Here is a 71,573-nt window from a genome sequence, read left to right as displayed (position 1 = left end):
AGATGGATACCCTATCATCAGCTTCAGGAACTCCGGACCTGGGAGAATACATGGGAAGATGGGTAGGATGAAATCCGTAGTTTACAAAAAACGGTGATTGAGTGGACTCATTCTTGAGAGAATTAAGCATTCAGTCTGACCATTTGTTTGGGGGTGATAGCCTGAGGAAAAAAGGAGAGAAATACCCAACCTCTGGGAAAATGCATGCCAGAATTTAGAAACAAATTGAGTACCACGATCCGAGACAATGGACCACGGCACGCCATGAATATGAAAAATTTCTTTTACGAAAATATCCGCCAAAGTACTAGAATTGGGTAGACCCTTGAGGGGAATAAAATGAGCTTGCTTGGAGAATCTGTCGACAATTACAAGAATAGTAGTCATACCATTAGACGGGGGAAGATCCATGATGAAGTCCATAACAATGTGACTTCAAGGACGCTCCGGGACCGGGAGGGGTTGTAGAAGACCAGAAGGCTTTTGATGGACAGATTTATTTTGTGCGCAGACTGGGCACGAGGAGGTGAAAGCTCTAATGTCCTGTAACATATTAGGCCACCAGAAGGTTCGCCGAATCAGATCAGAAGTCTTCTTAAACCCGGGATGGCTGGCAGATCTGGAGAAATGACCCCATTCAAGAATTTTGAGATGAAAACGTGGGGCTGCGTTAAAACGACCATCAGGAACTTCAAGCCCTTCGGGGACCTGTGCTTGAGACTCCAAAATCTTATCCAGAATGTCAAAGGAGGCGGCCAAGATAAACAATTGGGGAGACAGAATACTCTCCGGGACTTTCTGTGACCTCTCCTCAGTGCTAAACTGATGGGGCAATGCATCCGCTTTGATATTCTTTGTCCCAGGAATATAAGAGATGATAAAGTTAAACCTTGAGAAGAACAACGCCCAGCGAGCTTGACAGGGCCCAAGACGACGAGCACCTTCAATGTAAGAAAGATTTTTGTGGTCAGTCAGGATCAGAATGGGTTCCTTGGTTCCTTCCAGAAGATGTCTCCATTCTTGTAATGCCATTTTGATGGCCAACATTCCCTATTCCCCACGTCGTAATTTCTTTCTGCTGAAGAAAATTTCTTTGAAAAAAACCCACAGTGGTGTATTTTATCTTGGGGGGTGGTTCTTTGAGAGAGAACCGCACCGGCTCCCACGTCAGAGGCATCAACTTCCAGGGTAAAGGGGAGGGTGGTGACTAGAAGTCGCAGAATGGGAGCTGAGACAAAGGCTCTTTTAAGAGATTCAAAGGCCCGAGTGGCCTCCAATGGCCAAGAGGAAGGATCGGCTCCTTTTTTGGCAGGGGCTGTAATGGGTGCTACCAAGGTAGAAAAACCAGCAATAAATTTCCTATAATAATTTGCAAAACCGAGGAAACGCTGAATCGCCTTTAAAGAGTTAGGTTGTGGCCATTCGAGTACAGAATTGAGCTTCTCCGGATCCATGGTGAACCCTTGATCCGAGACAATGTATCCAAGGAAGGTAGTTGAGGATTGGTGAAAGAATCCTCCGGCGGGAGAAGAGGATTTCCGGATGAAGCCTTTTTGAAGATTCTCTGTAATATACTCGGACATGGCCTACGTCTCAGGCAGGGACAATGGATATGACCTGGCTTTGGGAAAAGGAGCACCCGGAATTAAGTCAATCGGGCAGTTGAACGGGTGATGAGGGGGAAGCTACTCGGATTTGGACTTAATGAAAACATCCATTAACTCTGAATAGACATCCGGTAGGGTGGTGTTTTGCAGGGGAATGGTTTCCAAGACAGCCAATAACGCAGCGGACGAAGAGGATGCATCCACCAGGGAGGATCTCCATTGAACGGTGAACTCCACAGTCCAATTGATGATGGGATTGTGTAGTTGCAGCCATGGTAAGCCCAGGATGATTTGAACAGAAGGGGAATGGATGACATCAAAAGAAATGAGTTCAACATGTCCATCATTCATAGAAAGTTCAATGGGAAGTGTCTCCAAAGAAATAAAGGCTGGCTGCACGGGACGACCATCGATAGCCTCCAATCCGACCGGAAAGGCCTTCTCCTGGAGTGGAATGTTGTGCCGGATAGCAAAAGCCTGATTTATGAAATTCCCTCCGAATCCAGAATCGAGGAAGGCCAGAGCGGGGGTTTGAATGCTGGCGTACTTGAGGAAGACAGGCAGTAAGATGCGTTTGGGAAGGCCCTGTACAGGAGAGGGAGAAGAAGAGATGGTACCCAGTGAGATTCCCTCATACCTCACTGGGCGTTGGCGTTACCCGGCCTCAAGGGACAACGCGGCAGGATGTGCCCAGGGGATCCACAATAGAAGCACAGGCCCTCATTTCTCCGACGTAAATGCTCCATTGAAGGAAGTTGATGACTGCCCAGTTGCATGGGTTCCGGAGCGCAAAGTTGGTAGAGCAAGAGCAGGAGACCTGGAATTAGAAGACATGGAAACTGAAGTACGAGGACGTTGACGTTCAGCCCGCCTCTCCAGAAGTCTTAGATCGACCCTGATGCATAAATCGATTTGAGCCTCCAATGAGGAAAGCCTCTCACGAGCTGCCAGCTCGTGCTTTAAGGATTCCGAAAGTCCTTGCCAAAAAGCCACGGAAAGTGCCCCATCGTTCCAATCAGTCTCAGCCGCGATTGTCCGGAACTCCAGTGCGTAACGAGCCACTGATCTCCGACCCTGCGAAATTTGGAACAAGGAGGAAGCAGCCATTTCTCTACGTCCAGGGGTGTCAAAGACTAAACGAAATTCTCTTTTAAAGTTAGGGAAGTTGTAAGTGAGTTCAGGTTTCAGCTCCCAGATTGGTGAAGCCCAGGCCAAGGCGTCCCCGGTGAGAAGGGAAAAAACATAAGCTACCTTAGTCCGATCCGTGGGGAAGTGGGAGGGTGACAGTTCGAATTGAATCTAGCACTGATTTAAAAACCCACGGCATGCAAGCGGGTCCCCCGCGTATTTACTGGGGGTAGGGATACGCAACTCCGGAGACCCGGCTCCTTCACGGGAGACAGCGGGAGAGATAACAGAACTGGAGACATTAAGCTGGGGAATCTGGACGGTTAAGGTAGCGACCTGTTTGTTAAGGGCAGTGACCTGTTTGTCCAAGAAGGTAAAGTGGTTAGAGATGGTGGTTAGGGTATCTTCCACCAAAGTTGGGTCGAGGTCTGATGGGCTCTGCATAATGTAACGCTCGGCCTGAACACAAGCCAGATGAGATCCCGGGACTGAGGTGAAAATTAGTAATACCACACACCTAGCAGTAAACGGGGGCACGGCCGGAGTGTGGAAGTAGCGTAGGTGATCCTGGTAACAAAGATGGTTAGTTTTACCGTACTTGACAACTCCAGCGAAGAAAGGTAAAGTCCGTAAGCCAGTGGTTGTGTGGCGGAGAGAGCAGCGTAGTAGAATGTCCGTAAGCCAGTGGTCGTGGGATGGAGAGAGCAGCGTAGTAGAGCGTCTGTATGCCGTGTCCAGGGGATATAGAAGTCTGCAGGGTAGTAAAGTCCAAAGCCAATCCAAGGGGTACCAGAAAGCAGCGTAAACGAAGTCCAAAGCCAAAGGTCAAGATCCAGGGAGGTCAGCAGAATATCCAGGGACAGGAACAGGAACAGGAACTGAAAGACAAAAGGGGCCAGGCAACAGCAGACAGCACCAAGGTACAGAAGCTATTCAGAGCAAGGAGGTAATGGTGAGGGGAGACTGGGGCTGGGACCTATCAGAGGAAGGGGCGGGACGGAGGAGCAGCCCGAGGAAGGACCTGATAGAGGAGGAGTGCCTGGGAGGCTGGGACCTATTAGAGTGAGGGGAGGAACAGAGGAGCGGCCCGAGGGAGGACCTGGAAGAGTAGAAGTGCCTGGGAGGCTGGGACCTATCAGTGCGAGGGGAGGAGTGGCCCGAGGGAGGACCTGGAAGGGTAGAAGTGCCTGGGAGGCTGGGTCCTGCAAGGGGAGGAGCGGCCCGGGGAAGGATCCGATAGGAGAGAGGTGCCTGGGGGGGTGGAGCTGCTGGAGATGGGGCAGAGAAGCACGTCATGCGCACGCAGCCGAAGAGGAGGTGGAGTCAGGCACACGGCACCAGCAAATAGCAGCCTGGGTCTGAGCATGCCTGTAAGGGTGACACGCGCGACCCGGAAGTGCGGGAGCGGCCGTGAGGAGAGGCACGCCGCCGGGGAGCCTGGGCAGCACGGAGACCAGGTAGGGAAGCGCTGGAAGCGGGTATACCCGCAGCTCGGATCCTTACAGTCAGTTGGAAACAATTAAGGAAATTGGAGCCAGGACAGAGAAAGGGAAGGGTCGGTGTCAATGGCACCCAGACTAGGTCAGATTAACCCCCTTAAATCCAAGATAGTCCCCAATCACCTAATCAGATTGTGGCTGCTACAGGGAAACTCCTAGCTAGGGACTACTTGGTGTATAGTGCCAGTGAAGACGCCGAGTTGTGAAGCATAGCCTGCGGTCTAGGACCAGATCCAGGCATACATCATTAAAGACTATTTTATTGGGGCACACTCCAGCGAGAAACTCCTCCAGAGGCAACCGCCTGCGGATAAGAGTGGGAGAGGATTCGTCAAAGTGCGGCGTGGGACCACGTCGCGGATCCACGGACTCAGCGGCTTGGTTGACCTGGTCTGGACTGAGACAAGGGAGGTATTATATACCTTTGTACCAACGGCCCAACACACTGTGGGTAGCGCTATCCCACACATGCTCTTTGGGGAAGGACTGGTCTGTGGATACTAACGGGTTGAGTGCCCAGACACTCCAGTACTTTGGGGGGTTCCGCCAGGGACGTATTACTTTGGGAGATAGAATATTCTATGGCCATACAGGTAGTCCTCCTTATCCAACATTTCACTTTACAACGAATGGCATATCCAACGCTTTACAATGCAATCCTACGGGCCATTTTTCGACACCGGAATGCATTATCCAACGCTCACCGCCACTGATTAACATGGGACTCGCTTTACAACGGTTTCACTATCCAACGCTACTTCCAGAACGGATTCCGTTGAATAACCGAGGACTGCCTCTATATACAGTACTTTATATATTGTTGTGTCTTGCTATGTGTCAGTAAATACTGTCGTTATATACCCAATTGTGTGTAATTACTGTCTGCATTGGGTTCCTGGGAAAGCTATCCTACTGCGTTAAGATCTTTCCCGGGTGGAGGCGCTGTGTACCACGAACGTGATCACCCCAGGCTCCCATCGGCGGAGGATCAGACCTCCTGTACGCCACTGAGGTAATACAGCCCTGGTAGTCCCTTTAGTCGGGGAAAGAGGGATACAAACACACACACACACACATATATATACACATACACACATACATACTGTATATATACACACATTTCCCAGAATCCCTTGCTGCAGTGGAAGTGCTGGGCGATAATGGTGAAAGACAGGGTTGCAGACCCAAGTCATGCAAATGAATATACAGTAATATTTACAGTTGCTATACACATATATATATACACACACACACATATATATATATAATATATATACATACATATATATATGGAAGCCTACACAATCTTTATTGATCTATGGGTAAGGTTCATAGACGATATCTTTCTACTGTGGACAGGTACTGTGGCCCTTCTAACTGAATTTGTGAAATTGTTAAACACCAACGAAAACAATTTAAAACTCACTACTGTCTCGAGTCTGTTAAGCATAGATTTTCTGGACATTACTATTCTTAAGGACACAACAGGTAAACTAGATACTACTATCTATAGGAAGAGTACGGCAACAAATAGCTTACTTAGAGCAGAGAGCCAACATCCGAGACATGTTATAAATGCCATCCCTATAGGCCAATACCTACGGGTTCGGCGTAACTGCCCGACTCTCCTCGAGTATAAAGAACAAGCCAATCTACTAACAAACAGATTCCTAGAACGAGGACGTTCAAAGGGTAGCTTGGTAAAAGCCTATAACAGGGCACTACATACACCTAGAACGCAACTTCTAGCCACTACTAACCCGAGGAATCTAGGAGAGGGATACAAACCCATACGATTCATTGGCACTTTTAGTGACCAATGGGGTTCGATCTATCGTATCCTAAACAAACATTGGCATATCCTCCTAGATGATGATGACTTGAAGGGGGCGTTATCAACAAGCCCCAAACTCACTAGTAGGAGTCGTAACTTAAAAGACATCCTAGTGAGAAGTCATTTCCAGACACACCAGAGGGGTACTTGGCTAGATCAGAAACCAAAAGGCTCGTATGCCTGCGGGAGGTGTAAAGCTTGCAAATTTGTGCCTAGAACTACTGAGTTTTCAGACTCAAGTAAAACACATGTATTCAAGATCAAGGAATACATTAATTGCACCACAGAGGGGGTTTATCTACCTGATTATTTGTTCCTGCGGAAAACTGTATGTAGGGAAAACCTTCAGACAATTCAAAACCAGAATACTTGAACACCTGGGATCCATAAGGAATGTAAAAGATACCCCACTTGCACGACACGTGACGATTGAACATGATGGGAACAGCGAAAAACTAGTGTTCATTTGTATCGAACACATTCCTTGGGGTCAACGCAAGGGTGACTGGAACAAGATCCTTTTGCAGACAGAATGCAAGTGGATCTACACATTACAAACACTCAGCCCTATAGGCCTGAATGAGGGCTACATATATACCTCTTTCATATGAAGCACCATGCATACTGTGTGATGGGCAGACCATAATGTTTATGGGGTTTACCTGGTATACAGCATAATGTTATGTCTGTATTGACCTTTTGGGCGGACAGTATTCAGCAATACAACATTCCTACACCAACTTACACTTATAAATTCATCCTTTATTAACATTTGCATCACACCATTTGGGGGGTTCGTGGTATATAGCATAAATCTAGATGTGTGTTTTGACCTTCGGGGTGGACAACATAGGTTAGAACACTCCTACACCACTAAGACTGACACATCTACACAGATATCTATTCTGAAGAATTATACTTTAATGTGTGGAGCTAGTGGTCCCTGTGACAATATGTGGAAGAGGTATATATGGGACCCTAATCATCACAGGACTGTAGCGTATATGAACTGTCAAATTGGTTCATGTCTCAATACACTGGATAGACACACATCTGCCTTTTATGTAGCAGTATGCGATATTTTGGATCTTACTGATAAAGAGTATTAGCATCTCCATGTGCAAGAACACACATGTATATAATATCAAACCAGTATGATTTGACTAAAACATTAAAGGGGATCCATGGTATACAGTGTAAATGAGTATACATACTGTGTATAAACAAGGTGCTATATACTCCGAACTAACCTATTAATATGTGGGTGCATGGACTACGTTCACATATATATATATCTGTAACACTAGACTGTGTGAACTCATCACATAGTTCATGTTTGACTACAGTTAACTCGCGCATTTAACTTCTTTAAATCACTAACAAAACAGCAATAACTAACATACATTGGTCTCCTAGAAATAAAGACTCAATACACACAGGAATATGGCTTTGTAACTGATAATTGTAGAGTGACTGAATGTGTGGACCCCTACTATAGAATCACAACTTGATTAGCTCTAAAGATATGGAGTATATGTATCTCTGGTATTATGAAATCTATGGGTCTTGTTAAGCACCCTGCATAGGTACTACATATACCCTGCCACATCACTAGCAGATTGATTCATTGACAAGCAGGCAGGCCAACTGGAATTAACACACTAACTTCTCATCCCACTCTAATCATTCAATAAGTAGACACTTTCTACATTCATGAGGTTCAGAATAGCTGTCTATAGCTTTAAGAGGGAGGTATAGACATCCCTCACCATTCGGCAGCAGCACATATAAAAGGATAGCGCTGCTCTGCACTAACACCTCCCACCTTGAGAAAGCGCTGGTCCCCTTACGCGCGAAACGTACGTCGGCATGACGTCATCGCGTTGACGTCGTGGAGGAGGCAGTAATCGGGTGAGGTCAGTCCTTGTATTGGGAAGTTGCGGGCTATGTACTACACATGCGTTATATACTGATCTGGATCAGAATTTACGTGTGGGTGCCCTGCGGTGTATTAGAACTGAGGGTTACCTGATATCTTATATATATCTACTATACACGTATGCATCGTGATTTGAAACGTGTGTAGATGCCCCGCTGTGTGAGCGACCAGGTGTGTGCAGTTTATCTCTCTGATAGCCTGTGAGTAGCACGGTGTGACAAGCTTTGTGGAAATCTCCCAACAGAGCTATAGGGACATCTGAGTGTTTGGTTGCATTTGGAAGCCCACGTTATTGATACTGTGGTATTAACCCTACACCTTAGCCTGCACACTATAGCTACCATCGTGAGTAGAGATTAACTCAACAGCAGTCATTTGCTTGGCTTTCTATTAACCATCTGTGTGCTGTATATACTTACTTATGATTTAGATGGTAACTACTCCTGATCGCTACACATGTGACTGTCCCCCGTTACATTTACATTTTTAATTGGTTTTAAGTTAGTTTAGAGCGTGCGCTTTATGTTGTGTGTCAAGTTATATATTAATAAATGATTTGTTATTTTTGCCATATGGCTTTTTAGTGGCAATCGTCCTCTCACAATGTTGGGAGCGATTGCTTACCTGTACCGAATGGTTAACTGAACCACATTTATATATCTGGTATTTATACCCTGTTATTTACTCCTAGCCTTGTGTGCAGCCAATGAGGATCTTTGAGGATTCTGTGCCTCCTTTGTATGTCTCTATTTGTTCACACTATCCTCTTTGCACCGGCAGGTAAACCATATGTATACCCTAACTGACAATATACATTACATAGCAAGGTGAGCGGTAGATCACAAGTTATGTATATATGTGTCAGTAAATACTGTCGTTATATACCCAATTGTGTGTAATTACTGTCTGCATTGGGTTCCTGGGAAAAGCTATCCTACTGCGTTAGAATCTTTCCCGGGTGGAGGCGCTGTGTACCACGAACGTGATCACCCCAGGCTCCCATCGGCGGAGGATCAGACCTCCTGTACGCCACTGAGGTAATACAGCCCTGGTAGTCCCTTTAGTCAGGGGGAAAGAGGGATACAAACACACACATATATATACACATACACACATACATACTGTATATATACTGTACACACATTTTCCAGAATCCCTTGCTGCAGTGGAAGTGCTGGGCGATAATGGTGAAAGACAGGGTTGCAGACCCAAGTCATGCAAATGAATATACAGTAATATTTACAGTTGCTATACACATATATATATATACACACACACACATATATATATATATATATATATATATATATATATATATATATATATATATATATATATATAATATATATATATACACACATACATACATATATATATACATACATATACACACCGGTTGCTCTGCCCCTCCTCCCCATGTCTCTAGTGCCAGCTCTGGGCATCCTGTGCCCGTGGGAGGCTGGCAGCCTGGAGCATATACTCCATCCCGCTCTACAGTGCCAGCTCTGAAGTGCCAATGCTCTGCGGCTGCGACATCTGCGTAGCTGGGGGGGGGAGGGGGCTCATTAACTCTTAAACTGACAGCATCACATTTCCCTACCAGCAGCCCGGCTGAACCCGTTCCATGCCCCACACCGCAGAGCATCGCTCTGACCTCACAGGGGCACAGGGACCCGCAGAGCATCGCTCTGACCTCGCAGGGGCACAGGGACCCGCAGAGCATCGCTCTAACCTCGCAGGGGCACAGGGACCCGCAGAGCATCGCTCTGACCTCGCAGGGGCACAGGGACCCGCAGAGCATCGCTCTGACCTCGCAGGGGCATAGGGACCCGCAGAGCATCGCTCTGACCTCGCAAGGGCACGGACCCGCAGAGCATCACTCTGACCTCGCAGGGGCACATAGACCGCAGAGCATCGCTCTGACCTCGCAGGGGCACAGGGACCCGCAAAGCATCTTTCTGACCTTGCAGGGGAACAGGGACTGCAGGGCATCTCCCTTCCTTGTGGGATTAAAATTGTAATAATACAAATAAATAATACATTACGTGACCAGGCAGGGATGATGAGGTAAATAAAGATTGCTAGGGGGGAGCGGCAGGGAGAGGGGGGGATAGTGGAGGGGGGGAGATAGGGGGCACAAGACCCGTGGCTGCTTTAGGATTATGAATGTTCAATTTAAATCCCATAAAATGCACTTGACACAAATGTACAGATTAATACTTGTGACCCACGGGCGAGAGCAGGCATGCACGCCACCTGCTGGGGACACCGAGGATAACACCCGCTCTGTACATGCACTGCAGCTGTCACTCGGAGAGACACGTTAGGCTTGTTTTATAGTCCTCGCTGCTGCGCATGCGGCCGGCATTGCGCATGCGCGTTTAGTTGCCAGGGTGCAAGTGGTGACGCGCGCGGTTAGGAAGCGTGACTCTGACGTCACAGCATTAGGCCACGCTGTGATTGGTTGGTTGTGATTGTATTCTCCCTGGTCTGCCGCGCCACCGCTCACGGCCGTATAGAAACGTCTGGCTAACACATCCAATTATAATTGACACGCACGCGCACTATTTTACACGCCTAACTCTCCACCGCTTCCAGACGCGCAACTCTCCGCCGCTCCCAGACGCGCAACTCTCTGCTGCTCCCAGACACGTGCAGCTCTCCGCCGCTTCCAGACGCGCAACTCACCGCCGCTCCCAGACGCGCAACTCTCCGCCGCTCCCAGAGACACGCAACTCCCTGCCGTTCCCAGACGCACAACTCTCTGCCGCTTCCAGAGACGCGCAGCTATCCACCACTCCCAGAGACGCGCAGCTATCCACCACACCCAGACGCGTGCAGCTGTCCCTCTGTAAGAGAGTGAACGAGTTACCTCCCTTTGTAAGGATCAGGAGACTACATTGATGTCAGGTTTCCTGCATGTGGTGTGTGAAATTAACTGACTAAACAGGGTTAGGCAGGAAATTAGCACCTGTTGGAGTCTCTGTTAGAGTTCCTGTCCCTGTTTTGCTAGAGAGGAGGGTCGCAGAGGAATGCCTGTGACCCAGCTGGGATTCACACTCAGCAACAACGGCGCTCCAGCCCGCAGGGATCCAGGCTTCTTGTTCGCCAGAGGGATTTGCCTGGGAACAGTGTGGAACCCAAAGCCCCACACTGCAGAGAAGCCTGCACAGAGATAGGCAAGAGACCTCCTGGGAGCAGCAGGCCTGCAACTCCTGCATCTGAAGTTTCAATGAACAAGAGACCGCTGAGTCTCCACTAGTGCCCGAAACGACTTGTTAGAAACAGCACAGACCAGGCAGATAAAGTCATGTGCTGTTAATCCAGAGAGATGATGGTCATGTATAGCAAGTGAGTATATAATAGCGGTGAGAGTCTGAGTATTAGTAGGTAGCAATAAGTCCTGTCTCCTCCTTGCACATATTCATGCAGTATAGCACTGTAGATAATGCAAAATTCTCAGTCCTGTTGGCATGCCCATGCCCAATGATACAGTCCAAGAAAAATGATAAACCACGATGAAAATATAAAATATTACTCACTGAGTGTGACCATCCATGTGAACAGGAACACTTGCCTCACCTGTATGTTGCTGTGTGTCGTCTATTTGGATTAAAGTACCTTGGTTTTACTGCACTTCATGGTTTGGTCCCCACTTTCTGCTGCGGTGCTCTCCTGATTCCTCCTCTCCAGCCGGATCACGCAGGAATCCCTTCGGTTGCATCTGAAGTTTGCCTGGGGAATCCAGAGACGCCGGACCAGCATTCGAAGGTAGACTTTCATATACATTGTTCCCTGATAGTATGTTATGTGTTTTGGACTGCGAACTGGCCTGTCCAGCCAGTCCGATAGTTAGGGCCTGTACTGTTTATTTAGTCTCCAAAGTTGAGTAGGCTTTCTTTTTATGCTTTGTGTTTTGCCTTAAATGGACAGTGTGCCCAATGTGGTGTTTGTGGAGAAATAAATCACTCAACGTTTTGGTTCAACCTAAAATGCATGTATGGACTCTTAACTGACCTCGCCTACAGGCCACTCCGTCACACACTCACAGCTATCTCTCACTCTACTCTTCTCATTATAAGACGCACAGTTATCTCTCTCTCTCTGATGCAGGAATCCAGTGAACATACAGATGGAAACGATATTACTGTGACCGTTTAATTCCACTTCCCCCTTAGCAGTAGAGAAGGGAAGAGTTAAACCAGTCAGATAACGGACCCCCCAATCACATCTCCATATACAAATATCCCCACGGAAACAAAATCCTATATATACACACATTATACATCCATATACACTTCAAGTATGTCACTTTCGCAAGTCTTTGTAGTGGGAGCTGCAGAGAGGGGGGACCCCACCCCCAAAACTAGTAAGGCACGCTGGAGAGTGATATTCACTGATAGTTACCCAGCTCCTGAATGCCTTATTGCCCCCACAATTTCTCTATAACATCCTAATGCAGGTACCTGGCCCCATTGTTATTGCCCTTGAAGTACCTCTGACATTTGGCTCCTGCATGACCCATATTTGTCCTATAATTTATCAAGGTCGGTGGCTTCCTCTCCTTAGGCAATAAGGCACTGCAGGAATAGACACCCATGGAAGTGGGGGGGGACGCAGCAAAGTTAAAACTTCGGTGGTCTCTACAAGTTGAGCCCATGTTTTATCATACGAGAGGGAGAAACCCTGTGCCCTCGGATAACAAAGTATTGCATCATGAGCCCCCTCCTCTTCCGTGAACTGTGCACAAATGGTACATTCCAAAAGTGAGGCGGTGGGCTGATCTGGTGTATCCATGACAACAGTCCCAGCTAATCAGAGGGCTCAGACTCCAAAAGCTCCTTGCACAGCAGGGAGCGGTGTCCAACGAAGGGTCCTGATTGGTCAGTATCTGCCCCTTAATTTTTGCCACCTTGAGGTCCCCATTTAATGGGGCAGGGGGAGGGGAAAAGGGGCGTCCCACCCTTTGACCCCTATGCTGCCAGAGGTGGGTTAGGTGCTCCCCAGTCTATGCCTTTGGCCCGTCCTCCTCGGATGATGTCTCCCCGGATGATGTCTCCCCCAGCTCGTCCTCCGAGGCGGGGGGCGGTGGGGGGAAGGCCTCGTCGCGCTCCATGTTGATGTAGGTGACGTTCAGGTTGATGTAGTGATCCCCCTGCAGGGCGTTAGAGATCCCCTCCATGTCACTGACCAGCTGGATGAAGGACGGTCGCTCCTCAGGCCGCTGACTCCAGCAGAGCAGCATGAGAGAGTACCTAAGGGGGTAGGAGGGGGGCTGTCACTTGGGACATGCATGGCTCTCCCTCTCTCTGAGGCTCATCTCTTGATATAAGGTGCATGGCTCTCTCTCACTCTGTGGTGCACCGTAAATCGCTCAATGTTAACAATAAGATGGGGCCAATGGTATAAATACTAGTAAAGGGTTGGAGCCAGACTTGGGTTGGTTGTATTAATACTCAGAGTGGGTTGGGGCAGTACTCAGACCGGTGGTTATGACACATAAATAAGGTTGGAGCAGTACTCAAATCTGGTGATATTAATACTTACAGCGGGTCAGGGCAGTACTCTGGCTGTGGCAGGCGTCTTCCTCTGAACAGGTATCGGGTGATGTCGTAAGGGTCCACGTCAGGATACGGTGGTGCTCCCCGCGTCATTAGCTCCCACAGCAGAACTCCGAATGACCACTGGGGACAGATAGCACACTGAGTGCATACAGAATAACTGCACTGCTCTCCCTGTTCCCCTCTCCTCATTGCTCCACTGTAGCTCCCTTCCTGTGGGTTCCGGTTATCCAAGTCTACCCATGGTCTCTCCTTATAATTCACATTTTTCCTCCCCGGGGCACCCCCTAATCTGTGCTCCCCCATTGTCCCTCCACTGTAGCTCCCTGTGACCCCTTTGTTGGGGTTCCCATCCTATGCTTCTCTTTTGTCCCTGCTCTCTGTGGCCTCTCCCTGTGGCTTACTGCGTCTCTGTGGGAAATTGCATGCTCTCTCCTCATGCATTAGGTTCCTGTGGCTCTCTGCGCCTTGTGGTCCCTTCCTGTGACTCCCCGTGGCTTACTGCTCCTTGTGACCCCTTTCCTGTGACTCCGAGGTCCCTTCCTGTGACTCTCCGTGGCTCCTTCCTGTGACTCCCTGCTCCTTGGGGTCTCTTACCATGTCTCCCCGTGACTTCCTACTACCCATACCCTCTCCCATCTCACCACGTCACTCTTGGTAGTAAATTTCTGGGTCTGCAGGCTCTCCAGCGCCATCCACTTAACGGGCAGCCTAGTGTTCTTGTGACGCCGGACACTGTAATATTCCTTGTCAAACACATCACGTGCCAGCCCAAAGTCTGCCACCTTCACGTGGAATGTCTCATCCAACCTGGAACACGGAAACACGGCTACCAACTGCAGCAAGGCATGCTGAGAACACACCACCACAAGTGCTCAGTGCTGCAATGCATGCTGGGGACGCACAGCTACAAGGGCTCTCTGCTGCAATGCATGGTGGTATACAACAAAAAACAAAAATGCCCAAAGCTACTTCCATTGTGACAAAAATACACAGTGCAATACCTATATATCTCTTGTAAAAAGGGTCATTTAGTTTAACCCTTTGGCCAAAGCATCTTAAGCCTGCTGCCACTTACAAGGCATGACCGAAAGCAGGTCCTAACACTCACCTGGGTTAAAATTCTTATTTACCTGTATATTTACAGGAACAATGATCACATTGGATCTGTCATAACCTGGCAAAATGAAACAATTGGAAGGTCTGTCTCTCCCACTGGGGTATGTTTCCATCAATATCAGACCAATAGCATGCCGCCCCCCACCCCCTTTCCCCCCACAACCCTTCTTCCCCACTGTTACTCACATGCAGTTCCGGGCAGCCAAATCTCTATGCACAAACTTTCTGTGTGCCAGGTATTCCATCCCACGGGAAACCTGCAGCCCAAACCCAACCAGGTCTTTCACCGTGGGGTTCTGGGAGGACAGGGAGGAAGAAGTCATGAGGGGGAAGAGGAGTGGAGTAAGTGGAGGTAGATTCAATAGGCGCTGTAGTAACTTCACTGAGGAAGATAATGGGAGTCCAGTGTAGAGCTTATAATCAGGGAAGTTTGAGGGGCTCAGTTTTCAAGTTGTCTGTCCTGAAGTCTTGGGTGCCACTGACTTTGTGGGGGTACTAGTTTTGGGATGCTCCAGTCTTAAGGGGAGTTGGTGCTAGTTTCAGGGTTCCTCAGTATTGATGGGATGGGGTAGTTCTGAAAAGCCCCAGTCTTGGAGAGGGGGTGTACCACAGTCTCTAGTTTTGGGGTCTCACCCTTTCCTCACTGCGGATGAAATGTCTCAGGTCCCCGTGCGACATATATGGAAGCACCACCAGGGGGAGGCCCTGCTGTGGCAGGAAGATACCAATAAGGGATAGGACATGGGGGTGGTGGAAGCTCTTCATCAGGATCCCCTCGCGAAGAAACTCCTCCACTTCCTCCACATCCGTGATACCTGGGGAGGGGGGAGAGAGACGGGGTCTGACAGGTCCTACATCAGGCAGGACTGCGAGGACATACCCCGAAGTCATCCCCAAATACTACAGGAAGCCTATAAACCCACCCCTTATACTACCGGGAGCCTAAAAAAAACTAATACTACAGGGTGCCTATAAACCCACCCCAAATACTACAGGAGCTTATAACCCCATCCCCTTATACTACAGGGAACCTATAATCCTATCCCCTTATACTACAGGGAGCCTATAACCCCATTCCTTATACTACAGGGAGCCTATAACCCCATCCCTTATACTACAGGGAGCCTATAACCCCATCCCTTATACTACAGGGAGCCTATAACCCCATCCCGAATACTACAGGGAGCATATAACCACATCCCGAATACTACAGGGAGCCTATAACCCCACCCCCTTATACTACAGGGAGCCTATAACCCCATCCCCTTATACTACAGGGAGCCTATAAACCCACTCCTAATACTACAGAGAGCCTATAAATCCATCCCATAATATACAAAGCAACCTTTAAATCCCATAATACTATAAAAAGCCATCATATAATACTAAGTGAAATTCAATAACCCTTTCCCATAATATCACAGGGCCAGGGGACAGCTTATTAAATCTAAGAACTACGGGGAAATCAATGATGCCATCCCAAAGTACTCAGCACAAAACAATCTCTTTCCCATAATGCCCCAGGGGCATGGCAACTCTTTCCCATAATGCCCCAGGGGCATGGCAACTCTTTCCCATAATGCCCCAGGGGCATGGCAACTCTTTCCCATAACGCCCATGGGGATGGCAACTCTTTCCCATAACGCCCATGGGGATGGCAACTCTTTCCCACAATGACCCTGTGTGTCCTCACGGTTCAGAGATTTGACGGCACAGTGCACCTCTCGCTGATGTTCATCCCGGTAGGTGCCATGATAGACGCTCCCAAAGTGACCTGCAGGGGGAGGCATGAGTCACACACAACATGGGTTACACAGGGATCCCACACGCCAGCAGGCACCTCAACATGTATCCTGGGACCCCCCTCCCCCATATCATCCTACATATTCCCAAAGAAAGGGGCACATGGGATCTGTTCTTATACAGGGGAATTTCTTATGTTACTATAGGTTCTTTAATGCAGTAAAACAGCAGTGACCCTGCAGTGCCTAAGTGCCTTATTGCCCCGTGTGACCCTGCAGTGCCTTATATCCCTGTGTGACCCTGCAGTGCCTTATTGCCCGTGTGACCCTGCAGTGCCTAAGTGCTGTATTGCCCCGTGTGACCCTGCAGTGCCTAAGTGCCTTATTGCCCCGTGTGACCCTGCAGTGCCTTATTGCCCCGTGTGATCCTGCAGTGCCTTATTGCCCTGTGTGACCCTGCAATGCCTTAGTGCCTTATTGCCCTGTGTGACCCTGCAGTGCCTTATTGCCCCATCTTACCCTGCAGTGCCTTATTGCCCCGTGTGACCCTGCAATGCCTAAGTGCCTTATTGCCCTGTGTGACCCTGCAGTGCCTTATTGCCCCGTGTGACCCTGCAGTGCCTAAGTGCCTCATTGCCCCATGTGACCCTGCAGTGCCTAAGTGCCTTATAGCCCCATGTGACCCTGCAGTGCTTAAGTGCCTTATTGTCCCGTGTGACCCTGCAGTGCCTTATTGCCCCGTGTGACCCTAAGTGCCTTATTGCCCCATGTGACCCTGCAGTGTCTAAGTGCCTTATTGCCCCATGTGACCCTGTAGTGCCTTATTGCCCCGTGTGACCCTGCAGTGCCTAAGTGCCTTATTGCCCCGTGTGACCCTGCAGTGCCTAAGTGCCTTATTGCCCTGTGTGACCCTGCAGTGCCTAAGTGCCTTATTGCCCCGTGTGACCCTGCAGTGCCTCATTGCCCAGTGTGACCCTGTAGTGCCTACGTGCCTTATTGCCCTGTGTTACCCTGCAGTGCTTTATTGCTCCAGTAACAACCTTGAAAGATTATTTTATTAATCAAGTGCTTACTGCCCCTTGTGAGCCTGTGTTTGGGGTTTGTGGCCCCAAGTGTGAGCCTGTGTTTGGGCTCTGTGTGAGCCTGTTTTTGGAGTCCGTGGCACTCTGTGTGAGCCTGTTTTTGGGCTCTGTGTGAGCCTGTTTTTGGAGTCCGTGGCACCCTGTGTTTGGGCTCTGTGTGAGCCTGTTTTTGGAGTCCGTGGCACCCTGTGTTTGGGCTCTGTGTGAGCCTGTTTTTGGAGTCCGTGGTCCCCTGTGTTTGGGCTCTGTGTAAGCCTGTTTTTGGAGTCCGTGGCCCCCTGTGTTTGGGCTCTGTGTGAGCCTGTTTTTGGAGTCCGTGGTCTCCTGTGTTTGGGCTCTGTGTGAGCCTGTTTTTGGAGTCCGTGGTCCCCTGTGTTTGGGCTCTGTGTGAGCCTGTTTTTGGAGTCCGTGGCCCCCTGTGTTTGGGCTCTGTGTGAGCCTGTTTTTGGAGTCCGTGGCCCCCTGTGTTTGGGCTCTGTGTGAGCCTGTTTTTGGAGTCCGTGGCCCCCTGTGTTTGGGCTCTGTGTGAGCCTGTTTTTGGAGTCCGTGGTCTCCTGTGTTTGAGCTCTGTGTGAGCCTGTTTTTGGAGTCCGTGGCCCCCTGTGTTTGGGCTCTGTGTGAGCCTGTTTTTGGAGTCCGTGGCACCCTGTGTTTGGGCTCTGTGTAAGCCTGTTTTTGGAGTCCATGGCCCCCTGTGTTTGGGCTCTGTGTAAGCCTGTTTTTGGAGTCCGTGGCTCCCTGTGTTTGGGCTCTGTGTAAGCCTGTTTTTGGAGTCCATGGCCCCCTGTGTTTGGGCTCTGTGTGAGCCTGTTTTTGGAGTCCGTGGCTCCCTGTGTTTGGGCTCTGTGTGAGCCTGTTTTTGGAGTCCGTGGCTCCCTGTGTTTGGGCTCTGTGTGAGCCTGTTTTTGGAGTCCGTGGCTCCCTGTGTTTGGGCTCTGTGTGAGCCTGTTTTTGGAGTCCGTGGTCCCCTGTGTTTGGGCTCTGTGTGAGCCTGTTTTTGGAGTCCGTGGTCCCCTGTGTTTGGGCTCTGTGTAAGCCTGTTTTTGGAGTCCGTGGTCCCCTGTGTTTGGGCTCTGTGTAAGCCTGTTTTTGGAGTCCGTGGTCCCCTGTGTTTGGGCTCTGTGTGAGCCTGTTTTTGGAGTCCGTGGCTCCCTGTGTTTGGGCTCTGTGTAAGCCTGTTTTTGGAGTCCGTGGTCCCCTGTGTTTGGGCTCTGTGTAAGCCTGTTTTTGGAGTCCGTGGTCCCCTGTGTTTGGGCTCTGTGTGAGCCTGTTTTTGGAGTCCGTGGTCTCCTGTGTTTGGGCTCTGTGTAAGCCTGTTTTTGGAGTCCGTGGCACCCTGTGTTTGGGCTCTGTGTGAGCCTGTTTTTGGAGTCCGTGGTCTCCTGTGTTTGAGCTCTGTGTGAGCCTGTTTTTGGAGTCCGTGGCACCCTGTGTTTGGGCTCTGTGTGAGCCTGTTTTTGGAGTCCGTGGCACCCTGTGTTTGGGCTGTGTAAGCCTGTTTTTGGAGTCCGTGGCCCCCTGTGTTTGGGCTCTGTGTGAGCCTGTTTTTGGAGTCCGTGGCCCCCTGTGTTTGGGCTCTGTGTGAGCCTGTTTTTGGAGTCCGTGGTCTCCTGTGTTTGGGCTCTGTGTAAGCCTGTTTTTGGAGTCCGTGGCCCCCTGTGTTTGGGCTCTGTGTGAGCCTGTTTTTGGAGTCCGTGGCACCCTGTGTTTGGGCTCTGTGTAAGCCTGTTTTTGGAGTCCGTGGTCTCCTGTGTTTGGGCTCTGTGTAAGCCTGTTTTTGGAGTCCGTGGCCCCCTGTGTTTGGGCTCTGTGTGAGCCTGTTTTTGGAGTCCGTGGCACCCTGTGTTTGGGCTCTGTGTGAGCCTGTTTTTGGAGTCCGTGGTCTCCTGTGTTTGAGCTCTGTGTGAGCCTGTTTTTGGAGTCCGTGGCACCCTGTGTTTGAGCTCTGTGTGAGCCTGTTTTTGGAGTCCGTGGCACCCTGTGTTTGGGCTGTGTAAGCCTGTTTTTGGAGTCCGTGGTCTCCTGTGTTTGGGCTCTGTGTAAGCCTGTTTTTGGAGTCCGTGGCCCCCTGTGTTTGGGCTCTGTGTGAGCCTGTTTTTGGAGTCCGTGGCACCCTGTGTTTGGGCTCTGTGTGAGCCTGTTTTTGGAGTCCGTGGTCTCCTGTGTTTGAGCTCTGTGTGAGCCTGTTTTTGGAGTCCGTGGCACCCTGTGTTTGGGCTGTGTAAGCCTGTTTTTGGAGTCCGTGGCCCCCTGTGTTTGGGCTCTGTGTGAGCCTGTTTTTAGAGTCCGTGGCCCCCTGTGTTTGGGCTCTGTGTGAGCCTGTTTTTGGAGTCCGTGGCCCCCTGGGTTTGGGCTCTGTGTGAGCCTGTTTTTGGAGTCCGTGGCACCCTGTGTTTGGGCTCTGTGTGAGCCTGTTTTTGGAGTCCGTGGCCCCCTGTGTTTGGGCTCTGTGTGAGCCTGTTTTTGGAGTCCGTGGTCCCCTGTGTTTGGGCTCTGTGTGAGCCTGTTTTTGGAGTCCGTGGCCCCCTGTGTTTGGGCTCTGTGTGAGCCTGTTTTTGGAGTCCGTGGTCTCCTGTGTTTGGGCTCTGTGTGAGCCTGTTTTTGGAGTCCGTGGCCCCCTGTGTTTGGGCTCTGTGTGAGCCTGTTTTTGGAGTCCGTGGTCTCCTGTGTTTGGGCTCTGTGTGAGCCTGTTTTTGGAGTCCGTGGCCCCCTGTGTTTGGGCTCTGTGTGAGCCTGTTTTTGGAGTCCGTGGTCTCCTGTGTTTGGGCTCTGTGTGAGCTTGTTTTTGGAGTCCGTGGCCCCCTGTGTGACCCTATGTTTGGGAACCAGAGCCCTCGTGTAACCCTCTGTTTGGGGTCCGTGACCCTATGTTCGGAGTCCACATCTGCATGTAACCTTGCGTTTGGGCTCCGTGGCCCCGTGTGACCATGTGTGACCCTGTGTGTGGGGTCCGTGGCCCTGTGGCTGACCTTTCCCAATGATGCGATCGCTGTGCATGGTGAGATGTTCTTGTGGGATTAGGACGTCCTTCACCTCCTCCAAGAGCTCCGGCCTCAAACTGTCCAGCAGCAAGGTGGGGGAGAGCAGCAGGGGCATGCTGGAGCCCACCCCACCACTGCCCCCCAAATACCCACCCCCATATAAGGTCAGCCCACCAGAGCTGCTGCTGGGGATATCTGTGTGCAGGGGAGAGAGAGAGAGATGGGGCAGGGTGAGTTGGGGGGGAGGGGAAGAGAGTAGAGGGGGGAAGAGAGAGAAGAAAAGAGAAAGAAGAGAGGAGGTGGGGGGAGAGAGAGAGAGAGAGAAGAGGGGAGGGGGAGAGAAGAAAGGGGGAGATAAGGAGAGGGAAAGAAAAAAAAGGGGGGGAGGGAGGAGAAAGAAGAGAGGGGGAGCGAGAGAAGAGGGGGGAGGGAGGAGAAAGAAGAGAGGGGGGAGAGAGAGAAGAGAGGGGGAGGGGGGAGAGAGAATGGAAGAGGAACAGAAGGTGGGAAAGGGAGAAGGGAGAGAGAGGAGGGACAGTGGGGGAGAGAAAGAGAGTGTTAGTGAGATGAGGAAATGGAGAGAGTATGTGATAGTGAAGAGCGGGGAGTGGTCTCTTACAGGACTCCCTGTAGTCTCCGTGCAGCGTGGGGTTTGGGGACATGACAGTCTCGCGATTATGGTTGGATAATAATTCCAAATTCTCCATCACTGAAACCAAGCAGGACACACGTTATAAAGAAACCCCTGGTAACCCTACGCCTGAGGTGAGACACCCCCTGGTAACCCTACGCCTGAGGTGAGGCACCCCCTGGTAACCCTACGCCTGAGGTGAGGCACCCCCTGGTAACCCTACGCCTGAGGTGAGGCACCCCCTGGTAACCCTACGCCTGAGGTGAGGCACCCCCTGGTAACCCTACGCCTGAGGTGAGACACCCCCTGGTAACCCTACACCTGACGTGAGACACCCCCTGGTAACCCTACTCATAAGGTGTGATAATATGCCCCACTCTCACCTGGCTTCTTCTTCTTCTTCTTGCGATGTTTCAGGAGCAGGAATAGGAGTGCTCCACCGACCAGCAGGGAGCCCACACTGCCCAGAACAATACCCACCACCGGGTCCAGCACACTGTCCAGAACCACACGGCCCAAGTCCGTGCAGGACCCGTCTACACACACCTGGGGAGAACACAACATCACAACACTAACCAGGACCCGTCTACACACACCTGGGACAACAACATCACAACACTGACCAGGACCTGTCTGCACACACCTGGGGACAACACAACAACACTGACCAGGACCCGTCTACACACACCTGGGGAGAACACAACATCACAACACTAACCAGGACCCGTCTACACACACCTAGGACAACAACATCACAACACTGACCAGGACCTGTCTACACACACGTGGGGAGAACACAACAACACTGCCCAGGACCCGTCTACACACACCTGGGGAGAACACAACATCACAACACTGACCAAGTCAACATCACGCCCCTTTGCACACACTTCACAAGCACAGGCACACACACTGCGCACGCGCACACACACCTGTACCGGTGCCCCCTCCGAGGGAATGACCAGGTCCTTGGGGACGCGGCAGGTGATCTCGTTTTTCAGCACTTTGGGGTGACACTCTCTGCCCCCAACTGTCATGGAGATATACAGGCACCGACCCAGCAGGTCCAAGTACTTATGCTGAGGGGGAGAGGAGTGAGCACAACCGCCCCACACACCCCACCTACACAACCCGTGTCACACATCCCACCTACACAACTGCACTACCAACCCACCTACACAACACGCCCCACCTACACAACCCGCCCCACACACCCCACCTACACAACACGCCCCACACACCCCACCTACACAAACTGCACTACCCAGCCCACCTACACAACACGCCACACACACTCCACCTACACAACACGCCCCACACACACAAACCGCCCCACACCCCACCTACACAAACCTTCCCACACAAACGTCCCACACACCCCACCTACACAAACTGCCCCATACACCCCACCAAAACAAACTGCCCCACACACCCCAACTACACAGACAACTGCCCCTCACACCTCATCTGTAAAGAAAGTGCCCATCATATTCTCTCACATGCACTCATACAAACTGCCCCTTCACACCACACCCTCCAGTCAACCTACCTCTGACACTCCACCTTTGTAAAGAACTGCCCCTCACATCTCACCCAGAGAAACTGCCCCCTCACACCCCATACAAACTGCCCATCACATACCACGATGCGTACAAAGAAACTGCCCTCTGACACACTCCATGTAAAGCTCTCTTACATGGGCCTTGATCTCGTCTCCTTTCTTCAGCCGGTTGCGCCCGCCGTCCTGCTCAAACGGGTAGACCTGGTAGTCCCGGAGGTAGCGGAAGGGTTGTGGGGATGAGTATCTAACACCGTCCAGCACCACGCTCAGGTTCCCGTACACGAAGGGGGAGTTCTCAGAGAGCGTGAAGTGGGGGGCGCGACACACCATCTCCAGGGGAAAGACATGCTCACAGTACTGGGGGTGACAGGGGAAGGGAGTTAGGGACAGGACTGTCCTATCTTATATGTGGGTGACAGGGTCACAGAGCCGTTCGGGGGTTCTGGAGGGGGTGTCATGGAAGTGGAAGGGATTCTGGAGGTAGGGGTCACAGAGAGAGGTGGGGAGGGGGTCACAGAGAGATGGGGGAGGTGTTTTGGTGGAAGGGATGGGCACAGGTAGGGGTAACGGAAGGTCCTAGGTGAGATGGCTGGTGACAGGTAAGGGTGCGGGGAGGTCCAGATGAGAGCGGTAAGCTCAGGTTGGGGTGAAGGGAGGTCCAGGTGAGAAACGAGAGGTCACTCAATGTATTACTTCCTGGTAAAACATTTTATAAATAAAAGGTGGGCACAGGTAGGGGTGAGGACAGGCCCAGGTGACAAAGTTGGGCACAGGTAGGAGTGAGGGGAGGTGGAGGTGAGAGGGATGGGCACACTGGAGGGAGGGGTGTGGGGAGTTTACACTCACCTGGCTCATATCTTTGAACCAAATGGTGATGCCGGATACAGAATCCAGGTGATACCCCCGAATAGTGAGGGAGGAACCCCTGTGAGAGCGAGAGAGAGAGGAGAATCAATAAGGGTCACCCCCTCCTCACCGGAGCCCCCTGTCTGACCCATTGCTAAACAATGAATGTGATAACTGGCAGATTAACAATAAAGGGTTATTGTACACTCTGTCCAGTGAAATCTTAGAGGTAATACTGGACATGTATGTGTATACCGGTATTACCTCTCTGGGCGTGTATGTGTATACTGGTATTACCTCTCTGGTCGTGTATGTGTATACCGTTATTAACTCTCTGGGCATGTATTTGTATACCGGTATTACCTCTCTGTACATGTACTGTATGTGTATACCAGTATTACCTCTCTGGGCGTGTATGTGTATACCGGTATTACCTCTCTGGGCGTGTATGTGTATACCGGTATTATCTCTCTTGGTGTGTATGTGTATACCGGTATTACCTCTCTGGGCGTGTATGTGTGTACCGGTATTATCTCTCTTGGTGTGTATGTGTATACCGGTATTACCTCTCTGGGCGTGTATGTGTATACCGGTATTACCTCTCTGGGCGTGTATGTGTATACCGGTATTACCTCTCTGGGCGTGTATGTGTATACCGGTATTACCTCTCTGGGCAAGTATGTGTATACCGGTATTACCTCTCTGGGCGTGTGTGTGTATACCGGTATTACCTCTCTGGGCGTGTATGTTTATACCGGTATTATCTCTCTTGGTGTGTATGTGTATACAGGTATTACCTCTCTGGGCGTGTATGTGTATACCGGTATTACCTCTCTGGGCGTGTATGTGTATACCGGTATTACCTCTCTGGGCGTGTATGTGTATACCGGTATTATCTCTCTTGGTGTGTATGTGTATACAGGTATTACCTCTCTGGGCGTGTATGTGTATACCGGTATTACCTCTCTGGGCGTGTATGTGTATACCGGTATTACCTCTCTGGGCGTGTATGTGTATACCGGTATTATCTCTCTTGGTGTGTATGTGTATACCGGTATTACCTCTCTGGGCGTGTATGTGTGTACCGGTATTACCTCTCTGGGCGTGTATGTGTATACCGGTATTACCTCTCTGGGAGTGTATGTGTATACCGGTATTACCTCTCTGGGCGTGTATGTGTATACCGGTATTACCTCTCTGGGCGTGTATGTGTATACCGGTATTACCTCTCTGGGCGTGTATGTGTATACCGGTATTACCTCTCTGAGCGTGTATGCGTATACCGGTATTACCTCTCTGGGCGTGTATGCGTATACCGGTATTACCTCTCTGGGCGTGTGTGCGTATACCGGTATTACCTCTCTGCACGTGTATGTGTATACCGGTATTACCTCTCTGGGCGTGTATGTGTATACCGGTATTACCTCTCTGGGCGTGTATGTGTATACCGGTATTACCTCTCTAGGCGTGTGTGTGTATACCTGTATTACCTCTCTGGGCGTGTATGTGTATACCGGTATTACCTCTCTGGGCGTGTATGTGTATACCGGTATTACCTCTCTGGGCGTGTGTGTGTATACCGGTATTACCGCTCTGGGAGTGTATGTGTATACCGGTATTACCTCTCTGGGAGTGTATGTGTATACCGGTATTACCTCTCTGGGCGTGTATGTGTATACCGGTATTATCTCTCTTGGTGTGTACAGTATGTGTATACCGGTATTACCTCTCTGGGCGTGTATGTGTGTACCGGTATTACCTCTCTGGGTGTGTATGTGTATACCGGTATTACCTCTCTGGGCGTGTATGTGTATACCGGTATTACCTCTCTGGGCGTGTATGTGTATACCGGTATTACCTCTCTGGGCGTGTATGTGTATACCGGTATTACCTCTCTGAGCGTGTATGTGTATACCGGTATTACCTCTCTGGGCGTGTATGCGTATACCGGTATTACCTCTCTGGGCGTGTGTGCGTATACCGGTATTACCTCTCTGCACGTGTATGTGTATACCGGTATTACCTCTCTGGGCGTGTATGTGTATACCGGTATTACCTCTCTAGGCGTGTGTGTGTATACCTGTATTACCTCTGTGGGCGTGTATGTGTATACCGGTATTACCTCTCTGGGCGTATATGTGTATACCGGTATTACCTCTCTGGGCGTGTGTGTGTATACCGGTATTACCGCTCTGGGAGTGTATGTGTATACCGGTATTACCTCTCTGGGAGTGTATGTGTATACCGGTATTACCTCTCTGGGAGTGTATGTGTATACCGGTATTACCTCTCTGGGCGTGTATGTGTATACCGGTATTACCTCTCTGGGCGAGTATGTGTATACCGGTATTACCTCTCTGGGCGTGTATGTGTATACCGGTATTATCTCTCTTGGTGTGTATGTGTATACAGGTATTACCTCTCTGGGCATGTATGTGTATTCCGGTATTACCTCTCTGGGCGTGTATGTGTATACCGGTATTACCTCTCTGTGCGTGTATGTGTATACCGGTATTATCTCTCTTGGTGTGTATGTCTATACCGGTATTACCTCTCTGGGCGTGTATGTGTGTACCGGTATTACCTCTCTGGGCGTGTATGTGTATACCGGTATTACCTCTCTGGGAGTGTATGTGTATACCGGTATTACCTCTCTGGGCGTGTATGTGTATACCGGTATTACCCCTCTGGGCGTGTATGTGTATACCGGTATTACCTCTCTGGGCGTGTATGTGTATACCGGTATTATCTCTCTTGGTGTGTATGTGTATACAGGTATTACCACTCTGGGCATGTATGTGTATACCGGTATTACCTCTCTGGGCGTGTATGTGTATACCGGTATTACCTCTCTGGGCGTGTATGTGTAAACCGGTATTATCTCTCTTGGTGTGTATGTGTATACAGGTATTACCTCTCTGGGCGTGTATGTGTATACCGGTATTACCTCTCTGGGCGTGTATGTGTATACCGGTATTACCTCTCTGGGCGTGTATGCGTATACCGGTATTACCTCTCTGGGCGTGTGTGCGTATACCGGTATTACCTCTCTGCACGTGTATGTGTATACCGGTATTACCTCTCTGGGAGTGTATGTGTATACCGGTATTACCTCTCTGGGCGTGTATGTGTATACCGGTATTACCTCTCTGGGCGTGTGTGTGTATACCGGTATTACCTCTCTGGGCGTGTATGTGTATACCGGTATTACCTCTCTGGGCGTGTGTGTGTATACCGGTATTACCGCTCTGGGAGTGTATGTGTATACCGGTATTACCTCTCTGGGAGTGTATGTGTATACCGGTATTACCTCTCTGGGAGTGTATGTGTATACCGGTATTACCTCTCTGGGCGTGTATGTGTATACCGGTATTACCTCTCTGGGCGTGTATGTGTATACCGGTATTACCTCTCTGGGCGTGTATGTGTATACCGGTATTATCTCTCTTGGTGTGTATGTGTATACAGGTATTACCTCTCTGGGCATGTATGTGTATACCGGTATTACCTCTCTGGGCGTGTATGTGTATACCGGTATTACCTCTCTGGGCGTGTATGCGTATACCGGTATTACCTCTCTGGGCGTGTGTGCGTATACCGGTATTACCTCTCTGCACGTGTATGTGTATACCGGTATTACCTCTCTGGGAGTGTATGTGTATACCGGTATTACCTCTCTGGGCGTGTATGTGTATACCGGTATTACCTCTCTGGGCGTGTGTGTGTATACCGGTATTACCTCTCTGGGCGTGTATGTGTATACCGGTATTACCTCTCTGGGCGTGTGTGTGTATACCGGTATTACCGCTCTGGGAGTGTATGTGTATACCGGTATTACCTCTCTGGGAGTGTATGTGTATACCGGTATTACCTCTCTGGGAGTGTATGTGTATACCGGTATTACCTCTCTGGGCGTGTATGTGTATACCGGTATTACCTCTCTGGGCGTGTATGTGTATACCGGTATTACCTCTCTGGGCGTGTATGTGTATACCGGTATTATCTCTCTTGGTGTGTATGTGTATACAGGTATTACCTCTCTGGGCATGTATGTGTATACCGGTATTACCTCTCTGGGCGTGTATGTGTATACCGGTATTACCTCTCTGGGCGTGTATGTGTATACCGGTATTATCTCTCTTGGTGTGTATGTGTATACAGGTATTACCTCTCTGGGCGTGTATGTGTATACCGGTATTACCTCTCTGGGCGTGTATGTGTATACCGGTATTACCTCTCTGGGCGTGTATGCGTATACCGGTATTACCTCTCTGGGCGTGTGTGCGTATACCGGTATTACCTCTCTGGTCGTGTATGTGTATACCGGTATTACCTCTCTGGGAGTGTATGTGTATACCGGTATTACCTCTCTGGGCGTGTATGTGTATACCGGTATTACCTCTCTGGGCGTGTATGTGTATACCGGTATTACCTCTCTGGGCGTGTATGTGTATACCGGTATTATCTCTCTTGGTGTGTATGTGTATACAGGTATTACCTCTCTGGGCGTGTATGTGTATACCGGTATTACCTCTCTGGGCGTGTATGTGTATACCGGTATTACCTCTGTGGGCGTGTATGTGTATACCGGTATTACCTCTGTGGGCGTGTGAGCGTATACCGGTATTACCTCTCTGCACGTGTATGTATATACCGGTATTACCTCTCTGGGCGTGTATGTGTATACCGGTATTACCTCTCTGGGCGTGTATGTGTATACTGGTATTACCTCTCTGGGCATGTGTATGTGTATACTGGTATTACCTCTCTGGACACAGTGACCTGACTGGATTGGGGGGCCGAAGGAATTCTCAGAGCACGGAGAGAGTAGGGCTGTTGCTAGCGGGCTGGGTGTGTGTGTGTGTGTGTGTGTAGCCACCTGGCAACCCTAGGTCATGTGACAGTAAGACACCCCCACCCCCCCACCCCTCCCTCAGGTTATGTCTCACTGGGCCAGGCTGCAGTTGGGTTTGATGCTCTGCACGATCGGGTTGGGTCGGTACTGGAACAGTGTGTTGGTTGTGATCTCAGCGTCGTCCAACCAGAGAGAGACGGGGACAGAGATCAGAGAGGAGGACGCAGGAGATGCACAGCAGAGAGCATCTGAGGGGCAGGAGGATCTGCGGGGGGCAGATAAATGTGTTACCCAGACCTCTCTGTGTATAACCATCGTGTATATACCCCTTCCTGCATATAACCCATATATATCCCTCCACTCATATATACCCTGTGTATATACTCCCTCCTCTCTGTATATATCGCCTCCTCTGCATAATATATATTTATTTTATACCCCCTCCTCTCTGTATACACCCCGTGTATATACGGTACCCCTCTCACCCACTGTACACCTCGCATTTTGTTCCGTTGATTAAGACTCTCTGGGTCTCTCCGGCCATTAGGTTCTGTCCCCTCACTGTCACTCTGGAGGCTCCAGCCAGGGGTCCAAAGGACGGGGACACAGAGGTGACAAAAGGCTCCTGGGGATAGAGTTAGAGATCTGAATACAGCCAGCTCCCTGTGTGCACTGCCATGTGTGTGTAATGCTGTGTGTACTGCCATGTGTGTGTAATGCTGTGTGCGTGTGTGCGCTCCCCCGCCCTGTGACTCCCTGCGCTCCTCTCTCTGGGACTCCCTGCGCTTCCCCCGCTCTGGGACTCCCTGCGCTTCCCGTCCTGTGACTCCCTGCGCTTCCCGCTCTGTGACTCCCTGCGCCCCCTGCTCTCCCCGCTCTGTGTCTCCCTGCGCCACCTGCTCTCCCCGCCCTGTGAATCCCTGCGCTCCCCCCGCTCTGTGACTCCCTGCGCTCCCCCCGTTCTGTGACTCCCTGCGCTACCCCCGCTCTGTGACTCCCTGCGCTCCCCCCGCTCTGTGATTCCCTGCGCTTCCCCCGCTCTGTGACTCCCTGCGCTCCCCCCGCTCTGTGACTCCCTGCGCTCCCCCCGCTCTGTGACTCCCTGCGCTCCCCCCGCTCTGTGACTCCCTGCGCTCCCCCCGCTCTGTGACTCCCTGCACTCCCCGCTGTGACTCCCTGCGCTCCCCCCGCTCTGTGACTCCCTGCGCTCCCCCCGCTCTGTGACTCCCTGCGCTCCCCACCCTGTTACTCCCTGCACTCCCCGCTCTGTGACTCCCTGCGCTCCCCCCCCGCTCTGTGACTCCCTGCGCTCCCCCCGCTCTGACTCCCTGCGCTCCCCGCTCTGTGACTCCCTGCGCTTCCTCCGCTCTGTGACTCCCTGCGCTCCCCCTGCTCTGTGACTCCCTGCGCTCCCCCCGCTCTGTGACTCCCTGCGCTCTCCCCGCTCTGTGACTCCCTGCGCTCTCCCCGCTCTGTTACTCCCTGCGCTCCCCCGCTCTGTGACTCCCTGCGCTCCCCCCGCTCTGCGACTCCCTGCGCTCCCCCGATCTGTGACTCCCTGCGCTCCCCGCTCTGTGACTCCCTGCGCTTCCTGCTCTGTGACTCCCTGCGCTCCCCCCGCTCTGTGACTCCCTGCGCTCCCCCCGCTCTGTGACTCCCTGCGCTCCCCCCGCTCTGTGACTCCCTGCGCTCCCCCCGCTCTGTGACTCCCTGCACTCCCCGCTGTGACTCCCTGCGCTCCCCCCGCTCTGTGACTCCCTGCGCTCCCCGCTGTGACTCCCTGCGCTCCCCGCTCTGTGACTCCCTGCGCCCCCCGCTCTGTGACTCCCTGCTCTCCCCCCACTCTGTGACTCCCTGCGCTCCCCGCTCTGTGACTCTCTGCGCTCCCCGCTCTGTGACTCCCTGCTCTCCCCCCGCTCTGTGACTCCCTGCGCTCCCCCCGCTCTGTGACTCCCTGCGCTCCCCCCGCTCTGTGACTCCCTGCTCTCCCCGCTCTGTGACTCCCTGCGCTCCCCCCACTCTGTGACTCCCTGCGCTCCCCCCCGCTCTGTGACTCCCTGCGCTCCCCCCGCTCTGTGACTCCCTGCGCTCCCCCGCTCTGTGACTCCCTGCGCTCCCCCCGTTCTGTGACTCCCTGCGCTCCCCCCGCTCTGTGACTCCCTGCGCTCCCCCCGCTCTGTGACTCCCTGCTCTCCCCGCTCTGTGACTCCCTGCGCTCCCCCCGCTCTGTGACTCCCTGCGCTCCCCCGCTCTGTGACTCCCTGCTCTCCCCGCTCTGTGACTCCCTGCGCTCCCCGCTCTGTGACTCCCTGCTCTCCCCGCTCTGTGACTCCCTGCGCTCCCCGCCCTGTGACTCCCTGCGCTCCCCGTCCTGTGACTCTCTGCGCTCCCCGCCCTGTGAATCTCTGCTCTCCCCGCTCTGTGACTCTCTGCGCTCCCCCCGCTCTGTGACTCCCTGCGCTTCCCGCTCTGTGACTCCCTGCTCTCCCCGCTCTGTGACTCCCTGCACTCCCCCCGCTCTGTGACTCCCTGCGCTCCCCCCGCTCTGTGACTCTCTGCTCTCCCCGCTCTGTGACTCCCTGCGCTCCCCCCGCTCTGTGACTCCCTGCGCTTCCCGCTCTGTGACTCCCTGCGCTCCCCGCCCTGTGGCTCCTCACCACAAAGGTGAAGCCGCTGGCCGATGCTGTGCCGCTGATGGAGTAAGAGTTGCTTGTTAACTTCTCGTTGATCGTTAGGACGATGTCAGCAGGTGACGCGGTGTCTGGGGGTCCTTCCTTCTGCAGAATGCAAACCAACCTGGGGGGGGAGGGGGTTATATCCAGACTAATATCTATATCCCACCCAAAAACAAAATATACCGTGCCTCCCCCACACACCACACAGCGCTGTCACTTAACCTCCATCCTACACTGCAGCTCTCTGTTATTCCTGTACCTACCCCACACACACACACACAGCGCTGTCACTGCACCTCCATCCTACACTACAGCTCTCTGCTATTCCTATACTGACCCCACACACAGTGCTGTCACTAACACCTCCATCCTACACTACAGCTCTCAGCTATTCCTATACTGACCCCCCACACTCAGTGCTGTCACTGTACCTCCATCCTGCCATGCAGCAATCTCTGCTATTCCTGTACTGACCCTCCCCCATACACATAGTGCTGTCACTACACCTCCATTCTGCACTGCAGCCCCTGTGCTATTCCTGTACTGACCCGCAACCCTCTCACCCCCCCCCCCCAACACACACACAGCGCTGTCACTGCACCTCCATCTTCACCTGGTGCTATTACTCTTTTCGGGGTTTACGATACACGCCCGCGGACCCACGCTCACTCTGTGGGTGTCAGCGGTGACTAAAGCGTTGGGGGGTCCGTTGTACACGATGTAGGACTGGAAGTCTCGCCCACACAGGGTAACTCTGGTGCTGCCACGTAAGGGTGCTGTGCGGGGGTAAAACTGCGGAGACAGAGATCAGAAGCTGGATGGGCAGATTCCCGACAGTAATATTGTAACAGATCCGTCCCAGATCAATACACCGACTGTGTATTATCCCCGATCAATATACCACCAGTGTATTATCCCCGATCAATATACCACCAGTGTATTATCCCCGATCAATATACCACCAGTGTATTATCCCCGATCAATATACCACCAGTGTATTATCCCCGATCAATATACCACCAGTGTATTATCCCCGATCAATATACCACCAGTGTATTATCCCCGATCAATATACCACCAGTGTATTATCCCCGATCAATATACCACCAGTGTATTATCCCCGATCAATATACCACCAGTGTATTATCCCCGATCAATTCACGGCCTGTGTATTATCCCCGATCAATACTATATTTTGCCCTTATCAATTAACCTATGGCACATGTGGGGGGCATCGGTGCACAATGGGGGAGGAGGCGTGGAAACAGGAGTGTGTAGTAGTGGTGCACGAGGGGGAGGCGCAGCAGTGGTGCACATGGGGGGAGGCGCAGCATTAGTGCACGAGGGGGGTGTAGCATTAGTGCACGAGGGGGGCGTAGCATTAGTGCACGAGGGGGGCGTAGCATTAGTGCACGAGGGGGGTGTAGCATTAGTGCACGAGGAGGGGCGCAGCATTAGTGCACGAGGGGGCCGGGCGGTGTGCGGTTCTCTCGGTTACCTCTGTGATGATGGGGGAGCAGCTTTGCTGGTTCCACTCTCCCTGACACTCCCCCTGCCGGGAGCAGCCATTTTTACACCAGCCGCAGCCCATGAAGCGAGGTGCGCGCAGACAGCGGCTGCAGGTCAGGAGGTGACGACACCCGGGGCCTGTGACACTGACCTGTGTCACCTGCAGGGGGAGCCAGACATGCAGACAGTGACACCTCCATCCTACCCTGCAGTTCTCTGCTATTCCTGTACTGATTACACACACAGCGCTGTCACTGCACCTCTATCTACACTCTGCTATTCCTGTACTGATCCCACACACACACACACAACGCTGTCACTGCACCTACATCCTACACTCTGCTATTCCTGTACTGATCACACACACAGCGCTGTCACTACACCTCCATCCTACACTCTGCTATTCCTGTACTGATCCCACACACACACAGCGCTGTCACTGCACCTCCATCCTACACTACAGCCCTCTGTGCTATTCCTGTACTAACCCCCACACACATCGCTGTCACTGCACCTCTCTCAGTCCCACCCAATCAGATAACCCTCCCCCACCCCCCCCTCCGTGTCTCCCCCAAAGTCCTGCTCACCTTGTTCCCGGTGACAAAGAGCAGGTTGTCTCCGATGCGGGTGACCTCGCGTGACACTGGGTGAGTGTCACTCAGGGAGAAGTTGGACAGAGTGAGGGGTTTACTGTTACGCTGCAGGACCACCTGACAGAGAGCACAGCTATGACATCATATTGTAATAGAGAGCACAGTTATGACATCATATTGTAATAGAGAGCACAGTTATGACATATTGTGACAGAGAGCACAGCTATGACATCATATTGTGATAGTGACAGAGCTGCAGATCCGGACACAGAAGTACATGTGACACGGTTTCCCCCTCCTCCACTCCATGTGGAATTGTTCCATTGGATTGAGGTCAGGACTGTGACCGGGCCACTCACGAACATTCATTCTCTCCTTGTTCCACCGCTGCAGTGCGGCTTTGGCTTTGTGCTTCGGGTCATTGTCCTGCTGAAATATGAATTCCCTCCCCAGTGTCAGAGTCTTGGCTGAACTCAAGCGGTAAAGAAATAAAGAAGTATTTCTTGAAGGGTGCACTCAACCTCTTAATAAACAAGGGAGCTCTTGGCTGAACTCAAGCAGGTTTTCCTCAGGGATTCGCCTGTACTTTGCACCACCCGTTCTCCCCTCTATCCTGACCAGCTTCCCAGTCCCTGCTGTAGAGAAGCGTCCCCAATAAATGAAGTTTACAACCACTGTGCTTCACAGTTGGGATGGTGGTGACTGGTGATGTGCAGTTGAGCTCGCGCCAGACGTAACGCTGGGAATTTAGAACAAAAAGTTCAAAGGTTTTGTCGTCAGAAGAGACAAAAGAGCCCAACACTGCACATCACCCAGTCACCAACATCCCAACTGTGAAGCACGGGGGTGGTAGCATCTTGTAATGGGGACGCTTCTCTTCAGCAGGGACTGGAAGCTGGTCAGGATAGAGGCTGGGCCGGTGCAACCACTAGGCAACTTAGACAATCACCTAGGGGGCACATTTTGGGCGGTGGGAGTGGAGGAGGGTGACGGGCGACAGGAGGAGGGGGTTGGGGGAGGAGGAGGGGGTGAGAGGAGGGTTGTGAGAGGAAAAAGAAGGTGGGGTGACAGGAGGAGGGTGGGGAGTGAGGAGGAGGAAGAGAGCGGGGAGTGAGGAGGAGGAAGAGGACGGGGAGTGAGGAGGCGGAGGAGGAAGAGGGCGGGGGTGAGGAGGCGGAGGAGGAAGAGAGGGCAGGGAGTGAGGAGGAGGAGGAAGAGGGCGGGGAGTGAGGAGGTGGAGGAGGAAGAGGGTGGGGACTGAGGAGGCGGAGGAGGAAGAGGGCGGGGAGTGAGGAGGAAGAGGGCGGGGAGTGAGGAGGAAGAGGGTGGGGAGTGAGGAGGAAGAGGGCGGGGAGTGAGGAGGCGGAGGAAGAGGGCGGGGAGTGAGGGGGAGGGAGGAGGGGGGGAGTGAGGAGGAGGAGGGGGGAGTGAGGAGGAGGAAGGGGGAGTGAGGAGGAGGAGGAGAAGGGGGGGAGTGAGGAGGAGGAGGGGGGGGAGTGAGGAGGAGGGGGGGAGTGAGGAGGAGGGGGAGTAAGGAGGAGGGGGGGAGTGAGGAGGCTGAGGAGGAGGGGGGGGCGAGGAGGAGGAGGGGGGGCGAGGAGGAGGTGGGGCGAGGAGGAGGAGGGGGGCGAGGAGACGGAGGGGGGGGGAGTGAGGAGGCGGGTGGTGAAGGAGGAGGGGGAGTGAAGAGGAGATAGGGGGGTGAGAGGAGATAGGGGGTGAGAGGAGATAGGGGGGTGAGAGGAGATAGGGGGTGAGAGACAGGTGAGAAAGAAGGAGGGGGGGCAAGAGAGTGGCTATTGTGTAACGTTTTTAAAAAATCCAAAAGGGGTTGGGGGCGCAGGGCTGAAGGTTTGCCTAGGGGGCCGAATACCCCTGCAACGGCCCTGGATAGGGGGGAGAATGGGTGGTGCAAAGTACAGGCGAATCCCTGAGGAAAACCTGTTTGAGTTCAGCCAAGACTCTGACACTGGGAGGGAATTCATATCTCAGCAGGACAATGACCCAAAGCCGCACTGCAGCGGTGGAACAAGGAGAGAATGAATGTTCTTGAGTGGCCCAGTCACTGTCCTGACCTCAATCCAATGGAATAATTCTGGCGAGACTTAAAGATTGCCGTCCATCCACGATCCCAAACAAATCCTTATCAGATCTGGATCAATTTTCCCGTCAAAAATTGGCAAAAATGTCACCATCCTACTGGGCAAAGCTACATAGAGACTGATCCAAAAAGACCCATAGCAGTAATTGCTGCAAAAGGGGCTCCTACCAAGTAGTGACTTAAGGGGCTGCATACTAATGCAACATGGGCATTTCCTTTTGTACATTTCCTTTGCTGACATTTAACCTCCTCCTTATATAACACTAGCTGATACTACCCGGCGTTGCCCGGGATGTAATTTTGGGGGGCGGGCGACAGGGTTGGGGGCTTCCCCCCCCTTGACAGCTAGGTGGGTGACTGAGCTGACTGAGTGTGTGGGTGACTGTGTGGGTGGGTGACACTTGACTGAATGGGTGGGTGGGTGGGTCGGTGACTGAGTGGGTGGGTGACTTTGGGTCGGTGGGTGGGTGGGTGACGTTGGGTCGGTGGGTGGGTGGGTGACTTTGGGTCGGGGTTGACTTTGGGTTGGTGGGTGGGTGGGTTGACTTTGGGTCGGTGGGTGGGTGGGTGACTTTGGGTCGGTGGGTGGGTGGGAGACGGTGGGTGGGTTGACTTTGGGTCAGTGGGTGGGTGACTTTGGGTCAGTGGGTGGGTGACTTTGGGTCGGTGGGTGGGTGACTTTGGGTAGGTGGGTGGGTGATTTTGGGTTTTGCCTTTGGGTCGGTGGGTGGGTTGACTTTGTGACGGTGGGTGGGTGACTTTGGGTCGGTGGGTGACTTTGGGTCGGTGGGTGGGTGGGTGACTTTGGGTCGGTGGGTGGGTGACTTTGGGTCGGTGGGTGACTTTGGGTCGGTGGGTGGGTGATTTTGGGTCGGTGGGTGGGTCGGTGACTGGGTGACTTTTTTTGGGTCGGTGACTGGGTGACTTTTTCTGGGTCGGTGACTGGGTGGGTCAGTGACTGGGTTGGGTGGGTGAGTGAGTGGGTTTTGGTCGGTCGGTGAGTGGGTGAGTGGGGTCGGTGATTGGGTGGGTGGGGTCGGTGAGTGGATGGGTGGGGTCGGTGAGTGACTGAATGGGTGGGTGGTTTTGGGTGACTGAATGGGTGGGTGAGTGGGTGACTGAATGGGTGGGTGAGGGGGTGACTGAATGGGTGGGTGAGTGGGTGACTGAAAAGGTGGGTGAGTGGGTGACTGAAAAGGTGGGTGAGTGGGTGACTGACTGGGTGGGTGAGTGGGTGACTGACTGGGTGGGTGACTGTGGGTGAGTAGGTTGACTGAGTGGATGGGGTGAGTGAGTGAGTGGGTGACTGAGTGAGTGGGTGACTACGTGAGTGGGGTACTGAGTGAGTGGGTGACTGGGTGAAAGTGGGTGGGTGAGTGACTGGGTGAAAGTGGGTGGGGGAGTGAGTGACTGGGTGGGTGTGGGTGAGTGACTGGGTGGGTGACTGGGTAAGTGTGGGTAACGGTGGGTGACTGGGTGGATGTGTGGGTGACTGGGTGGATGTGTGGGTGACTGGGTGGGTGTGTTTGTTGACTGGGTGGGTGTGTGGGTGGGTGGTTGACTTTGACTGGGTGACAGTGGGTGGGTGGGAGACGGTGGGTGACTGGGTGACAGTGCGTGGGTGGGAGACGGTGGGTGACTTACCTTGACCGGGTGGTGGTTCCTGGCGGCAGACGGTTCCCCTCCAGGCACTGATATCCCCGTGGCATCTGGCTGGGGCAGGAGGTGGGTTGGGTGGGTGAGTGAGTGGGTTTTGGTCGGTCGGTGAGTGGGTGAGTGGGGTCGGTGATTGGGTGGGTGGGGTCGGTGAGTGGATGGGTGGGGTCGGTGAGTGACTGAATGGGTGGGTGGTTTTGGGTGACTGAATGGGTGGGTGAGTGGGTGACTGAATGGGTGGGTGAGGGGGTGACTGAATGGGTGGGTGAGTGGGTGACTGAAAAGGTGGGTGAGTGGGTGACTGAAAAGGTGGGTGAGTGGGTGACTGACTGGGTGGGTGAGTGGGTGACTGACTGGGTGGGTGACTGTGGGTGAGTAGGTTGACTGAGTGGATGGGGTGAGTGAGTGAGTGGGTGACTGAGTGAGTGGGTGACTACGTGAGTGGGGTACTGAGTGAGTGGGTGACTGGGTGAAAGTGGGTGGGTGAGTGACTGGGTGAAAGTGGGTGGGGGAGTGAGTGACTGGGTGGGTGTGGGTGAGTGACTGGGTGGGTGACTGGGTAAGTGTGGGTAACGGTGGGTGACTGGGTGGATGTGTGGGTGACTGGGTGGATGTGTGGGTGACTGGGTGGATGTGTGGGTGACTGGGTGGGTGTGTTTGTTGACTGGGTGGGTGTGTGGGTGGGTGGTTGACTTTGACTGGGTGACAGTGGGTGGGTGGGAGACGGTGGGTGACTGGGTGACAGTGCGTGGGTGGGAGACGGTGGGTGACTTACCTTGACCGGGTGGTGGTTCCTGGCGGCAGACGGTTCCCCTCCAGGCACTGATATCCCCGTGGCATCTGGCTGGGGCAGGAGGTGGGTTCTGGAAGTTGGCGGGGGGCAAGAGTGGCAGGAGACCCACGCCGCGCTTCCCCTCCGTCCGGGAGCCGGTGCACGTGAGGGTGAGTGCAGGAGGCCGGCGCCGCGCTTCCCCTCCGTTCCTCGTTGGGAGCGAGAGGGGAGGAGCCTGGAGTTTGCTGTTGAGCAGGAGGGCCGCGCCGCGCTTCCCCTCCGTCCGGGAGCCGGTGCAGGGCGGCGCACGTGAGGGTGATGGTGCGGCTGGGGATGTTGCGGGGCGTCCGGGTTTGGGTGAGGTGGGGGGAGGGGGGAGAGAGTGAGGGGCACCGGGAGAGGGGGGGGGTGGAAGGTGAGCTGCGGTCCGGCTGACGGGGGAGAGTGAGGCCAAGCAAGGTCAAACCTCAACACTGTGTGTGTGTGTGTGTGTTGGTCAGAGGCGCACATGGTCACGGTGTGAGGAGAGTGTGCGTGTGTGTCTCTCCTCCCTGCCTGGCCCGCAGGCCAATGAGCTGTCCAGCAGACATACACACACAAACTTTATTTGAGACATATATATAGATATAGTTTTGTAGCTTAGAATAAAAATAGTTCGTTTGACAAAATGTGCATACATTATTTGTAATTCAACAACATGGGTCATTATTTGGGATTGGGGGGGTGTGAATACTTCTGTAAACCACTGTATGTGGGTATGTGTGGCACAGTCAGACTGTCCCTCTCCCCCTCACCTGCAGGACTCTCCCGTCAGAGGTGCCCAGGTACCCGATGGTCAGTCCTTCCTGGGATGTGACATACACGGATGTGAAGAGCACCCCATCCATGCGCCCGTTAAATAAATCCACGCGGTACAAGGGCAGGTCCACGAGCGTGGGGACATTCCAACAGCTGCGGTCAGGTACAGGGGCCGACAGGTTCATCTGGGGTCAAAAATCAGGTCTCCAAATTAAAGGTCAAGCCGACAAGGGTCAGAGGTAAAAAGGTCAGGCAGTTCCTGCCTCCTCGTTTCACTGTTCCGGGTCCCCCCTCCCCTCCTGTCCTGCGCCCCTACCCTCCTGGCTCAGGCCCCCTTGTCCCCCCTCCTGGCTCAGGCCCGCTTGTCCCCCCTCCTCTCCCGGGCCCCCACCCTCCTCTCCCGGGCCCCTGTACATCAGACGTAAATCTGGGCTTTTAAGGGACACGCAGGAGAGTTTATTATAGAAGAGTAAATAGCAACCAGTCTGAACCGTTCCCTCCCCCCACCCAAGAAATCCATATACTGATAGCGTCCTCTTCCGCACCGTCCCCCCCTCATCCTCCTCTGCACCATCACCCCCTATCCTCCTCCATACCGTCACCTCCCCCTCCACACCCTGTCATCTCCCACTCTACACCTTGTCACCCTCCTCCTCCTCTGTGACCTTCCCCTCCCCCTCTTCACCCTCCTCCACCTCACCCTCACCCTTCCACTTCACCCTCACCCTCCTCCTCTTCACCCTCACCCTCCTCCTCTTCATCCTCACCCTCCTCTTCACCCTCCTCCTCACCCTCCCCCCTCCTCTTCACCCTCACCCTCCTCCTCTTCACCCTCACCCTCCTCCTCTTCATCCTCACCCTCCTCTTCACCCTCCTCCTCACCCTCCCCCCTCCTCTTCACCCTCCGCACCCTCATCCCCTCTCCTCCGTCACCCTCATCCCCTCTCATCCGTCACCCTCATCCCCTCTCATCCGTCACCCTCCCCTCCTCCTCCGCACACCTGTCACCCCCCCTTCTCCATAGCCTGTGCCCCCCCCCTCACATTATAGGGGCAGTACATCTGAGGCTGGAAGTAGTGTAGCCCCCTTAGCTGCCGCTCGGACTCCATGTTACTGCAGCACTTTTTCATCCCGTCATCAATGGACTTGTCAATGAGGTTGAGCGGGAAGGCGCAGAGCGCTGACATCCTGCTGGGACGAATGCTCTGTGGGTCGCTCTGCGCAAAGGCTGCGAACAGCACAAGGTCTGCAGAGTTCAATCCCAGTTCCCCCGCCAACGAATCTCCCACAGGGGCCACATGCGCTGCCTGCAGGATGTTGAAGTTCTCATATCGCATCTGCGGCTCCGCGCTCCGCCGCCGGCGCTTTGGTTCAAACCGGCACTCGAGAACCAGCTCCCGGTAACTGAGAGGAGGGAGAGGAGAGGAGGGGTAGAGAGAGTGAGGGGTATAGACAAAGAGCGAGGGGGAGCATAGAGAGAGAGCGAGGGGGAGCATAGAGAGAGAGCGAGGGGGAGCATAGAGAGAGAGCAAGGGGGGTGTAAAGAGAGAGAGAGCGAGGGGGGCGTAGAGAGAGAGAGAGAGCGATGGGGGCATAGAAAAAGAGCAAGGGGGGCCGTAGAGAGAGAGCGGGAGGGGGCGTAGAGAGAGCGGGGGGTGTAGAGAGAGCGAGGGGGGGGCGTAGAGAGAAAGAGAGCGAGGGGGCGTAGAGAGCGCGAGGGTGGGCGTAGAGAGAGAGCAAGGGGGGTGTAAAAAGAGAGAGAGCGAGGGGGGCGTAGAGAGAGAGAGAGCGATGGGGGCATAGAAAAAGAGCAAGGGGGGCCGTAGAGAGAGAGCGGGAGGGGGCGTAGAGAGAGCGGGGGTTGTAGAGAGAGCGAGGGGGGGCGTAGAGAGAAAGAGAGCGAGGGGGCGTAGAGAGAGCGAGGGTGGGCGTAGAGAGAGAGCGAGGGTGGGCGTAGAGAGAGAGCGAGGGTGGGCGTAGAGAGGGAGAGCGAGGGTGGGCGTAGAGAGAGAGAGAGCGAAGGTGGGCGTAGAGAGAGAGCGCGAGGGTGGGCGTAGAGAGAGAGAGAGAGGGTGGGCGTAGAGAGAGAGAGAGCGAGGGGGCAGAGAGAGCGAGGGGGGCGTAGAGAGGGAGCGGGGGGATAGAGGGAGTGGAAGGGTAGAGGGAGTGGGGAGGTAGAGAGAGGGAGTGGGGGGGTAGAGAGAGAGAGGGAGTGGGGGGGTAGAGAGAAAGGGAGTGGGGGGGTAGAGAGAAAGGGAGTGGGGGGGTAGAGAGAAAGGGAGTGGGGGGGTAGAGAGAAAGGGAGTGGGGGGTAGAGAGAGAGGGAGTGGTGGGGTAGAGAGAGGGAGTGGGGGGGTAGAGAGAGGGAGTGGGGGGGTAGAGAGAGAGGGAGTGGGGGGTAGTGAGAGAGGGAGTGGAGGAGTAGAGAGGGAGCGGGGGGATAGAGAGAGAGGGAGCAGGGGGTAGTAGAGAGAGAGCGAGGGGGGGTAGTAGAGAGAGCGAGGGGGGGCGTAGAGAGAGCGAGGGAGGGCATAGAGAGAGAGCGAGGGGGAGCATAGAGAGAGAGAGCGAGGGGGAGCATAGAGAGAGAGCGCGAGCGAGGGGGGCATAGAGAGAGAGCGAGGGGGGGTGTAGAGAGAGAGAGCGAGGGGGCGTAGAAAGAGAGAGCGAGGGGGCGTAGAAAAAGAGCAAGGGGGGCCGTAGAGAGAGAGCGCGGGGGGGGGGGGTCATGGGAGAGGGGGTTTGGCCCGGTATTGAAGGGGTTACACCCCATTTGGCCACCCCCTGCTCTCACGTGGGAAGCAAGGGGTTAACTGGACTGCGGTTAAGTAAGGTGTTTTTACCATGCTTCAGCAACCAACTGTATATTGCTGGTAGAGACAGCTACCCCATGTCTGGAGCATTGGGTGTGAAATATAGCACCTGTGACAAACGTTCTCTACACAGGAGGCCCATCTTCAAAGCATTTCTTGACAAGGGGTTTTATGGGGGCCAGGGGTGCGGCTACACCAGGAGATATCAGAATGAGTGACCTTATTAAATATAAGAATATCATGAGATGTCCTCGGCTGAACATGCTAAAAGCTACATGTGTGTATCCGTGGGACCGAGTTGCAAATAATGATTACAGACACATGATGTCTAGCAGGTACTAAGAGACAGATATGAATATCTCTCTTAATTTTAGTATTACACGGTAATATTTAGTCTCATTGGGAGTGTCATGCGTGCCGGAATGTATTAATATGTCTCACGTGCCAGTAAGTACTTCTGAACTGAAGTAATGAAGTTATTTAGATAGGAAAAGCAGTTTTTAAACGTCCTGGGGTGGGAGGAGTTTTACTCTGGGGAAGACTGTCAACCTCACCACTGATTTATGACAGGGGCTGGGTTTAGGTTGTGTTCAATGGGAAATAACTGTATTTAAGGCTGGGCAAGTGTGGGAGGGGGGCTGAGGAAATAAGCCTGATTAGAATAACCTGATTAGAATAATACCCACCCAGTGGGCAGGTATTACGGTGCCCTCAGGTGAGGTGGCAAGGAGAGATTGGGTGCAGGTAATTGTTCTCCAATGGCCTACACTCAATAGTAAGGTATAGACTGGAGATTGCATATAAACCAGTGCCCAGCCTATACTCTGTGTCTTTTGTGTCATTCTGAGATTGCTGCATGAACTGCTAATCAAGATTTCTGATTATTTCATCATTCCAATTCTAAGTAAGTGCATATTTTGTCTGTTATTTGTATATCTCGTGTGTTCACCTTTTTCAAGGAATAAATTATATTTTATCATATCTAGTCGTGTTCAGTTCAACCCAGGTATTTTGCTGTTTATATTATATCTTGTCATAAAGTTACCGTGACAGGGGACGTAGAGAGAGCGGGGGGGGGGGGCGTAGAGAGAGCAAGGGGGGCGTAGAGAGAGAGAGAGCGAGGGTGGGCGTAGAGAGAGCGTAGAGAGAGAGCGAGGGTGAGCGTAGAGAGAGAGAGCGAGGGGGCAGAGAGAGCGAGGGGGCGTAGAGAGGGAGCGGGGGATAGAGAGAGTGGAGGGGTAGAGAGGGAGTGGGGAGGTAGCGAAAGGGAGTGGGGAGGTAGAGAGAGGGAGTGGGGAGGTAGAGAGAGGGAGTGGGGAGGTAGAGAGAGGGAGTGGGGAGGTAGAGAGAGGGAGTGGGGAGGTAGAGAGAGAGGGAGTGGGCGGGTAGAGAGAGAGGGAGTGGGGGGGTAGAGAGAGAGGGAGTGGGGGGTAGAGAGAGGGAGTGGGGGGGTAGAGAGAAAGGGAGGTGGGGGGTAGAGAGAGAGGGAGTGGTGGGGGTAGAGAGGGAGTGGGGGGGTAGAGAGAGAGGGAGTGGGGGGTAGAGAGGGAGCGGGGGGGTAGAGAGGGAGCAGGGGGTAGTAGAGAGAGAGAGCGAGGGGGGTAGTAGAGAGAGCGAGGGGGGAGTGGAGAGAGAGCGAGGGGGGGCATGGAGAGAGCGAGGTGGGGCGTAGAGAGAGCGAGGGGGGGCGTAAAGAGAGAGCGAGGGGGCGTAGAGAGAGAGCGAGGGGAGTGCGTAGAGAGAGCGAGGGGGGCGTAGAGAGAGAGCGAGGGGGGTGTAGAGAGCGAGGGAGGCGTAGAGAGAGAGCGAGGGGGGGCATAGAGAGAGAGCGAGGGGGGGCGTAGAGAGAGAGCGAGGGGGGCGTAGAGAGAGAGCGAGGGGGGGCGTAGAGAGGGAGTGGGGGGTAGACAGAGGGAGTGGGGGGGTAGAGAGAGGGAGTGGGGGGTAGAGAGAGAGGGAGTGTGTAGAGAGAGGGTAGAGTTAGAGGGAGTGGGGGTAGATAGAGGGAGTTGGGGGGTAGAGAGAGAGGGAGTGGGGGTAGAGAGAGAGGGAGTGGGGGGTAGAGAGAGAGGGAGTGGGGAGTAGAGAGAGAGGGGGTGGGGGGGAGCAGAGAGAGAGGGAGTGGGGGGGAGTAGAGAGAGGGAGTGGGGGGGAGTAGAGAGAGAGGGAGTGGGGGGGAGTAGAGAGAGAGGGAGTGGGGGGGAGTAGAGAGAGGGAGTGGGGGGGTAGAGAGAGGGAGTGGGGGGGAGTAGAGAGAGAGGGAGTGGGGGGGAGTAGAGGGAGGGGGAGTATGGGGGTAAAGAGAGGGAGGGGTAGGGGAGAGAGGGAGGGGTAGGGGGAGAGAGTGGGGCACAGGATTGGTAAGCATACCCAAGCTTATCGCCTCTGCTCAGATCCCCATGGACCCCCCCCCCCCTCCTCCTCCTACCTCCCACCATCTCCCACTCCTCTTACCTCCTCATCTCCTCCTCCTTGGCGCTCAGGCGCACCACCCTGCTGTGATAGGCTGTGCCCCCCGGCTCCTCTAGCTGCACCGTCAGGAAGTAGACAAAATCCTCAGTGCGGAAGGTGTGCAGATAGCGGATGGGGTAGGAGTCCCTGAACTGGGGGAGAACCGTCAGCGAGTGAAACCCGTCCGCGAAGCCGTCCTCAGTGGCGAGCAGGCGCCGGACCGACACAGACGCCGGACTGTAACTTCCAGCCACGCGGGAATCCACTGACGAGGCCAGGTAGAAATAAACCGTGTGTCCCCGGGTCACCACTGTGAGAAGGGTCCCCAGTGGGCTGGACATACAGTCCCGGCACAGGAGGGGGGTGTTCGCCTGCTTGTCGAACAGACACTTGGAGTCGGCGATCTTGGCGCCCGTGAGCTGGTGCAGGAAGCAGAGTCCGCGGAGAGAGGAGCCGCAGCTGTACAAGATGTCCTCTTCTGGGTCCAGTACAAGGACTCGGCTCTCTGTGTCCTCGGGCTGGTCCGGGCGGGCACTGCCCATCGAGCACTGGGAGCACTGGGAGCACTGGGAGCTGTTGGTAGGTCCAGTGGTGACGCTCTGCAGGTTTCGCAGGTCGGAGCCGTGCAGAACTTGCAGGTGGTTGGTGATGGCCACGAAGACCAAGGGCTCCTGCCCATCCTTGGAGATCAGGTTTTGAATGGGTCCCGGGGCCACATAGTTAGGTAGATCGTACCGGACGGTGGGGTCCAGAGAGGAGCTGCGGGGTTCGTCTGGGCACTGCCAGGGGTATACCAGGTGACCCAGGAAGAGGAGGAAGAGGGGCAGGAGAAGGGGGGAGAGGCTGCCCATCATGGGGGAGGTGAATGGCACACTTTCTGACTTCAACCCAGCGCGGGGCACAGTGACACAAGGAGGGCGTCTATAATATGGGACCTGGAGAGAAAGGGAGAATGTGAGGAGCAGAATGTCCTGCCCTAGAGGTGCCATGCTGTGTATCTGTGCCAGTCCTGCCCTAGCAGTGCAAGGAGTGTACCTGCACAGGTCCTGTACTACAGTTGCCAGGCTCTGTATCTGTGCCAGTCCTGTCCTAGAAGTAGGTGCCAGGCTCTAAATCCCTGCGCCAATCCAGTCCTAAGACAGTGACTCCCTTTTGCTCTGATTTATTTAACAATGAGTTGCTGGAAGTGGTGGAGAGGGTGCTTGCGGGTCTGGCAGTACGGGCCTAGTTTATGGGGGGTTAAATAGACCCGTCGGTGGCGGCAGTTGGGGGGTACAGTAAGTGCTTGTTCTTGCCAGACGGGGCTCGGGCTGATAAAGCCCAGGGGTGTGAAGAGTGGACGGGGTGATCTGAACATGACTTGATCTGACCGTGACTCCCTGCATCAATCCAGTCCTAAACTGGACAGTTAAAGTTTATAGGGCACTAGTCCCAATGATCAGGGCTCAGTGACAAGTAGACTTGTAGGAATGAAAAATAATATTCACTAGTGTTGGGGGATGATCAATCAATGAAAACTGCGTGAGACTCAAGCAAAGCCTGTATAGATAAAGTAGGTCTGTATACAAGTCTCTATGACAAGCTGACTGTCCTCTATATATACCATAATGGGCACATCAGCTAAATCAATGAAACAAACAGTATCCACAGCTAGAACATGATTGAATATAAAACACAGGCAGAGTACTCACAAATGCAGCAATGCAATCCCCTTTGTATGCGTGCATCACGCCAGAAGCAGGAAGAAAGGCGGTCCGTGGGGTCCAGAAGCGGAGCACAGCTGCGGTGAAGAAAACGGGGGCTACAAACCAGCAGGAACATTAAAAACCTTTATTGTGTGATGGTGGGGGGTCAGAACAACTCTGACGCGTTTCGGGACGAATCCCTTTGTCAAAGAGTTAGTTCGTGTCTGCCCGAGGTGTCTCATATGTACCCGTTGTCCCGCCCCCAACTGTGACGTCACTGAGTAGAAATGTGGCGCGAAAAACTCCGCGATCAATGGGATTGGTTAGTACCATCAGCCAGTAGTATCCCCGGCTAATAGTGCGTCTCACAAGTCGGTAATGATTGCGGGAGAATGGGAAACAAATGGACAAGTAAGGGAAACATACATAATGGGGAGAAGTGACATAATAAAAACAAAAGCAAAATGACAGCAATATTATGCTGAAGTAAAAGTTAAAAACACGAGCGAAATGCATAACATTACAATGGAAGAAACATATGTGTCTAAAAGGACATTTAAAGTATCATAATTTCAGTTCTAATTGGACAGATTGAGATATATTGTAAGATACATTTAGTATAGCCAATAAGCTTAGATAGTATATTAGCGCATATCTAAATAGGTAGCACAAATCACTTAATAATGCTGATCAACATTCTCTAATGATAACATGATTAATTAGTGAGGGAATACAAGTATCAATAGAATACTCTCTCTCAATGCAATAGAATGTTGTTTTTTGGTCCAAGACAAATGGCATAATGGCTAGGGAGTGTTAAAAATATAGATCAAAAATAATAATAACTAAAAATTTATAAAGGCCTTAAAGCTAAGTCAAAACTAAGTCAAAACCAAACCATAATGATTCACATTGAATTTGTATAAGACATGACTTAAATAGACATAATGCTGAAGACAAAACTCAAGCTATTAATTGGGAAATATAGAAAATTATAAACATGTATAGAAATGATAAAAAATGCTTCAACTCCCAGTCTAGATTCATGCCCCTGGGTGCCAAAGTCCCAAGGGCATAGATCCAGTACATCTCCCTCTGATTTAAAAGAGATTCTCTGTCACCCCCTCTAGTATTCAAAGATATATGCTCAATGGCACTAAAGGTAAGATTTTGTAATGCACCAGATGGACAGTGCATAAAATGGCGGGCTACCGGGAATCTCTCATCTTTGTTCTTAATGCTCCTTACATGTTCGCCAATTCTTTCTCTGAGCATGCGTATGGTTCTGCCCACATAGCCACTGCCACATGAGCATCTCACTAAATATACAATAAACTTTGTATTGCATGTCATGAATGATCGTAGATTGTGTTTTTGTTTGGTATGAATATCTGTAATATACTTAATGGGCCATGCATATCTGCATATTCTACAACTGCCACAGATATAGAAGCCTTTGGGAATATTGGATCCATAGTCTTTCTTGGAACTAAACAGACTAGGGGAGATTTTGTTGCCTATTGTCTTGGCCCTTCTAAACACTATTTTAGGATGACTACTTGTACATTTATCCAAATCTCTGTCCAGCTTGAGTATATCCCAATGTCTGGATAAAATAGTTCTGATTTGTGATGCTTGTTTAGAAACGGTAGTGATAAACAGTGGTTGGTCATTAGTTTGTTCTTTCTTAAATTGTGATTTATTTTTACTTGTACTGTATTTTTTTGAAGAAATTTCATTCAATAAAATAGTCCTATCTGTATGTAATGCATTGTCAAAGGCTAATTTAATATCCTTATCACTGTATCCCCTGTTCTTGAATCTCTCAGATAAGAGTTCAGATTGAGTCAGGAATGCTTGTTCAGTAGAGCAGACCCTCCTCAATCTTAAAAATTGTCCTTTTGGGATTCCTCTGATGAGAGGTCTAGGGTGCGAGCTATTCGCTCTAAGTAAGGAATTCTGACTATTTTCCTTCTGGAAAAGGTCAGTTTGAATCTTAAGGTTTGTATCAATATATAAATGAAGGTCGAGATAATCTATTTCAGTGTCATTAAAATTATGCGTAAATTTTAAATTAAATGAATTTATATTCAGATATTCAAAGAATTCAAATAGTGTTAGTGTATCACCAGACCAAATAAATAATAAGTCGTCTATATAGCGACGATAAAACATAATATGATTCCTAAAGGGATTGGTTTCACCGAAAATGTGTGTCATTTCCCAAAAGCCCATAAAGAGGTTGGCGTATGAAGGTGCAAATGATGTCCCCATGGCCGTACCATGTGTCTGTAAATAATAAGTGTGATCAAAGAGAAAGTAGTTGTGTTGTAAGAGAAACATGACTGAATCAAGAATAAAAGTGCTTTGTGCCAAGTGAATATTGGAGTGATTGAGATAATAACTAATTGCTTGCGTGCCTAGAGTGTGATCAATAATAGTGTATAACGAGGTCACATCAAGTGTGACCCAAAGAAAAGAATGTGTCCAAGTGATCTTTTGAATATCTGTAAGTAAATCCGATGAATCCTTTAAATAAGAAGGAAGGGTTTGCAGTAGGGGCTGTAAAAATTGATCCACGTACCTAGATAAACCATCTCCCAAAGATCCAATGCTCTATATAATGGGTCTACCAGGAGGGTTGGTGGGGGGTCAGAACAACTCTGACGCGTTTCGGGAAGAAACCCTTTGTCAAAGAGTTCGTTCGTGTCTGCCCGAGGTGTCTCATATGTACCCGTTGTCCCGCCCCCAACTGTGACGTCACTGAGTAGAAATTTGGCGCGAAAAACTCCGCGATCAATGGGATTGGTTAGTACCATCAGCCAGTAATTTTAGAATAAATCTATGTTTTGTCCCTCTTTCAACAAGGGACCACACATAGAGACATTCGAAAAATTAGTGGAGAAAGATCTTCAGACGTTAGCCAGAGGTTTCTCTTTTTCTGCTCCTACACATGGTAATCTTTCTAAAGAGGAAAGAGGACACTTAAATTCCCTGACTAAAAGAGGAGACATTATAATAAAAAGTGCGGACAAGGGAGGATCAACAGTTGTCATGAATGTAGAAATGTACCACAATGAAGCTTTGAGACAATTAAATAACCAACAGGCTTATTGTAAACTAGAGAAGAATCCCACAGCTCTTTATCTCATTGAAATTAAAGAACTTATAGACATGGGTAGCGAAATTGGAGTACTCACCAAACGAGAATCTATGTTTTTATTCAATCCTTTTCCCACAGTACCTATTTTTCACCATCTCCCAAAGGTCCATAAGTCTCTGGTCAACCCTCCTGGTAGACCCATTATATCGAGCATTGGGTCTTTGGGAGATGGTTTATCTAGGCACGTGGATCAATTTTTACAGCCCCTACTGCAAACCCTTCCTTCTTATTTAAAGGATTCATCGGATTTACTTACAGATATTCAAAAGATCACTTGGACACATTCTTTTCTTTGGGTCACACTTGATGTGACCTCGTTATACACTATTATTGATCACACTCTAGGCACGCAAGCAATTAGTTATTATCTCAATCACTCCAATATTCACTTGGCACAAAGCACTTTTATTCTTGATTCAGTCATGTTTCTCTTACAACACAACTACTTTCTCTTTGATCACACTTATTATTTACAGACACAGGGTACGGCCATGGGGACATCATTTGCACCTTCGTACGCCAACCTCTTTATGGGCTTTTGGGAAATGACACACATTTTCGGTGAAACCAATCCCTTTAGGAATCATATTATGTTTTATCGTCGCTATATAGACGACTTATTATTTATTTGGTCTGGTGATACACTAACACTATTTGAATTCTTTGAATATCTGAATATAAATTCATTTAATTTAAAATTTACGCATAATTTTAATGACACTGAAATAGATTATCTCGACCTTCATTTATATATTGATACAAACCTTAAGATTCAAACTGACCTTTTCCAGAAGGAAAATAGTCAGAATTCCTTACTTAGAGCGAATAGCTCGCACCCTAGACCTCTCATCAGAGGAATCCCAAAAGGACAATTTTTAAGATTGAGGAGGGTCTGCTCTACTGAACAAGCATTCCTGACTCAATCTGAACTCTTATCTGAGAGATTCAAGAACAGGGGATACAGTGATAAGGATATTAAATTAGCCTTTGACAATGCATTACATACAGATAGGACTATTTTATTGAATGAAATTTCTTCAAAAAAATACAGTACAAGTAAAAATAAATCACAATTTAAGAAAGAACAAACTAATGACCAACCACTGTTTATCACTACCTTTTCTAAACAAGCATCACAAATCAGAACTATTTTATCCAGACATTGGGGTATACTCAAGCTGGACAGAGATTTGGATAAATGTACAAGTAGTCATCCAAAAATAGTGTTTAGAAGGGCCAAGACAATAGGCAACAAAATCTCCCCTAGTCTGTTTAGATCCAAGAAAGACTATGGATCCAATATTCCCAAATGCTTCTATATCTGTGGCAGTTGTAGAATATGCAGATATGCATTGCCTATTAAGTATATTACAGATATTCATACCAAACAAAAACACAAACTACGATCATTCATGACATGCAATACAAAGTTTATTGTATATTTAGTGAGATGCTCATGTGGCAGCGGCTATGTGGGCAGAACCATACGCATGCTCAGATAAAGAATTGGTGAACATGTAAGGAGCATTAAGAACAAAGATGAGAGATTCCCGGTAGCCCTCCATTTTATGCACTGTCCATCTGGTGCATTACAAAATCTTACCTTTAGTGCCATTGAGCATATATATTTGAATACTAGAGGGGGTGACAGAGAATCTCTTTTAAATCAGAGGGAGATGTATTGGATCTATGCCCTTGGGACTTTGGCACCCAGGGGCATGAATCTAGACTGGGAGTTGAAGCATTTTTTATCATTTCTATATATGTTTATAATTTTCTATATTTCCCAATTAATAGCTTGAGTTTTGTCTTCAGCATTATGTCTATTTAAGTCATGTCTTATACAAATTCAATGTGAATCATTATGGTTTGGTTTTGACTTAGTTTTGAATTAGCTTTAAGGCCTTTATAAATTTTTAGTTATTATTATTTTTGATCTATATTTTTAACACTTCCTAGCCATTATGCCATTTGTCTTGGACCAAAAAACAACATTCTATTGCATTGTGAGAGAATATTCTATTGATACTTGTATTCCCTCACTAATTAATCATGTTATCATTAGAGAATGTTGATCAGCATTATTAAGTGATTTGTGCTACCTATTTAGATATGCGCTAATATACTATCTAAGCTTATTGGCTATACTAAATGTATCTTACAATATATCTCAATCTGTCCAATTAGAACTGAAATTATGATACTTTAAATGTCCTTTTAGACACATATGTCTCTTCCATTGTAATGTTATGCATTTCGCTCGTGTTTTTAACTTTTACTTCAGCATAATATTGCTGTCATTTTGCTTTTGTTTTTATTATGTCACTTCTCCCCATTATGTATGTTTCCCTTACTTGTCCATTTGTTTCCCATTCTCCCGCAATCATTACCGACTTGTGAGACGCACTATTAGCCGGGGATACTACTGGCTGATGGTACTAACCAATCCCATTGATCGCGGAGTTTTTCGCGCCAAATTTCTACTCAGTGACGTCACAGTTGGGGGCGGGACAACGGGTACATATGAGACACCTCGGGCAGACACGAACTAACTCTTTGACAAAGGGATTCGTCACGAAACGCGTCAGAGTTGTTCTGACCCCCCACCATCACACAATAAAGGTTTTTAATGTTCCTGCTGGTTTGTAGCCCCCGTTTTCTTCACCGCAGCTGTGCTCCGCTTCTGGACCCCACGGACTGCCTATCTTAACTGGACAGTGACTCCCTTTTACAGCCAATAAGCTCTATGTGCCAGTGCGGGGGGAAGCAGGCTCGGTGTGCTAGTGCGGGGGGGGCGGGCGGGCTCGGTGTGCCAGTGCGGGGCTCAGGCTACGCATGCAGGTGAGGGGGGCAGCTCGTGTTAGTGTGTGGATGGCTCAGGCTCTATCTGAGAGTGGGGGTGGCTCGGGATGTGCGTGCGACACCCCGCCTCTGCGCGTGCGACACCCCGCCTCTGCGTGTGCGACACTAACGGCTCTGCGCGTGTGACACTAACAGCTCTGCGTGTGACACCCCGGCTCTGCGTGTGTGACACTAACAGCTCTGCGTATGTGACACTAACAGCTCTGCGTGTGTGACACTAACAGCTCTGCGTATGTGACACTAACAGCTCTGCGTGTGTGACACTAACAGTTCTGCGTGTGACACCCCGGCTCTGCGTGTGTGACACTAACGGCTCTGCGTGTGTGACACTAACGGCTCTGCGTGTGTGACACTAACGGCTCTGCGTGTGTGACACTAACAGCTCTGCGTGTGACACCCCGGCTCTGCGTGCGACACCCCGTGCTTGTTACTATACAGATGTGCGCAGTGGTGGGTGTTCTAGTTTAGATTCTCTAGACGATGTTTACACAAACTGGGGTCAGAAATAAATACAAACAGAGACCTGTTAACCCCTCGCGGATCCCAGCACGACGTCTGCCCAGGAAGCAGCAATATATGCGAGTGCCATATTGCCCTGCTCGTCATCCCGTCACACCCTACACAAGCCCCTAATTCCACTTCCAGTTACCTGCCCTTTTAACCTGTTGTCTGCCAGGAGGGCTAACAGCCCAATGAACCTTTCCCTTAACACAGGGGTTCTCAACTCCAGTCCTCGAGACCCCCCAAACAGGTCAGGTTTTGAGGATATCCCTGCTTCAGCACAAGTAGTGCAGTCGAAGACAGAGGCACTGATAGAGCCACCTGTGCTGAAGCAGGGATATCCTTAAAACCTGACCTGTTGAGGACGATCTTGAGGACTGGAATTGGCCACCCCTGATTTAATCATCAAACCTTCGCTCACTGACGGGGGTTTCATTTCCTCTGGCTGCACCCTTTTGTCCGAGTTTGCACAGGCAAAGCCCCCCTTATCTTTACTGGTTCACTGATAAGGACAGGGTGGCATAAGAGGAGAGAAAACACTTGATTGACAAACACCATTAGCGTCCGCAAGCCAATGCGAGTTGCAATCAATTTACAGAGAAACAGAAGCTGCCAAATCTTGGCTTTTAGCACACTTACATTTGTTTAAAGAAGATCGTTATCAAACGGTTGTTTGTTTGTTTTTAGCCGGCTAAGTGGGATTGCACCTTTAAGAACATTGGGGACAGCTTGCCTTGCTCCTGTGTATCTCGCTTGTCTGACAGGCAGGGCGGTAACACGGGGAATTTTTATTCTCATTGGAATGTTTATTAGAACCCAGCAGATTATTTCCTCTTTTAGTAATGTTTCCCGATACCAGGCGCATGCAGGGGAAGGAGACATGTACCAGGAGCACGCGGGGGGACACATATACCAGGAGCACGCAGGGGAAGGAGACACGTACCAGGAGCACGCGGGGGGACACATATACCAGGAGCACGCAGGGGAAGGAGACATATACCAGGAGCACGCGGGGGGACACATATACCAGGAGCACGTGGGGGGACACATATACCAGGCGCACGTGGGGGGACACATATACCAGGAGCACGCAGGGGAAGGAGACATATACCAGGAGCACGTGGGGGGACACATATACCAGGAGCACGCGGGGGGACACATATACCAGGAGCACGTGGGGGGGGACATATACCAGGCGCACGTGGGGGGACACATATACCAGGAGCACACGGGGGGACACATATACCAGGAGCACACGGGGGGACACATATACCAGGAGCACGCGGGGGGACACATATACCAGGAGCACGCGGGGGGACACATATACCAGGAGCACGCGGGGGGACACATATACCAGGAGCACGCAGGGGAAGGAGACATATACCAGGAGCATGTGGGGGGACACATATACCAGGAGCACGCGGGGGGACACATATACCAGGAGCACGTGGGGGGACACATATACCAGGCGCACGTGGGGGGACACATATACCAGGAGCACGCGGGGGGACACATATACCAGGAGCACGCGGGGGGACACATATACCAGGAGCACGCGGGGGGACACATATACCAGGCGCACGCGTGGGGACACATATACCAGGAGTACGCGGGGGGACACATATACCAGGAGTACGCGGGGGGACACATATACCAGGAGCACGCGTGGGGACACATATACCAGGAGCACGCGTGGGGACACATATACCAGGAGCACGCGTGGGGACGACATATACCAGGAGCACGCGGGGGGACACATATACCAGGAGCATGTGGGGGGGGGGCACATATACCAGGAGCACGTGGGGGGGGGCACATATACCAGGCGCGGGCAGGGGGAGGAGACATACCAGGTACACACAGGGACGACGACGACATATACCAGCACCAGGTGTGGGGGGGACGACGACATATACCAGCACCAGGTGCGGGGGGGGGCGACATATACCAGCACCAGGTGCGGGGGGGTACGACATATACCAGCACCAGGTGCGTGGGGGGGACATATACCAGCACCAGGTGCGTGGGGGGGGACATATACCAGCACCAGGTGCATGGGGGGGAAACACATATACCAACACCAGGTGCGTGGGGGGACACATATACCAGCACCAGGTGCGTGAGGGGAGCACACATATACCAGCACCAGGTGCGTGAGGGGGGCACACATATGCCAGCACCTGGTGCACGGGGGGGGGGGGGGGGGGGTGGGACATATACCAGCAACAGGTGCGTGGCGGGGGGCAGATACTGTACCAGGCACATGGGGACACATACTAGAGACTGGGTTATTCTGCTCTCTGGAGCCAGGTGAGCACACACAAGGCGCACTATGCCCGAGCGCTTTCACTTCGGGGAGTCGCGCTCTTTACTTTGTCACCTGCAGCTGGATTCTCTTCCTGCATTCCAGGGCGATGACCCGAGCACACGGGAACATGCCGAATCCTGTGCCCCCAGGGACACGCAATGTGCACGTCTGCGCCACGCCTCGCTCATGCCTTAACCCCTTTCATACCAGAGGGTCCAGCACCACAATCTGTGTATATCTATATACAAACACACACGTGATGGGGCTGAGAATAATGTCTTTGTATACAGTGCTGACAGTATACGCAGATTCACAGAACTACACACCCAATTTTGCCAGCACAATGAGTTCTGTCCCACAGAGCTTACAATCTAATTTTGGCACAGTGAGATCATGTGACTTGCCCATGGTCACCAGGTCCCAACCCCTGTACTGTTTATTCCTCACTCTGATCCGATTCTGGAACCGGCGCTGTTCAGAGTTACGGGCCAAAATGGTGAATTTCAAAACCCAATGTAAAGTCGTGGCAGCGGAGGCTTTACGTGGTTTAGGCCGCGCGTATAGTGCCGGTGACGGAACGGGTGACGTCACCTGTCGCCGCTAGCTAAAGTTATATTTCGCTTTGCGGCGGCGGCGGCGCGGGCGTACTGGCATTTGATCGCATGAGGTGACAGCCCTTAAAAAATCAAATATTCCCGGCTTCCAAAGTCCACGACGTCGCATTGTCGCCGTCGCGCTTACTATAAGTGCACGCAATGTATTTGTTTTTGGGCGACGTCGCCCGTCGCGGGCACTATACGCGCGGCCTAAGTGCTCTCACCTAGGTGCGGATTCAGTGGTCAGCCAGGCAGCCACATAGCTGCCAGCTAGTTCCAGGTCAGTGGTGTGAATGACCCAGACCTTGCATTTCTGATTGCTGGAGTGAGGCCGACCGGGATCTCCGGACACGTATGTGACACGTATGTGACACGCAGGGTCACGGAGCGCTGGACTTGTACTGTTGGAAGCACTGTTTTTAAGGGAGAAAAGTAATGTACAGAATACACAGGTGTACACGCCTACAACATACCAACAACTCTCCCTAACACGCTCTCCTCTTCTCCCCTATAACCCTCCTTGTCCCCTATAACTGTCCTTCTCCCTCTCTATAACACACTCCCCTTCTACCTCAAACTCTGGCTGGTCTTCCCTCTCTTTGCTCTCCTCCCTTTGCATAACTCTTTCTCCCCAGGCCTTTCCCCTCTCTCTCTCTCCCTCTCGACTGCAGCAGATAATGCTTCCCTGACCAGCTTACAATATAACATTTAGCAGAAGCATTAGATTGTATGCTCTGTGGCCGAGCGATGCACTCTATAGTTCTAAACCTCTGCATATAGCGTTCACCCGCCCCCCCCCCCCCCAGCCATGCGCACAGCGCTGTGTACTAAGGGCATGAGCGTAAACATAGGAAGGAGTGCCAGACCCGCAGAGCTAATTACATACTAATGACCAGTCTGAATCCCATCTGGTTTTACAGCACGCGCATTATATAATCCTCCCTGATATTGCACAAGCTTGGGATCATGTCTCCAAGACGCGCACAGTATCACTACTTTCTTATCTCTGCCGCTGGGTCAATGCATTTAACTAAAATCAGAAGCGGACTAAAAGAAATACATATGTATAAACATACACAGCCCTTTTAGGGTTAACCCAGAGAGAACAGATTAACCCCGCAGCTGCCAGAGGGAACTGCAACTCGGACTCCTCGGTTCCCAGACAGGAGTTTGGGAAACAGACTTTACCCTAATAGAGCGTATTCTGCTGGGAATAGTACACTTATCTTTAACCACTCTCTCCAGGGTACACAGAATAAGCAGCAGCGTCTTGTGTATTACCGCCTAAAGACAAGTACAGAGTATGACCACACTCCAAAAGCTAACGCAGGTGCCCAGAGCCCTTTAACCCCTTAGAATCAAAGTATTGATACTCCTTATTGCAGGGGTGCTCAACTCTAGTCCTCATGACACCCCCCCCCCCCCCCCCAACAGGTTCGGTTTTCAGGACATCCCTGCTTCAGCACAGGTGGCTCAATCAGATACTCAGTCCTTAAAACCTGACCTGTGGGGGGGCTTGAGGACTGGAGTTTAGAACCCCTGGCCATAATGGGTGAGGATTAGGCGGCTATTACTGTGGGGCCAAAGCGGGCACGAAGCATATAGGGCATGGCTATGAGGCCATTATAGAGGGCCCCCGGAGAACTGGCACTGCAGAAAAGTACTGACACACCTGCGACAGGTATTTTATCAGTAATACTTTGAGCTGTTTAGGAGAAGGAACGGCTCAGAGTGGCACTGAGTTTAAAGCAGGGGGACGTTGTTCTATTCCTTGTGACCTTGTGCAAGTCACCTTATCTCCCTGTGCATAGATTGTCAGCTCCACGGGGCAGGGACCTGTGTCTGCAAAATGTCCCTGTAAAGTGCTTCGTAAAACTAGCAGCGCTATACAAGAACATGCTATTATTATTATTTAATCGTAGGCCCCTGTGGAAAGTAATGTCCGGTGTTCCTCCTGTTAGATTAATCCTTTCGTGCACGCTGTCCTCCGCAAGAAATAGGCTCCCGGAAATATATGGCGCAAATGGATCTGCCCCGCAGAGCTGGCAATCTAAGCAGACGGAGATGGAATGTCTGTGTCCCGGTCTCACCTGTGCAGTCCGTGTTACTCTGTCCTCTCTCTGCAGATCCCACTGGGGGAATGTGTCCAGGGGGGAAGGAATTCAGTCTCACGCCCCCCCCCTCTCTCTCGCTCTCTCTCTCTCTCTCTCTCTCTCTCTCTCTCTCCAGGGGAGACTGGAACTTCAGGTCGGACCAGGGAAGGGGTCTCAGGAAGAGGGAAGGAGTCTCAGGAAGAGGGAGGGGGTCTCAGGAAGGAGGCGGGAGGGGGTCTTGCGGCTCTTGTATTAGGAGAGCATGTGAAGGGCAGAGCGGAGGAGGATTAGAGATTTCAGCAGCTCCACCCTACTTCACAAGCAGCAAGTAATTGCACAATCTGGCAGATACAGAACAGCAACGTGACGTAGCGTGTATTAAACACGCGTGTGTGTATATACTGTAGAAGGAGCGGCTCAGTGAGTAAAGACACTGTCTGGCACTGAATTTGAAGCATGGGAGCCTGGTTCAATTCCTGATGTCGGCTCCTTGTCATCTTGGATAAGTCACTTTATCTCCCTGTGCCTCAGGCACCAAAAACATAGATTGTAAGCTCTACGGGGCAGGGACTGTGTCTGCAAAATGTCTCTGTAAAGCGCTACATAAAACTAGCAGCGCTATACAAGAACATGCTATTATTATTATTATATACACCTACTGCTGTTCAACTCGCATTCACATACTCTCCCTCTCTCACTTCTATTCCTTCCTCCCTCTTTCACGCTGCAAAGATTGTCAGCTCTTCAGAACAGAGATGCCTATCTCTGTATGTGTATTCTCATGTCAGCGTGGTACACACGATACTCTGTGCTTCTGATGTTAGAGCAATAATACTGTAAGTATTGGGGTTTACACTCCTCAAACACCCTCTCCTGACATCCGTACCATCGTCATGGTTCTGCTGGTTCTGATGGTAAAGCAGAACCTGGAGTGCAGAGCAGGGGCTTTCCCACCGGATGGGTCCGAGTCAGAAAGTGAGAAATTACACAATGATGCAACAAGGCGAGAGGCGGAGTATTCATGTGCAGGAAGCGGACACTCCGCAGGGAGGGCAGCGTATGAAAGTGCAGGAAGCAGACACTCCGCAGGGAGGGCAGCGTATGAAAGTGCAGGAAGCAGACACTCCGCAGGGAGAGCAGCCTATAAATGTGCAGGAAGTGGACACTCCGCACAGAGAGCAGCGTATAAATGTGCAGGAAGTGGACACTCCGCAGGGAGAGCAGTGTATAAATGTGCAGGAAGTGGACACTCCGCAGGGAGAGCAGTGTATAAATGTGCAGGAAGTGGACACTCCGCAGGGAGAGCAGTGTATAAATGTGCAGGAAGGTGACACTCCGCAGGGAGAGCAGTGTATAAATGTGCAGGAAGGTGACACTCCGCAGGGAGAGCAGCGTATGAATGTGCAGGAAGGTGACACTCCGCAGGGAGAGCAGTGTATAAATGTGCAGGAAGCGGACACTCCGCAGGGAGAGCAGCGTATGAATGTGCAGGAAGCAGACACTCCGCAGGGAGAGCAGCGTATGAATGTGCAGGAAGCAGACACTCCGCAGGGAGAGCAGCGTATAAATGTGCAGGAAGGTGACACTCCGCAGGGAGAGCAGCGTATAAATGTGCAGGAAGCGGACACTCCGCAGGGAGAGCAGCGTATGAATGTGCAGGAAGGTGACACTCCGCAGGGAGAGCAGCGTATGAATGTGCAGGAAGGTGACACTCCGCAGGGAGAGCAGCGTATAAATGTGCAGGAAGTGGACACTCCGCAGGGAGAGCAGCGTATAAATGTGCAGGAAGCGGACACTCCGCAGGGAGAGCAGCGTATAAATGTGCAGGAAGCAGACACTCCGCAGGGAGAGCAGCGTATAAATGTGCAGGAAGCAGACACTCCGCAGGGAGAGCAGCGTATAAATGTGCAGGAAGCAGACACTCCGCAGGGAGAGCAGCGTATAAATGTGCAGGAAGCAGACACTCCGCAGGGAGAGCAGCGTATAAATGTGCAGGAAGCAGACACTCCGCAGGGAGAGCAGCGTATAAATGTGCAGGAAGCGGACACTCCGCAGGGAGAGCAGTGTATAAATGTGCAGGAAGCGGACACTCCGCAGGGAGAGCAGTGTATAAATGTGCAGGAAGCGGACACTCCGCAGGGAGAGCAGCGTATAAATGTGCAGGAAGCGGACACTCCGCAGGGAGAGCAGTGTATAAATGTGCAGGAAGTGGACACTCCGCAGGGAGAGCAGCGTATAAATGTGCAGGAAGCGGACACTCCGCAGGGAGAGCAGCGTATGAATGTGCAGGAAGCAGACACTCCGCAGGGAGAGCAGCGTATAAATGTGCAGGAAGCAGACACTCCGCAGGGAGAGCAGCGTATAAATGTGCAGGAAGCGGACACTCCGCAGGGAGAGCAGCGTATGAATGTGCAGGAAGTGGACACTCCGCAGGGAGAGCAGCGTATAAATGTGCAGGAAGCGGACACTCCGCAGGGAGAGCAGTGTATAAATGTGCAGGAAGCGGACACTCCGCAGGGAGAGCAGCGTATGAATGTGCAGGAAGCAGACACTCCGCAGGGAGAGCAGCGTATAAATGTGCAGGAAGCGGACACTCCGCAGGGAGAGCAGCGTATAAATGTGCAGGAAGCGGACACTCCGCAGGGAGAGCAGCGTATGAATGTGCAGGAAGCGGACACTCCGCAGGGAGAGCAGCGTATAAATGTGCAGGAAGCGGACACTCCGCAGGGAGAGCAGCGTATAAATGTGCAGGAAGGTGACACTCCGCAGGGAGAGCAGTGTATAAATGTGCAGGAAGCGGACACTCCGCAGGGAGAGCAGCGTATAAATGTGCAGGAAGGTGACACTCCGCAGGGAGAGCAGTGTATAAATGTGCAGGAAGCGGACACTCCGCAGGGAGAGCAGTGTATAAATGTGCAGGAAGCGGACACTCCGCAGGGAGAGCAGCGTATAAATGTGCAGGAAGTGGACACTCCGCAGGGAGAGCAGCGTATAAATGTGCAGGAAGCAGACACTCCGCAGGGAGAGCAGCGTATAAATGTGCAGGAAGCAGACACTCCGCAGGGAGAGCAGCGTATAAATGTGCAGGAAGCGGACACTCCGCAGGGAGAGCAGCGTATAAATGTGCAGGAAGCGGACACTCCGCAGGGAGAGCAGCGTATAAATGTGCAGGAAGTGGACACTCCGCAGGGAGAGCAGCGTATAAATGTGCAGGAAGCGGACACTCCGCAGGGAGAGCAGCGTATAAATGTGCAGGAAGCAGACACTCCGCAGGGAGAGCAGTGTATAAATGTGCAGGAAGTGGACACTCCGCAGGGAGAGCAGCGTATAAATGTGCAGGAAGCGGACACTCCGCAGGGAGAGCAGCGTATAAATGTGCAGGAAGGTGACACTCCGCAGGGAGAGCAGCGTATAAATGTGCAGGAAGCGGACACTCCGCAGGGAGAGCAGCGTATAAATGTGCAGGAAGGTGACACTCCGCAGGGAGAGCAGCGTATAAATGTGCAGGAAGCAGACACTCCGCAGGGAGAGCAGCGTATGAATGTGCAGGAAGCGGACACTCCGCAGGGAGAGCAGCGTATAAATGTGCAGGAAGTGGACACTCCGCAGGGAGAGCAGCGTATAAATGTGCAGGAAGCGGACACTCCGCAGGGAGAGCAGCGTATAAATGTGCAGGAAGCGGACACTCCGCAGGGAGAGCAGTGTATAAATGTGCAGGAAGCAGACACTCCGCAGGGAGAGCAGCGTATAAATGTGCAGGAAGCAGACACTCCGCAGGGAGAGCAGCGTATAAATGTGCAGGAAGCGGACACTCCGCAGGGAGAGCAGCGTATGAATGTGCAGGAAGCGGACACTCCGCAGGGAGAGCAGCGTATGAATGTGCAGGAAGCGGACACTCCGCAGGGAGAGCAGTGTATAAATGTGCAGGAAGCGGACACTCCGCAGGGAGAGCAGCGTATAAATGTGCAGGAAGCGGACACTCCGCAGGGAGAGCAGCGTATAAATGTGCAGGAAGTGGACACTCCGCAGGGAGAGCAGCGTATAAATGTGCAGGAAGCAGACACTCCGCAGGGAGAGCAGCGTATAAATGTGCAGGAAGCGGACACTCCGCAGGGAGAGCAGCGTATAAATGTGCAGGAAGCGGACACTCCGCAGGGAGAGCAGTGTATAAATGTGCAGGAAGCGGACACTCCGCAGGGAGAGCAGCGTATAAATGTGCAGGAAGCAGACACTCCGCAGGGAGAGCAGCGTATGAATGTGCAGGAAGCAGACACTCCGCAGGGAGAGCAGCGTATGAATGTGCAGGAAGCTGACACTCCGCAGGGAGAGCAGCGTATGAATGTGCAGGAAGCTGACACTCCGCAGGGAGAGCAGCGTATAAATGTGCAGGGAGAGCAGCGTATGAATGTGCATAAGGGTGACACTCCGCAGGGTAGAATGGAGTATTAATGTGCAGGGAGGGCGGAGTATTAGCGTGCAAGAAGCAGACACTCCGCAGGGTGAGGTGAGTATTAATGTGCTGGGTGAGCTGAGTATTAATGTGCAGGAACCTAACACTCAGCAGGGAGTGAGAGATAAGTATTAATGTGCAGGAGAAGCTGACACTCAGCTGGGCGAGTATTAACGTGTAGGAAGCTGAAAAGGGAGAGAGAGCCGAGTATTAACGCACAGGAAGCTGATGCTCAGCAGGGAGAGACGAGTATTAACGTACAGGGTGAGTTCAGCGCCCCCATGTGGAGGGGACAGTATAGTGATGCTGACTCACACACCGTCAATATTGACTTAGTATTATAAAATATTACACACTGCTACTTCCTGACGCACTGTAACCTTGTTATACACACACACGCACACACACTGTGTACAATGTTATCAGCAACCCGTGTGTGTGCGGAACCATCCACTCCTTCTGCTATTCTGTGTGAATACACCACACCCTGTCTTTAATTGGTATGTTAAATTGAACTATCCAGCTAATGTGTAAATCAGAGGGGCGTGTTGCTGGGACGACTGGATTTATATAGTGGGAATATCTCTGGGGACGGCACAGCCCTGTGTTGTATGTATATCTTTCTATAGCACCCACCGTGTACTCAGCGCTTTACAATAGAGACAATGCAGTACAGGCAATTATTATACAATAAGTGCAACAAATCAGATCTGACAATAGGAAAGGAAATCTCTGCCCTGAGACCGCGGCGGATTTGGAATCCGCCGCCCCGCGGCACTTAGCTGTAGCGGCCGCCTCTTTGCTCCCGCCCCGCTCCCCCTTCTGAATCGGACGTCTTGCTCTTTACTCTCATCCTAACTTCATTGCCACTACCCTCACCCACCTCTCGCTGCCACCTCCGCCACGCTTCTTCGGGTCAAGGACGTTTGGCCGGTGCTGCGTCGCCAGTCGCCGCCGGAAAAACTCGCCACTCGACGTGCCGCTGCTTCTTCACATTTCTTCTCCACCGCCATCTTTATGTCCCGGCCGCCGCTCCTAATGTGAATGCGCCCGCTAAGGAGGACACAGCGCGCGCGCCCCCCCTCCCTCTTTACGGCGGGCGCACTGAGTGTCCTGCTTCGCTCACATTAGGAGCGGAGGCCGGGACATTTAAAAATGGCGGTGGAGAGGAATGTGAAGAGGTGAGTTTTCCCGGCGGTGACTTGGTCGCGGCTAAACTCCCCATTCCGCGCCTCCTCTATTATTAATATTTGCTTTGTCCTCACTTCTTTTCAAACTACACGTTTCCCTCTACCAGCCTCATTATGTCTCTAACCCTATTCATATATCTCCATCTCTCCTTCCTTCTCCACTTCTCAGCTCACATGAACTCCCTTCCTACCTGCGCCCTCTGTCACTACACAGCTATTCCCCTGCACTAAAACACCCCCCCACACTAAAACACCCCCCCACACTAAAACACTCCCCTACAAATCCTCCTCACACATTCTCTATCCATGCTTCTCCTTGCTTCTGGGGATCTCTCTCCCAATCCTGGCCCCTGCCTCATTTCTACATGCTCTCGTCCTCGCCCACCGCATGCAATGTGTACTCCTCACAGTATAAGTCCCTCTAATCTTATACCCTGAGGTATACTGTCACTCTCCCTCCTCTCTCCCATTCTCCTGTGCCCAGAGCCATCTTAACTATATTAGGGGTCCCCGGGCAGAGCAGTGCATGGGGTCCGGCCTACACTGTTGCTCCCAGCCTCCCACGCGCTCACTAGCAGCAGCAGGCACCGGAAGTGCTGCACTGCTAGGCTGCGAGCGGTTGTGACGAGAGCCGGGGAGCCAGAGAGCGAGCGGAGCCGGGGTGCCGGGCGGGCGGAGAGCGAGCGGAGACGGGCTGCTGGGCGGGCGGAGAGCGAGCTGAGTCGGGGTGCCGGGCGGGGGGAGAGCGAGCGGAGCCAGTGTGCCGGGCAGGCGGAGCCGGGGTGCCGGGCGGGCGGAGAGCGAGCGGAGCCGGGGTGCCGGGCGGGCGGAGAGCGAGCGGAGCCGGGGTGCCGGGCGGGGAGAGAGTGAGCTGAGCCGGGGTGCCAGGCGGGGGGAGAGCGAGTGGAGCCGGGGTGCCAGGCAGGGGGAGAGCGAGCGGAGCCGGGGTGCCGGGCGGGGTGAGAATGAGTAGGGTTGCCAGGTGGCTTGTCCAAAAATACTGGACACAATGGTGAAAGGTGCGACGCGCGCGAGAATCGTTGGTGGGGAAGAATGTTATTTATAAATGACCTGACTGTTATGTAATTTGTTCTAAATTTCACGCCAAGTATTCACCAATTTTCACAAATTTATATTCTATTTCGTAACAAATCTGGGGAGGAGTCTTGGGAGGGAGCACCCTTCCGAGGATTGTTTTAGGAAATATAATATGAAATCGTGCAAATTAGTGCATGATTGGAGTGAAATTTGGAACTGTTACGCCGGTGCTGCCCGCAGACCAGACCCGTCCCTTATACTGAGGTGGGGACGTATAGGAACACACACCCGCAGCAGAAGGAGCGTGTCCGGAGTGTGGTGAATTAGGCGTTGCCAGGACAGGTGGTGTTTGCTAGCAATACTTGCCGGTACCGGTTAAAGAAGTTCCGTAGTCGTAGTCCAAGCCGGGTTCGAGGGGTATCAGAGTGAGCGTTGTTCAAGGAGTGCCGAGATCGAGAGCCAGAGGAGGTAGTCGTACGAGCTGCGTCAGAACCTGTGAAAACACTAAGAGAATCCTGAAGTACTTCCATACAGAGACTATGTCGAGCAAAGACTGAGAGCAGAGAGGAGCTAGATAAAGCAGGAAGGTCCAATTAGGAACGGAGGCGGGACAGCAAGAGCTACAGGGAGACACTGCAGATTGGTACAGGCATAACAGGCCAGGTGAGACTTGTTGGTAACCTGAGTATGCCCGTGCGGCTTGCAGGGGCGGAGCCTGAGGTCCGGGGGACGGGAAGAAGAGTGTGCAAACTGAGCGCGCTCCGTAACGTGTGTACGCGTGTGGACCGAGCCAGTGTATGGTGCAGGTGTGCGCACGGGAGGGCATGGGCACGCCCGGCGCTGAGCAGAGGAATCGCCGAGGGAAGTGAGTGCTCTGTGTGGGGAGCACGGAGAACGCCGATTCCTGACAGTACCCCCCTCTTCAGGAACGGCCTCAGGACGGTCCATGAACGGTTTCTCTGGAAACCTTTTCCTGAAGGACTTAAGAAGGGCCGGGGCATGAATGTCCTTTACCCAGGATCTCTCTTCAGGGCCAAAGCCCTTCCACTGCACGAAGAACTGGAGCTGGCCCCTGGATAGGCGAGAATCCAAAAGAGAGTGAACTTCGTATTCCTCGTTATTTTGGACAGTAATGTGGTCCGGTTTACGAGTCTGATCCGGAAAGAAGTGACTGGTGATAAATGGTTTTAAGAGGGATACATGAAAGACATTGGGAATCTTCATACTGGGTGGTAGTTGGAGCCGGAATGCCACAGGATTGATTTGTTCACTAATAGGGAAGGGACCCAGGAACTTAGGTGCCAATTTTGGAGATGGTACCTTGAGGCGGATATTCTTAGAGGAGAGCCATACCAAATCCCCTGGCTTGTAACTGGGTGCCGAACGACGATGACGATCGGCCTGTAGTTTCGATCTGCGGGAGGAGTCGAGAAGGGTAGACTGAATCCTAGACCATGCGGTTTGGAGGGCAGTAATGCGTTCATCTACGGCTGGAACTCCAGAAGGGATGTTGGAGATGGGTAGGCAGGGGGGGTGGAACCCATAATTTATAAAGAAGGGCGACTCCCGGATGGCTTCATTTTTAGCAGAATTGACAGCGTACTCTGCCCAATGAAGGAGTTGAGCCCAATCATCCTGGGAATCGGATATGAAACATCTCAGGTATTTCTCCAGGGATTGATTGATTCTCTCTGTTTGTCAATTGGGCTGTGGATGATAGGCGGAAGGGAAAGAAGAAGAGATGCCCAATCTCTTGGTGAAAGTTCTCCAAAATTTGGATACAAATTGAGAACCTCTGTCAGAAACAATGGACGAAGGAATCCCATGAATCCGGAAAATCTGCTCCGTAAAGATATCAGCAAGGGTGGGGGATGAGGGTACTCCCTTAAGTGGAATAAAATGGGACATCTTTGAGAACCTGTCCACGACCACCAAGATAGTGTTCATTCCTCTGGACCTGGGCAACTCCACGATGAAGTCCATCGAAATGTTGGACCAGGGGCGGTCGGGAACTGGAAGAGGTAACAGAAAACCCTGAGGCTTTTGACGGAGAATCTTGCTTTGAGCGCACGTGGGACAGGTGCGGGTAAACTCCAGAATATCTTGAGACATCCTTGGCCACCATAAATTCCGACGAATGAGATCAGTAGTCTTCTTAAAACCTGGATGACCTGCAGATTTAGAGAAGTGACCCCAAGACAGGACCTCTGGAACAAATTTGGAGGGTACAAAGAGTTTGTTGTCGGGAACGACCAAGTCCTTGGGAATGCGTCTCTGGGAGTGCAAAATCTTGTCAAGATTCTTGAAAGTAGACGTGGCGAGAATCTTCTCTTGTGGAAGGATGGTCTCCAGAGGTTCCTCTGGTCTCTCTTCAGAAGAATGTATTCGGGAGAGTGTGTCTGCCTTTACGTTCTTGGTCCCGGGGATATAGGAAAGGTGAAAATCGAATCGAGAAAAAAAAAGAGCCCAACGAGCCTGTCGTGGACCAAGGCGTTGAGCATTTTCTATGTAAAGAAGGTTCTTGTGGTCCGTGAGAATAGTAAACGGCTCTTTCGACCCCTCCAGCAGGTGTCTCCACTCTTGAAGAGCCATCTTCACGTCCTGAAGTTCCCTATTACCCACGTCATAGTTCCTCTCGGCAGATGAGAATTTCTTGGAAAAATATGCACAGGGATGTAACTTATCTTGAGGCGTGGGTCTCTGAGAAAGAACGGCTCCAGCGCCGCAATCAGAAGCGTCAACCTCTAGGACGAAAGGAAGTTCAATGTTGGGATGACGGAGAATAGGTGCGGATATAAAAGCTTCCTTGAGTGTCTCGAAGGCGGAGATGGCCTGATATGACCAAGCAGAAGGATCAGCTCCTTTTTGGCTCCTGCCACCTCCCGATTGGCTGAATTACACAGCAGCAATCAATCAGAAGCTGCCCGGCCCCCTAGCAGCAGCAGCCCTGCTCTATCCCATGTCCGGTATTATCTCTCATATTATACCGGAGAGGGTAACCAAATACCGAACACCTGGCAACCCTAAGAGCGAGCCGGGGGGGGGGGGGTAGAGCATTGGTGGGCACACATGGGCCGGGTGCGTGGGCCCCCCCTATTCTGTGGGGCCCCCGGGCAACTGCCCCGTGTGCCATACGTTAAGACGGCCCTGCCTGTGCCCTTTGGAATGCTCGCTCCCTTTCTAACAAGTTCCTCTCTGTACATGACTTCTTTCTCTCTCACTCCCTGCTCCTATTTGCTATAACTGAGACCTGGCTCACTCAGTCTGACTCTGCTCTGGACGCTGCCCTGTCTTATGGTGGCCTTTCTTTCTCCCACACTCCGTGCCCTGGTGGCAGGGGTGGAGGCGTGGGGCTCCTGCTGTCCTCTCTCTGCCGTTACCGAACCCTCCCTATTCCCCCCTGTAGGCGATGCTTGCAGAGATGAAGACGGGAGACTTGCTTTGGGAAAAAGAACGTCGGCCTTTACTCAGCCGAAGTTCAGCAACCTAAATTTCAGCTTCCCCAGCGATAAAAGTCCTAATTACCAAGTGTCCCGATGCATCTGGGACATGTACATATGGCCTGCACACACTGGTGTCCCTTTGCACGCACTTTTGCTCTACACACACCAGGGAGAGACAAACACTTTTTCCTTTCCTGTCTTAAACCCTTGCTAGGCTTAGCGGGGCTCCTTAGTAGTCCTGCCTTCCTCCAGGCAGGGATTAAGCATTACGTGGCCAACACCCAACAGCTCTAGCTATTGTTAACAAGCTTTCCCATGCTACACTCCCTCTTTCTTCCTTTCTTTTCCTGTCCAGATCTCCTCTCCCTGTCCACGTGGCGGCCATCTATCGCCCACCTACCTCTACTCATCGCCTTTCTGTCTCTCTCAATTTGAATCCTGGCTCTCTTTCTTTCACTCCTCTAGCTCAACCTTCTCTTCTCCTTGGGGACTTAGAGTTCCATATCGATGACCCCTCTCTCCCTCATGCTTCTCCAAAGGACTGCAGCCAGCCCCCACAAGGACGCCCACTTCTACCTGGACCGTGTTTTCACAAAAAAAAAACTTTTCTCTCTTTGATTTCTCCTTTCCCCCTTTCCTCTCTCATCTCCTTTTCTCTCGCTCATTTCTCCACCTCAATCTACCCCATTTCCCTCTCTTGATTCACATACCACTCTTTCTCTCCTGCTCTCGCCCTTCTAACCCCAGACCCTGGCTATACTGCCACACGCGCATGCAGCGTTCCCCCACTCGTTCCTCTGGAGGAAATCTCACGCTCTGGCAGACTTCCTTCACTACAAATGTATCCTATCCTGTTTCAACTCTGCCCTCTCCCAGGCTAAACACACGCCAGCAGGGCCGCCGACAGAGGGGGACAGAAAGTACAGGTGTCCCGGGCCTGGAGGCTGCTTGGCCCGGCCGGCGCTACAAGTTGGGCCCGACCTCTGGCCAGGCCCGGCTGCCGGCTCTCCATCAGCTGCCTGCAGGCCTCTTCGTCTGTCTGTCCCCCGCCGAGCTTCCAACGCTGACGGCGCGCAACGGGCCTCTGACGTCAATACGCTGGAATGAAGCTTCCGGTGCACGCGAGCATGGTAGGCCCTGCGCGCGCTGACATCGGAAGCTCGGTGTCGGACAGAGTGAGGGAGAAGCCTGCAGGCAACTGTTGGAGAGCCGGGCAAGAGGTCGGGCCCAACTTGCAGGGCTGGCCAGGCCCCCAGCAGACACCGGGCCCTGGACCATCCACAAGGTAAGTGTATATTTTATATGTTATCTGCTGGGGTGGGAGTTTATATGCACTGGTTTTTTTTTATGTACTTGGGCTTTTTTGTTATATGCATTGGGTTTTTTATTTATATGTATTTTTATATTGTGAAAGCGTAGAAATAATATCAATGAGTCAAGGGTTCAAAGTATCAACGTGAGTTTATTGCACCAAGGTACAAATGAGAGAAAGAATTCAACATGAACTCAGGCCTCTGAAAACATATTGCTTGGCATCACATTTTTATACATTTCAAAATGAGTAATAAGCCCCTTAAAGCTGCAGTTCAGTCAATATCCTGCATGTGTGTTTTTTAATAAATCAGTTCTGTAGTAAGAAAAAATACTTTTAGCATTTTCTGTTTTTAAAAAAACAACTTTGAAAGACCAATTTTCTTGTATTCTATTTTAACAGCCATTTACTAAGGCACAGCCCCTTCATGTCCTGTCACAAGCCCTGGCACACCCCTTTGTCAGCCCTGCCCTCCCTCTAGCACATGTCAGTGCAGGAGTGCTCATGAATATTCATGAGCTTCCACTGACGGACAGAAGCAGAAAAAAAAACCAGATCCCTTCACTAATGATGTCACCAAATTTCGCCGATCAATACATGGAGAATGAATTGACCTGCAGCTATACAGTTCTTTAGGTAATTAGAGATTGCCCACATGAAACTATTGACGTAAAAAAATTAAAAAAATTAAAAAAAGACTGAACTGCAGCTTTAAGGGGGCTGGCTTAGAAATAAAAAAACAATATGATGACTTATATAAAAATCCTTATTCATACATAAATATGCTTCGTAAGCTATACTTTATCCTATATATTCCACCGCAATGTTGGCCTCTTAACCTCCTGACTTAATGAGTAAACCTCTTAGCCCTTTGGGTGTAGCTGCCAGATAAGGGAAGCGGAGGTCAGCAATATGTGACTTTGCTGGAAACACTCTTACAAATGCAATTATTTCAATTTCAATTTAGGAATTATGCAAGGGCTAGTCACAGCCAGGAGTGATGCTCTGCAGCATATCAAACATACTGTACACAAATAAACAGATACACATATATAAAAGCAAATACTGGTGATGATAGTCTGTCTTCATATAGCCTGAAATGAAGAAAATCGGGGCTCCACGGATTTGCTCAACAAACTAATTTATTGCCAATAGACTTGACGTTTCGGCTACACAGGCCTTTCTCAGAAGCAGAAATGGCATAATGCCTGTGTGGCCGAAACGTTAAGTCTATTGGCAATAAATTAGTTTGTTGAGCAAATCCGTGGAGCCCTGATTTTCTTCATTTCGTTAACCCTGGATTGACACAGAGAATCCTGAACCAGGAGCACCGGTAGTTGTATCCCCTTTCATTTTTTATTAGTGTGCAGCATTTATTTATCTTTCCACTTCATATAGCTTGAGCCACACACCTTATCTCAATCTTCACAATATATATTGGGGCTTTTTCATATGTATTGTTTTTTTATATGTATTGGAAGGAGTGGGGGAATTTGTCAATATGTATTGGGGGGAGTGGGGGTATTTGTCAATATGTATTGGGGGGAGTGGGGGTATTTGTCAATATGTATTGGGCGGTGTTTTTTTTTTTATATATATATATATGTATTGGGAGTGGGGTTTTTTGGTATGTATTTTGTTGGGAGGGGGGTTGAGTAAAAGTGGGGTAATTGACGGAAGATGGGGGCGAGTGACAGGAGAGAGGGGGTGAGGGAGGGAGTGAGTGTGTGAGTAAAAGAGGGAGTAAGAGTGAGACGAAGGGAAGAAAAAAACATGGGAAGAAGGGGGGAAATAGAGGGGGCTCGTGAAATGGGGGTGGGGGGCTCACAATACCATGACATGGGGGGGGGGGCCCAGACGTAACACTAGTCCTGTGCCCCGTGAAATCTGTCAGTGGCCCTGCACGCCAGTCTAACCCACTCCGACTCTTCTCTGTCTTTGCCTCTCTATTCAGACCATCGTCTGTTACCTGTTTTTCTTCCCCCATTTCACCTCAGGATTTTGCAGACTATTTCAAGACAAAGGTGGATTCCATTCGGCAAGACCTCTCCCCTGTATCCACACTAGAACACAAAATAAAAGAAGCACATGGAGGAACACTATTAGTAAAAATAATGTGTTACTTCATATAAAAAATACACTTCACACCACTTACATACAAATGTATGTTCCAATCGTCCTGATAGGACTCAGTTATAACGGAGCTCGGTTCTCTCCGATGTTGTTCAGCGCTTTCATCCTCCCAAGGGGAAGAGCACAGAGGAGGGGGGTGAGTGGGGGGAACTACAGAACCAGTATTAAGTTTGTGGATCTGTATCCAACCATTGTGGAGAACAAAATTACAACAAAAACGTGTTTTGTTTTTTTTAAGTTGATGTAAACTCTTATCTCGATGCCCATAGTAACCATTCTATACCCTGGTTGAATAACATACCCTACAGGCAAATACTACGATTACGAAGGAACTGCTCCCAAATGAAAGATTGCAAAGATCAGTCAATGATCACAACAAAAAGATTCACTGAACGGGTATAAAAACTAAAACTATATACTATGTATTTCACTGATTTATTATTTATATTTTTGTATATTATAGTCATATCATTTTTACTTATGGAATATTAGGTATATCTATTATGAAATCCAGAGTAATTTATTATTGCACTATTTAGTTATATTATATAGTTTTAGTATCCATACGTATATTTCTTATGGAACACTGCTTATTTCTGTCATTAAGACCAGAATAACATAACGTTGCACTATTCAGTTTTCATAGTCTTTTATAGTTTTATTTTATTTTTGAGTCTTTTTTGAACATGTGTTCATTGTAGCCTTATGTGAATTCATTGGGCTGTAGTTGTAAGCTGAGCGAATAAGATTACACTGCTGTGTTGAATTGTAGGCAATTGGGAATGGCCACCTTTCATTGGTTTGTAAGGCATTTAAAAGACGCATGGACAGCCTCTACCGTGACCCCCTGACGAAGCACGCAGTTGTGAAACGCATAGAGGTCACTTGAGGCTGAAGTGGTCGGGAAGATCAGCTGTTGATCGGTGCAGTCTGGACTGTTACACCAGCGCAGATCACAGCAGTCCCGCTTTTCATCATTCCCGGTCAGTACCTTGGCATCCCCCAGTGTGGTTTATCTATTTGTTTTGTTTGTGTGTGTTCACAAC

General features: G+C 51.5%; 1 protein-coding gene across 3 annotated transcripts; it reads right to left on the bottom strand.

The window, feature by feature from the left end:
• Positions 1 to 12,151: 12,151 nt before the first annotated feature.
• LOC142468055 (macrophage-stimulating protein receptor-like) lies at positions 12,152 to 57,289 on the bottom strand. 3 transcript variants are annotated; one of them, XM_075574137.1, is made up of 23 exons: positions 56,959 to 57,289; positions 45,445 to 45,554; positions 43,757 to 44,688; positions 39,533 to 39,893; positions 38,486 to 38,674; positions 33,157 to 33,279; positions 32,559 to 32,729; positions 31,674 to 31,852; positions 31,043 to 31,181; positions 28,871 to 29,010; positions 28,480 to 28,650; positions 23,531 to 23,609; positions 22,820 to 23,041; positions 22,056 to 22,202; positions 21,507 to 21,669; positions 21,112 to 21,201; positions 20,481 to 20,687; positions 16,381 to 16,461; positions 15,321 to 15,502; positions 14,874 to 14,983; positions 14,213 to 14,378; positions 13,555 to 13,691; positions 12,152 to 13,262 (listed from the first exon to the last, which is right to left on the bottom strand). In XM_075574137.1, the coding sequence occupies exons 2-23, from the start codon at positions 45,478 to 45,480 to the stop codon at positions 13,016 to 13,018; spliced, it is 4,272 nt and encodes a 1,423-aa protein (XP_075430252.1). In that variant the 5' UTR covers positions 45,481 to 45,554; positions 56,959 to 57,289; the 3' UTR covers positions 12,152 to 13,015. The 3 variants fall into 3 exon arrangements, with proteins under 3 accessions (XP_075430252.1, XP_075430253.1, XP_075430254.1); XM_075574138.1 differs by lacking the exon at positions 45,445 to 45,554; XM_075574139.1 differs by lacking the exons at positions 45,445 to 45,554; positions 56,959 to 57,289 and adding an exon at positions 55,093 to 55,568.
• Positions 57,290 to 71,573: the final 14,284 nt, after the last annotated feature.

The sequence above is a fragment of the Ascaphus truei genome, chromosome 17 (assembly GCF_040206685.1).
Source record: "Ascaphus truei isolate aAscTru1 chromosome 17, aAscTru1.hap1, whole genome shotgun sequence".
NCBI lineage: Eukaryota > Metazoa > Chordata > Amphibia > Anura > Ascaphidae > Ascaphus > Ascaphus truei.
The sequence above is the reverse complement of the archived record's forward strand: the minus strand, read 5'-3'. Positions and strand labels throughout refer to the sequence as shown.

Coding starts and splice junctions, on each gene's coding strand:
- LOC142468055 (XM_075574137.1), bottom strand. CDS start 45,480: ATGCACGCATACAAAGGGGATTGCATTGCTGCATTT. Junction 32,730..33,156: donor TCTTTGTCACCGGGAACAAG/GTGAGCAGGACT, acceptor CTCCCCCTGCAG/GTGACACAGGTCAGTGTCAC. Junction 23,042..23,530: donor GGTTCAAAGATATGAGCCAG/GTGAGTGTAAAC, acceptor TGTCACCCCCAG/TACTGTGAGCATGTCTTTCC.